General features: G+C 43.6%; 2 protein-coding genes, 2 long non-coding RNA genes and 1 pseudogene across 5 annotated transcripts; 4 read left to right on the forward strand and 1 right to left on the reverse strand.

Annotated features, from left to right (window-relative positions):
* The first annotated feature begins 5,649 nt into the window (after nucleotides 1–5,649).
* On the forward strand, nucleotides 5,650–20,299 carry LOC124703664 (annotated as a pseudogene).
* Nucleotides 20,300–28,380: 8,081 nt separating this feature from the next.
* On the forward strand, nucleotides 28,381–36,512 carry LOC124703666. 2 transcript variants are annotated; one of them, XR_007003211.1, is made up of 3 exons: nucleotides 28,381–28,533; nucleotides 34,142–35,253; nucleotides 36,020–36,512. It is a non-coding gene; the product is annotated as an uncharacterized LOC124703666 (long non-coding RNA). The 2 variants fall into 2 exon arrangements; XR_007003212.1 differs by lacking the exon at nucleotides 28,381–28,533 and adding an exon at nucleotides 32,339–33,316.
* Nucleotides 36,513–37,714: 1,202 nt separating this feature from the next.
* Nucleotides 37,715–44,014, forward strand: LOC124703665 (exocyst complex component SEC3A-like). The gene is made up of 13 exons (XM_047235888.1): nucleotides 37,715–37,762; nucleotides 37,852–37,966; nucleotides 38,068–38,132; nucleotides 41,207–41,377; nucleotides 41,455–41,534; nucleotides 41,664–41,742; nucleotides 41,928–42,025; nucleotides 42,179–42,287; nucleotides 42,397–42,465; nucleotides 43,139–43,204; nucleotides 43,305–43,394; nucleotides 43,682–43,821; nucleotides 43,977–44,014. The coding sequence occupies exons 1-12, from the start codon at nucleotides 37,727–37,729 to the stop codon at nucleotides 43,790–43,792; spliced, it is 1,089 nt and encodes a 362-aa protein (XP_047091844.1). The 5' UTR covers nucleotides 37,715–37,726; the 3' UTR covers nucleotides 43,793–43,821; nucleotides 43,977–44,014.
* LOC124703667 lies at nucleotides 38,885–39,814 on the forward strand. The gene is made up of 3 exons (XR_007003213.1): nucleotides 38,885–38,923; nucleotides 39,209–39,348; nucleotides 39,517–39,814. It is a non-coding gene; the product is annotated as an uncharacterized LOC124703667 (long non-coding RNA).
* A 13,331-nt stretch (nucleotides 44,015–57,345) lies between the features above and the next one.
* On the reverse strand, nucleotides 57,346–64,514 carry LOC124703668 (ATP-dependent (S)-NAD(P)H-hydrate dehydratase-like). Its single transcript, XM_047235889.1, has 11 exons — nucleotides 64,237–64,514; nucleotides 61,981–62,057; nucleotides 61,800–61,909; nucleotides 61,333–61,447; nucleotides 60,681–60,743; nucleotides 60,441–60,604; nucleotides 60,313–60,374; nucleotides 60,139–60,205; nucleotides 57,791–57,856; nucleotides 57,588–57,713; nucleotides 57,346–57,488 (listed from the first exon to the last, which is right to left on the reverse strand). Exons 1-11 carry the CDS (start codon nucleotides 64,508–64,510, stop codon nucleotides 57,458–57,460), a joined length of 1,155 nt encoding a protein of 384 aa, XP_047091845.1. The 5' UTR covers nucleotides 64,511–64,514; the 3' UTR covers nucleotides 57,346–57,457.
* Between the last annotated feature and the right edge of the window lie 7,575 nt (nucleotides 64,515–72,089).

Consider the following 72,089-nt stretch of genomic DNA (forward strand, 5'->3'; position numbering starts at 1 on the left):
CCAGTCATAGCCGGGATGAACTTTGAGTCCCGGTCGGAGCTGGACTCCCGATTTCACGTAGAATTCAACGTCCTGTCTGTTTCGGAGTTAAATAAATGTCGAACGCTCAAGCCTCTTCCTCTCCTGTCTCCTCCTTCACCAAATTACCATAGCACACCCTAGCCGAGCTACCGCGGCATCGAGGACCTCTGCGCCTCGATCTGCCACGGGAGTTCGTCGGACCATCGGCCGCCGCCGCAGCAGGCAGGACACCGTGCTTCCGACTTCCGAGGGCCAGCCTGGGCTGCCGCCGACTCTGATCGAGTGCCTTCGCTGATAGGTTCGTTTCTGAACTCTGTCGCGTTTCATCCTTGCAGCTACGTAAGATCGTTAGTTTTGGTCTAGTTGCTCCCCAGTAATCCAACTGATAATTAAGGACGCAATGCAACAGGCGCATATGGGGATGGTTACTTGTATGCTACATTGCATGATTTGATTATTATTTTTTGGCAAAACAGAAGTTTGCTTCTAATCGATAGGAGAACCGGTTCTGGCATGTCCACAAACAGAAGGTTTCATGATAAATTCTGACAGGAGGGCAAGATGGATATAAGTTTTCAGTGATATTTCACACTGAATTTTAGTGAGTTCGGTAGACCCCGAAATAATTACTTTTCAGTCAAAATATTTCAGAAATTTAAGTACTACACATAATTTCAATAGTAACTCAAGTTGTTTTTCAGTTTTTTGATTATTGACATGAATTTAAGATCAAATTTCAGCTCTTTGGCCGAAACAAAAAACCGAAATCATTGAAAGCAATGGATAATTTTTTCTGAAACTGAACCTCCACACCACTATCCTTAGTCCTTACGACAGTAATGTTTTGTCCCCTGCCACAAATCAATCAGTGAGCTGCATTCACCGATGGCATGCCCAAGGTCTAAAAAAAATTCAAAAAAAAGATTGGAACTGCCAGCCTCTGCATCAAAGTGATGCACACAGTCATCTTTATTGAAGTTGATGCTTGGCAACGATACCAAAATCATCAACAACAGAATACATAACATAGACAACCATAGCTGAACCATTGCAAGATAGGAATTTAACACCTATGATTAAGTCGATTTCGCAGCAACGCCTGTAAGATGAAAACATGCCTTCGCACCATTGTCGCCATGTCTGACTGAAATAGGTAGAACAAGGGTTATCATCCTTCCTGCCCAAGATCTAACTAGTTAAAACTCTCTCCTTTTTTGCGATCAATTGGTTAATAATCTTTGTTTACAATCTCGAAAAATAACTCTTCGTTTTCTCTAGATACAACGCATCGGTCTGCTCAATTGAGATAGAGGCAAGTGCATGAGTATGCATGTTTCTATATGCTTGGCAAAATTGTGTGATCATCTGTGAATATTTATTTTTGCTTAATTGGGTATATGTGTTAACTTAAATAACTCAGTTCGGACTCCTCTGTACTTAGGTTTTGAATATTGATTTTTTGTGTGTGCTCCTTTGCCAGTTTAACATGGCGGCCGCTCCACAACTGACTATTCAGATCATGCAACCAGCGCAGCTGCCATTTCAACCTGTTGATCAGGCCATGCAAGGGGCTACGGGCATGCCAGAGCCGATGCCACATTTTCTGCAACATAAGCACCATATGCTGCATTCTGGTCATGTTCTGCCTGCAACAGAAGCTGCGTTACCTGGTGAATATATGCCCATGGTGGACTCTATTGGGAGACTGGCTGGGTGGGTTTTTTGTATTCGGCGCGCCAATAGTCTTATTGAGACGGCTATTGGGAAGCCCGTTGGAGATGTTGTAATGCTGCCTATTTCGTATACTGTATGTGATTCTCTGCTTTACTTCGATCTACACATATGGAATGCTTCTCGCTCTCAGTAGTATATAAATAGAATGTTTTTGCTTCGTGACAAATTGTTAATTCTACATTTCAGAAGGATACAGAGCGGGTACCTGTTCTAGGTCAACCCTGGGGTACAACTGGGCATCATTCTGCATTTCCCTTGGTAATACGGTGTGCCATCTGGTTCATTTTCATCGCTTTATTTTAGTCTCCTATGCATTATGGATAGTATCAAAAATTGAATATTCTTTGCAATCGTACCATCATGTGTACTGCATACAATTGGATATTCTTTGCCCTTGCAATAACTCAGTTTGTAAATCTACAGGTTAGCTCATCTGAACCGAGCTCTTCGGAGTGGGGAGTGTGCACTGCAGCGGATGGGCAGAAGTAAGTCATGTTTGTATTACTTTCTATTCCAGCCAGTAACTTTCTTTGTGATGGACGGCGTGATTCTATTTGTTGTCTGTCTTGGTCTATTTTGCTTATTGGCTTTGCTTGGTATCATTATTTATCTAGGTACTACTACAATAACAGGACAAAGTTTTCAAGTTGGGAGAAGCCCGCTGAGTTGATGACACCTTTGGAGGTTAGCTATGATGTGTACTTTTTTCTTAGCTTCCCTGCTGGTGTCTTTATTCTCATGAAGTCTTGACTGTAATTTTCTCTTTCTGTTTTAAGCTTTGGTTGTTAATTTTATGCATCAACATAAATTTTCATTATTTTCATTTGATGGTTATCTGGTACAATGCACCTGGTTGTTGCTACATACCTCCAATAATGTTAGGGTTAAATAGTCAAACTTTAGATTTTTCATGTATGGAATGATCATCAATAAGAAATTTTCTGCATTACACGCCTGTGTTTAATGTATCATTTTCAGTTTTCACGTGACTGGTATCAAAATTTCAAAAATTGCTTGACCTAGTAGAACAATACGACATGATTATGCTTTGTTTCATCAGCATCATTATCAATATAGTACCTTGTCCCTCAAATTTTAAAAATATATTTATAGCACATTGACTTCTTTCATGTGATACGTGCATTTGTTTTGCTCCAGTTTTGCCCACGTTTATTTTATTTATTAATCTTTTCTTCTACTTCATTATCATAAATATCATCATGTACTGTTGAGGATTCCTTATTTTCATCCGTCCAGAGGGCAGTGCATATGGTAGCTGAAAGATCGTGTTAGTGTCTTTTGCTACCATTTCACTTCAGTGCATGCTTTTTCTTCTTTGGTTTCTAAATTGGGTTTTGTGACTTTCATTACATGCCTTTGCAAATATAACAGAGGGCTGATGCCACAACTGACTGGAAAGAATATACTACAGCAGGAGGTCATAGGTAAGTTCATATTGAAAATTCTGTCTGCTAATGTTTTCTGATTTCGTCCAGAATCATGTTTTTTTTTGGAGTCTCAATGTCCTACAACTCCAGGTACTATTACAACAAGATGACAATGCAATCTGTATGGACTATTCCTGCTGAGCTAAAGGTTGTTCTTTTGAGTCATCCATAATTACTGTCTAATGAGATATTTGAATTTTAATAACTTTATTTAATTTGATTGTCTGTTTAGAGGGCTCGCGAGCTAGCAGAAAAGGCATCAAGTCAACAGCCCAATCGGGGCACTGAAACTACCGGTACCTCTGCTGGATGCACTTCTGTTTCTGGGGAGCCTTCTTCTGTACCTGCCAACTGGTCTTCGTGTAATATGGTAGGAATAGTTGCTCCAAACACACATGATGCAGTAGCGGTCATTTCTGAAAGATTTGATAGAGTTGTGGATTTGAATCATGCGTAATAATAGGATTAATAGCAGTTGCTTCAACACACATGGTGTACTTATTGGCGGGCATTGGTGAAAGATTAGAACAAAAGTTTTGGACTTGAGAAAAACATCGTGCTGTGATAAGGTACCATGGGTTGTCGTTGTGAGAACTTTACTTTATTATAGGGAGATGAGAAATTAGACGCTGTAACATACGCAAAAAGGGCTAGGCAATCTACTTGTACACGTTAACACATTGATCATCCTGTTAGTGTTACATTTATGTTGACCTTTTGCCTCCTCATATTGACATTTGGCCTCCCTTGTATATGTATATACGATGGCTTTGGTCTATTAGTAAATACAAGCTGCTTATTCCTAACAAAGATCAAAGAGCACGCGTGCAGTAACAACTCCCAGGCTAGTGTAGCCAATGTCTTTGGTAATTGGCTTCATGGAATAGATGCAAGGTTCAAGTTGCTTCTTAGGGTGGGGGCGCTAGCAGTTATCTGGGCGCTTTGGCTGAGTAGAAATGACAAGATTTTTAATGACAAAAATTTCTCCTTGTTGCAGGTCATCTACAGATGTACAGGGATTCTTCGTTCATGGTTACCTCTTCAGCGCATGGGGAACCAAGACCTATTTACGGAGGTCTGTACACGATTGGAGGCTACGGCGAGAGATACTTTTTCCCTACATGGGTGGCAGCATAGTCTACGGATTGAAGCCCCACCCACACCTTAGGCGTTATATGATTCATCGTTCCGATATGTATTTCGCCTAGATTTTTTAGTTTGGCATCTTTTTTGAACTCGAGACCTCAAAGAAACGGCTGTGTGCATCCTGGTTATGCAGAGGCTGGATGTAATTGCTTTCTCATAAGTAATAAAGCATCCTTTATCAAAAAAAAAAGCCACATGAGAATCCAGTACCAGTTGACCAACAAAACAACAGACGCACCAAACTACCTCCAGCCTGCCAGCGAAGGCTTCAAAATATGATTGATACATATCCAGAAGTGAAGTGCAGCACACCCAGCTGCACATGATATAAGTTCATGGAGTGGTATGACCTGAACAATCCAAGGGCTAAAGAGGGATGGCATGAACCATTGGTTGACTGAAATGACAGATGAGGTGGACAGCGGGTATATGGAGACTCAGACAAACTATCGTTAATAAATGTTAGACTACTCCCTCCGTTCCGGTAAATAAGCCGCCACATATATTAAAATTTGTCTTTGCCCAAGTATTAGTTCATGTATGTAAAAAAACTTAATGTAGAATTCGTATTCAGGGTTGTTTTCTCGGCGGCAATTTCCAAAATTCTGCGGAAAACCGGTTACCCGAGGTGAATTCGTCATACCTAACGAAATTTTCCAATATTCACATAATTTTCTCAAATTTAAAGAATTTTGGATGAACTTATGAATTCTTTTGACAATCTCAGCCGGTATTCTGGCTGGTATTTACCAAAAGAAAAATGCTTCCCATCCGGCGACTGATCGCGCGCCACCAATCGGTCGTTGTTGTTGGCTCGCTCGCGTGGGCTTTCTTGCCTGATTTTCGGGCCGCACCCAGCTAGCTAGCATCCTATGGATAACTTCTCTGATTCTCCTATGTGCGCAACCATCGTGGCATGGCGGATGATGATTGTTGCGCGGAGGACGGCCGATTTTTGGCTCTCTCATTAGGCGACCGACGCCCAGCGTTGTCCTTACCGGCGGCTATACCCGTGCTCACTAGATTTTTTTCGTACGGAGGAAAAGGAAATGTTGGTATCACCAGATTTTTTTTCGGTACAAATCTAACAATATCAATTTTTTGACTTTACAATCGAGATACTATTGCTCAAATCTTTCGGCAAAGTTTGTTTTGAAATAGGCATGAGAAGGGGTGTGCTTATTTGTTTTATAAGCTAAATTTTAATACGGAGTAATAATTAAATAAAACACAACATGAGACTACTTTCTCGAGCACTACTACGTGTCTCTCCTCTTTTTCTCTCCTCGACGATCCCCTCACCCGAAAAAATGGCGACAGCCACGAATAGAGAGAAAGAGAAGCCATGAGTCCCCGTCCATGCAGCGAGATCAGTTGGTCGGTTACAAGGACGGATCGATCGGAGATAGAAATTAAAGAACTATCCATGGCAGGCTGATCCCGATCGAATCCATCCGTCGTCAGATTACCACCAGAAGTATTCCACACCGATCCTATTTTTTTCTGACGGCGATCAAGAATTAATAATCCACCGGCGGCGAGGGCGGCGGCGGCGACAGAGAGGACGATCGACCCTCCCCGTTGGTCGCGATGGCGCGTTCAAGCGCGGACGACATGGACCTGAAGCGCGCGTGCGAGGCGGGCATCCTGAGCAAGGAGAAGGTCCCCGAGAAGGTGGTGCTGTCCATGCGCGTCGCCAAGGGCCGCGTCGGCCCACCGCGGGGATTGGGGATTGCCGGCAAGCTCACCTCCCGCCACAACCAGGGCATGGCCAAGCCCCGCGTCCTCGCCGTCACAAGTGAGCATCTTAATCGATCTATCTATCTTCCATCTATCATGCATTCATGCATCCTCATGCATCTTCTTCCTTTTTTCCACTGCGTTCGTGTGGTGGTAGCCAAGCCGAAAGGGCAGAAGACCAAGGCCTTCTTGCGAGTTCTCAAGTACTCCAATGGCGGAATCCTCGAGGTGATTAATTTCTCGAACCTGATTAGTAATCAGTTCAATCCCTCGAGTATAATTAGGAGTGACAGATCGATTCCGTACTTACATACATACCCCCATCGATTACCAGCCAGCAAAAGTGTACAAGATAAAACATCTCCACAAGGTGGAGGTTGCTACCAGTGATCCCAGCGGCTGCACCTTCATATTGGTATATGCATATCCCTGTTTGTTCATCGCAGTTAATTACTATGCAAAACTACCTCCAGTCACGGCAAAATGAACTCTGCAAAGAACTGTGTATCTTTTCTATGCAACACAGGGGTTTGATAACCTCAAGAGCCAGAGTATTTCGCCTCCTCAGTGGACGTTGCGCAACAAAGACGACAGGTGACGCATCAATTGTTTTAACTCTACATATGTCGCGGCCATCAGTGTTCCATTCGTTTCTGTCTGCATATTAGGTATCTGCATCTTGCAGGAACCGGCTGCTGATGTGTATTCTCAACCTGTGCAAAGAGCTGTTGGGTGGCATCCCCAAAGTTGTTGGTATGGACATCGTCGAGATGGCTATCTGGGCCAAGGTACACACACGAATAGTTTCTTCTTAGGAAATGTAAGAATGTCTTACTGAACATTCCCACCAGTAGAAACTTTCAAAATGCGATTACCACGATATTCCTGAGAATTACAATAGTTAAGGAATGTGTAGTAGACGAGTGTTAAATGTCAACTCTGTTTTGCAAACCATCGTTTCTCCGATAGCTCAGCATGCAGATCAGGATTTGTGTCGCTAGCAAGTGAGGCGATGAGGTTGATAACAGCTTGTAGAATTCCTTCAACTTCATTGTGCTCTCAGTATGACTAGTGAGAATAACCTTTGAGCACTGGATCCTGCGATAGTCAGTTCGGAGTGGAGGACTTCCATTGGCCAAAACGAGAGTGAACCTGTAGAGTTTTTATAGAGTTCAGGCTTTTTGCCTGTTTAATTTTCTTTCTTGATGCGTTGCATCTTTACCCCTGTAACTAGAGTTTTCCCCATTCTCTAATGCAATGAGCAGAGCACCTATTTTTCGTCGTAAAAAATTAAGAGTGGAGGACTTGAGTTTTCGGTTCAGCGAGTGGGGTACATTTTTCTGTTCGGATGAACTGGAATTAGAACACCAGTTCTTTCAAATCCAACGGTATTGGCCAAGTGTCCGTGTCCAACAAGTATAGGCTCCAACTTTAAATACAGTACCCTCCAGTTTCAACACGACTCGGCACAGTCAGGAAATGCCAAAGTCGTGCATCCAGGCTCCGACTCGCAATGGCGCCAAGGTGGAGGGTAAGCTGCAGCCTTAGCAGTTGAGTCCTCACGGAGGGTAAGCTGGCCCGCGGACTTCTCCTAGCAGCCACTGATCTTGCCATAGGCTCTAGAGAGATCGGAGTTTTGCACCTTGCTTGTCGCCACTGCATGAAAGCTATTCGATGAAATGCCCAGCAGAGCAACAATGCAGTGACCGAGTGAGTTGCATCTTGTTTGAAGATATCAGATCTTGGTAATCATAAAAAAAAAAGTCATATTTGACCCGTCGAATCTTGCTAGCTTATTTTTCGGTGTGCCCTTTACGCACCAGTTTATGCAAAAAAGAAAATTTATGGCAAATTGATCATATGTATGGCACTTTCAGCACCGCAATTTGGACCACTTGCATTTACAAAAAGTACCAATGGCATAAAACAATACTAAGCTTTATCATGGATAGATTGTGTAGTAGTAGTCTAGCCGGTTTTTCGACTGCATCTATGTTTGAAGTTGTTACCTAGGACACATAATCCATACTCCTCATGGTGAAGGCAGATATACATATTCCTGTATTTTACCTGTACTTGGACTATTTCGTTATTCAACACTATCGAAGATGTAGCATTTCAGACTCAGAGTTCCTATATCATTTCGCACAACACGAAGCACAATGCTAAACTATAATGCAGGAGAACACTACTACAAAGGTTACACAGGTCAGCACGAAAGATGGCCCCATTGAATCTGTATTTGGAGAGGCTGAGTCACAAGTTACCGTTGAAAAGGACCTGGTTTCACAAGCGGAGGAAGAGGACATTGAAGCTCTCCTTGGCACGTAAGTTACCGAATCTGTTGTGACTTACTTGAGCATCTCCGTGGAACAGAAACTTCAACTTTTTCATGAAAATAGGATAATGATGTTGGTCATTTTATTAACACAGCTATGTCATGGCAATTGGTGAAGCAGAGGCATTTTCAGAAAGGATGAAACGTGAACTTGTAGCTCTGGAATCTGCAAATGTTTATGCCCTCATGGAAACAGAATCTGTTGTGGAAGAGGTATGTGAGAATTTTCGCTATTCTGTAGATGCATTCTCATTTTAGATGACAATTGGGGTACTATTGTTCCTTTGTGTAGAACCCAATGTCAATTCAGTATCTGACATTTGGCTTTTAATCTCATGTATCCCCGTTATCATGAGGTTCCCACCAAAATGTTAGTTATTTGAATTTTATACTACTTCCGTCCCAAAATAAGTGACTTGGCTTTGTCTAGATAGAGATGTATCTAGAGGCATTTTAGTGTGTAGTCTCTAGATACACCCGTCTCTAGATAAAGTTGAATCAATTATTTTGGGATGGAGGGAATATTATTTTCAGTTTACCCTTCCATGGAAGAATAATAATTATCCGTACGCACCTCCTAAAAGTAGCCATGTTAACTTTTTAAAATGAGCTAAGATGGCCATTTTCATGAAGTAAGAAGACAAAATGCCAAGTTAATTAGAGGTAAAACTGGGCAAAAAAACCAAGATACACCCTCTAAGCCGGCCATCCTGGAACATGGCAGCCTACAGCCTGCATCATTGACCATCGTACTACCAGCAATAGACTCCATACAGTCCATGCAAAGATTAAATAATTATACCTGATTTATTTTTTCTTGACCATGAAATAGTAGGAGAGCCCCCTTTTGAATTGTATTTTATTATTGTGAATAACCACATTTGAATGTCCCAGTTCTAAACTTAATTTTACATTGTTATACATATTATTTATTGTCAGAAAAATCTAATGCCTTACAACTTCAAGTTTTGGGTTCACAGGTGTTGCAGGGCTTAGAAGTAGCCAGTATATGTGTTGAAGATATGGATGAGTGGCTTGGCATTTTCAATATAAAACTCAGACATATGAGGGAGGATATACAATCTGTAATTTTCCTTGCCTCTACTAACCTATATTTGTGAACTATATTATCTTGGTTCTCCTAATATGTTAATCATGTATATCGCTTCATCATTGCTTGATACCTCTAAATGCCAAGCTTTGGTACTGTCTTCAGCTAAAAGAGATTTTAATCATTTTTCTTGTAGTGTTGTTGTCACAGGTTCACAGCTGTGTTTACCTTATCATTTGGAACTCCAATATCTGGAAATCTAACAGTTAACAAATATGATGGTTTTTTTCCTTAAGAAAACTATAATTGACTTTTCTCTTCACATATATATTTCATTGAAATCGTAGTTAGAAGCAAGAATAAGACAATCGTAGCAAATTATAATATCCTTTTACTGTTTTAGAGTGTGTTTTCTGTAGGTACGTGGGTTGAAGTCAATGAGTAGAATATATATTTCATCACCTTGAGTATAAGATTAAGTAATACCTTGCTTTGACTTTGCAGATAGAATGGCGTAATAACAGGTTGGAGCTGCAATCTGTTAGTAATGTGGCATTAGGTGAAGAGCTAGACAAATTGCTTGTATTCTTGCAAATACCACCTGAGGTTAGCACTGAATAAGCTCCCTACTCTATCTACCTATGATATGGTAATTACCAAACTCATGTGATTAATCATGGTGTAGTACGAGGAATCATTGACTGGAGGCTCATTCGATGAGGGTAATATGGTCAAGAATACAGAAGCCTGTGAATGGTTGACCAGTGCTATAAAGAACCTAGAAGCGTCCAATCTGGATCCATGCTATGCAAAATTGCGTGCTGTATGTTCTCTATTTTCCTTGTATCGTCATTTTTTGAGTCTTGGTGATTACCTTGCTCAAGTGTTTCCTTAATATTTTTTTATGCATAATTATTTTGGCATATTCCAAAAAATTCTCGAAGAACTCCATTTGCTGCTGAGCTTCCCAATGTTTTGGACCACATAAATAACATTCAAATATTAATGTGTACACAGTAAATGCATCCATCTACTAGAAACCTGGAGAAACTTACAGCAAACAAGTAGATTTTTCCAAAATGGAAGCTTGCTGAAATGATGTAGTCACCACACATAAAATTACACATGAATATTTTAGAATCGCTTCGAAGCTTTGCTCTGTATTTTTTTTTCTTATGTAAAGTGATAGCAGTGTTCAGAAACTCATACTTTTGAAGCTGATATTCAGTTCCTTCACAAGCTAAGTACTCAGTTTTTTCCTAGTTAACTTCCCTAGGAATTTCCAGTATCGATTGTACATCCTATCAACATAAAAAGTATCTTAGGGTTCACCTATCCATAGATCAAAGATTCAAGATATTTAGTTTTAAAGGTTTCCAAAATAATGTTTTCTCAGATAATGTGCATTTTCCGTTGAAATTCATACAGGTTAGAGAAAAACGTGCAGAATTTGTACTTCTGAAGTGCACATTTGTTCGGAGGGCAGCAGAATTTTTAAGGAATTACTTTCCAAGTTTGATTGATTCTATGCTAAATGATAAAGGCAACTTCTCTCAGGTAAGATTGGCTCCTATAATTGCAAAGATTTTTATTTTTGGATTAAAATAGGACTTGTGGGAACTTAACTGTAGAAACTTGCAGAAAGGGCAACTGCAGAGGCCTGACCATGCTGATATGAGGTACAAATGCAGGAAATATGCACGGCTTCTACAATTCATCAAGGTTACTTACATGTCGTCTTGGTGTGAGATTTGTCCCTTTGCAAATATGGAATGATTTGTTTACTTGATGCTCACTTCATATTATATTTTTGTAGAGTCTGGACAAAAGTTGTTTGCCCCCTTTGCGGAAATCTTACTGTCATTCTCTGAATTTGCTAATTCGAAGGGAGGTAAGGTAGTTTGTGTGCTTTCTCAAGTGAAACCTTAACTGTTTACATTTCAAGGTACATGATGAATCAATTTGGTAGAGCTGCTATGACTTGCAAAACAAAGACTTGCTTTTGCCATTTTTTATTACTGGACATTAATTTTGGTTTCACACGTACGCCAACAATGGCGATTTATCAACCGTCAACTTGTGTGACATGCCATTAATGTGAAAGTAAAGAGTATTGAGGAAAATGCCACACATCGGGACAAGCAACTTATTTTTTCGACAAAGGGAATATATTAATATCGCGAAGATACCAATTACACCCAGCCTCTGCAACATCGTCATACACTACTGGTAGTACGGATGCACACATCCAAAAAAAAGAATAAGCTAAAAAGAAGTAAAAACCACGACGAGCATCACTTGGCAAGCGAACAAATAGACTATACTGGAAGTCCGAAATCCAAAAACAGCTGAGATGGGAATCCCTGTGCCATGATGTCGGCCAAGAACTACGTTGACAACACTTGAAGAACCCCTATGTGACGGAGGGACACCTTCTCGCGAACAAAGAGGATGTTGATTTGGATATATTGTGGGCATTGATGTTACACAGGGTTTGAGCCCATGTTGACATGGCTGACATTGTCGCAGAAGATGATAGTCCCTGTTTGGAGGGGATGATGGACCTCATGGAGCTGGTGGATCCAACACTTCAGCATTGAAGTGGGAGACAGAAACCCAACGCCCAGAGGACCATGTAATTAGGTTGTCTCCGAGATATGTATAGTAACCGGATATGGAGTGGCTAGTGTCAGGCCAGCCAAGAGAGCCCTTAACGTAGAGAAGAATCCGCTTCACAAGGTTGAGATGAGAGGCTCCCTGGGGTGCATGCAAGTACAAGCCAAATTAAAAAAAAATCCAGTAAGTTACCTGTTTTTCTACTGTCTAGTGTCGGCCTCGTTGTGGCGTGCCTAGGCGTTATACACGTACATTGTATGGAATAACTGTAGCATGAGGAAAATTTATATATAGGTTGTACTGGGAAAAAATACGGAGAACCAAGAGATAATCTAGTTGGGTTGATCTAACCCATTACAGCACTGGCCCATCTACCAGTTCTCCTATTGATAGAAAATTAGGGTCCATCCCTCAAGCCACCCCTTTCTCCTCATTGCAGTGATGGTAACTAGGTAACTTAGCTTGATTCCTTGTGGAAAAGTTCAACTCCTCATATGAATCAGTTGATTTTTCGTTGAAGTGGCCCAGTCATCACTGTAGAGTATGAATCCTTTTGGGTAGGTCAAATCCTCACCGAGAAGGTTGATACCTCGCCTCAGAAACATGATTCCTCACCGGAGAAGGATGATTCCTTACCGAGGGGCCTCGCTAACTGATTTTTTAAAACCATTTTAGGCTAAGGTGAGGCGTTATGCTAACGCTCAACGCCTGAATAAGACTAAGTTAGTGCCTTTTTAACATTGGCACGAGTGCGCTTGTTCTACACCATGTTAAATGTCAGGGCACATCAGGTCCGAATAATTTGTGTTACTCCATAAGGAGGATCCAGTGGGTGTCGGTCCGCTTGGCATAGGGTTTCAGTTGAGCATGAAGGAGATTCATGAGTACTGTCGCTGAAAGGCAAGCTAGTGACAAAGATCCCAAGGAAATAGGTCCTTTTGGTGGAAAGTCCACTTTTTTTGACAATCAGTACCATGATATATTTATAGTAGCGAATATTACATGGTAAAGATACATGAGCTGACAAAATAAATTTTAAAAGAAATGAGGAAACCTTGAGGGTCTTCAAACTCTTTCTTTTCTAAGACACAATCTTGTATTTTTCGGAAGTCAACCATAGAAAAATAACATAGATGCAAAACCATAGACATGTAAATACCAATGAGGGTTCTCTCATAATTTTGAGCCGTAGTGCAAAGGCTAGGCACACGACGCAACCAATAAAGTAATCAACCAACATCAGCAACATTAGCAAGAGTACCAACACCAGTATCCGGAAAAGCAACTCAACATCCTGGTCGACGTCATTTGAAAACCGAGAGTACGAATCACCATTGTCGAGGAAGTAGCATCCGGGACAAATATTGCGAGGAATCCTCCTCATGATAATCATGAGAACAAATCCAAAATCGATCTGACGAAGCAAGATCTAAAGATCCATACCTAGAGAAAATTAATCTTCCAAAACCACCATTGACATCAGGAAGGAGATCTCATCGCTGAACGAATGGTGGAAGATCACTTATTGTAGACAAACCCATCTCCATTGATTCGGAAGCTAATAAGAAGACGGCTACCGGAACCCCAACCTAATCTATTAAAAATGCTATTTTTTAAATCTCCACTCATAGATCCGGTTTCCCACCCCTTCGGACGCCGGCAAGGCCCACAAGGGGGGGGGGGGGGGGCTGACGTATGGCGGAGGTGGAGGCGGTGGCTAGGTTTTATTAGAGGTGGAAAGCTCACTTAAACATTATGGATTATTTATTTAAGTCCATGGACAGATGTAACATAGGCAACTCAACTTTTTCCTAGCATGATCGCATGAAAGTTTTCTAAACCAACATTTTCCCCATATATTTTGCTAATGACATAAGTGCAACATGAGTGCTTTCATTTGCCCGTATCAGGAAATTCCTCAAATAGATGTTGTTTCTGAATCTCTTGTTGCCACTATTTAGAATGGTTAGGCTGTTCGTGTTACATTAGGGGTAGTACCCATTTTCTCTCAAAAAGGCATAGCCTTACTGGATCTCAACCTATACCACCCCATTTTTCTTGGATTTGGAATTCCGGCTTGTCAAAGCATAAGGTGATTGCTATCACCGCCATTGCCTCCATTTAAGCCTTAACCTTAGTGCCGTAGAGGGCAGTCTGCGGTGTCGTCTGCATGGTGTTGATGAGCTGCGTCTCACGGAGCAGCAGGACGGACCGCATCTGCATGAATGATGAAGGTGATCTGCATGGTGACGAGTGTGGTGATGTTGGCCAAGTGCAGATTGTCCAGATTGATACCGCGGAGGCAGGTCAGAATGATAGCCTAATTGCACACTCTTGAACGATGTCGCGGAGCGCATCGAAGATGGCCTTCACGCAGAGGCAGTAGGCGATGATGGTCAGGTCAGCCTGGACAGAATTACGTTTCTAGGTAGACAGCGTGCTTCATTTGGTTGCTGAGGAAGAGGTTGCGGATGAGCGTGTATGCCTCGTGAGCCATTTGCTCCTCTGCCATGATGATGTTGAGGATATCCTCGCTGATGGAGACACACAGCCACGAACCAAATTTGTTTTTTAACACAAGTGAAGGACCCAAAGGATCCAGTAGTTGCATTTACTCAAAAACGTGGGCGTACACGTCCTCCAAATGAAAGAAAAATACATCGCAGTCCTGAACTTTTGCAAAAGGGTACCCTAAGAAGATAGTTGAAAACGCCATCGGGACCCTCTCCACTAGACGTGTAGACAAGCTCGACGCCATGGCTGCCCGCACCGTCGCCGGTGACGATGCCACTTGGAGACAGGAACACACTGATTACCGCGATAGAGCTGCAAAAGACCCTCCCCTTTGGCATGCTTGCTGAGAGGGAGAAGATGGAGGGCCGCCTTTCGGCCATGAGAAGCAACGGGGCGCTACCCTTTGAAGAACCGGTGCGAGGACATACTCCCCAAGGCCGCCATTCGACAAGAATAATCAGCGGAGATAATGCGCTCAAGAGGAACCCAGAGAACCTCTAGATCCGAGCCAGCGCACTAGAAGTGGCCACCGCGGGACCTTGTTTAGGAGCTCCTCCTGAGTAAAGACCTCCGAACGCCGCTCGCACATGTCGGAGTAGAACACCATGAAGCAGAATCAGAGCAACCCGAAACAAGTCCGTCCTCCTTTTCTCTTCCACCTACATGACGACTGAGAAAAGAAGAGAAGACTGCCTCATCGGCTCAATCTGCTCCACAAGTGACATGTGTATACCATATTGGGTACTCGACATTACCATCCCTGGTGCGGATCCAGGAAGGAATATGCGAAGCCCATGAAGAATCCAGCACTGAGCCGAAGCTCAGGAACTATGTAAAATAGGCAGGCTCGGCCCATATCGAGTAAATAGAGATACCGACATGTAACCGACCCGAGTGCGGATCTGTGAGACCTAGCCCACTATATAACGGCTAGGAGGATCCATCGGGGAGGGGATCCAGAATCACAATCACGCAACACCCCTGTAACCCTAGTTTTGCAATACAATGTCGGCGACATCACCCTTGATTTCGTCGGATACTTGGTTTGTTTGACTAGTCTACGAAACCACCAGCGTTCTCCTTCCATGAAACCCTAAGTCCATAACTATGGGCATTGCTAAGGTTACCCCTTGTCAACAAGCAAGCTTATTTGAGGAGACAACACCAGATCCCGCCTCCACCTCTGCCAGCCAGCATGGATGACCATCGCAAGGAGTACATAGGAACCACCATATGCCGCTTGCAAGCGCCATGGTGAAGCCCCAAACTGGCATAACGCTAAAATCTACAAGGGAAATCAACCTACCACTACAGCTATGTATAAAGATTTGCCGGCCTCCTAATCCATCACCGCACCGACTGGCTGAATTGTCGTGAGTGAGAGGAATAGGATCCGGGATATCCCAGGCGATTCTCCCGAACCAAATATGAAGTCTTTGCATCTCCATGCAGGCAAATGATCTGTCACGGTAACATGGTCGGTAAGGTCATACTTTCCTATGTGAGTGCGACGAGCATGTCTACTTAACCAAATTCGACGCCTTGAGGTTGAGGACTGTCTGCAAACACTAAGTGCACCCTTTCTCTATGTTTTGATGAAAAGACTGGCCTTGAAGTTTGTGTAACTTTACTAGCAATGCTAACCATGCTGAAAGAACAATCCACCAACTCGCTGACCACGACATATCCGAGCTTGTCGTGCCGAACGACAAGTAGCCTATGGGAAGGTATCCTGCAAAAAAAGGAAGAACTATATCTATAATGTATAATAGTACCTCCGTTCCAATGAATAAGACTTATAAATTTAGTTAAAAGTCAAACCGTGCTAAGTTTGACCATATATATAGAAGAAAATATTCACATTAAAATATTAAATAAATGTATTATGAAAGTATATTATATGGTGAATCTATTAATATTGATTTGGTATCATCAATGTTTATGTTTTTGTCTAAAACATTGGTCATATCATTGACTTTTAATTAAATTTATAAGCCTTATTCATTGGAATGGAGGGAGTACAACCTTAGTTGTTTTGTAAGCATTTTTTGAGCCATGCAGCAATATGGAAACTGGAACATAACATAACATGTGTATGTATGTATGTTTGTAGGCCCGGGAATTTTCTAATGAGCTCCGATCTAGTTCAAAAGTATCAAAGAGCAGCACACCATTGTTTGAGGGTCCTGCAGGTGCAAATCAGTCAGCTGGTATTACAGATAGTTCTGCAGATGCGTACTCCAAGATGATTACTGTATTTATTCCGCTTCTTGTTGATGAGGTTGTTCGTAATTCTATGCATTTTTAAGTCCTGGTATGATACTATATGTCACATGAAATCTTTTTCATCATGCATATTCGTGATGCAGAGCTCGTTCTTGGCACATTTTATGTGCTTCGACGTTGCATTGGATGCTTCAGATAGTGAGGAAAATAGTACGCCTCCAAGATCTTCAGAAGCCTCTGGGAGTAGTGTCAAACCAAGTAAATGAGCCACCGACACTTAAGTTAAACAGTGTTCATGATGATTAAACTATTCATGCTTTTTGCATGCTATAAAACTATCATCTTACCAATATTTCCAGGTACCAGTGCAGCTGATTTGGGAGTGCTGAACCAATGCTTACAGGAGTTGCTCGATGGTATTCAGGTTGGTGTTCTTGTCTTTTCCACTTGTAAATTTTGGTGACAGGTTAAATACCAAAAGTTATTTTTGGATAAATACGAGACTAAATTTAAGCTATTCCAGCTGTGGAAGCTTCACATGTTTTACATACCATATTTTCAGGAGGACTTCTATGCTATAGTTGACTGGGCATTCAAGCTAGATCCATTGAGTTGTATAGCAATGCACGGCATAACGGATCGATATATTTCTGCTCAGAAGGCAGAGGTTGCAGGATATGTGCCTGTGCTTCTTGATGACTTGGAGACAAGAATAACCATTTTGTTTGGCAGGGTTTGTCTCTACCTCTAGGTAGCCTCGCTCGAGACTCTGTTTCGTTCTTTACTGTTTAATTTTTTGGGGCAGGACAGTTCGTCGATGATGCATGTTTCCAGATCGAAAAGTATGAGCGAAATGTAAGACAAATTGGAGTGGTGCCATATATTCCCAGGTACATTGTTATTTGTTTCAAAATACTTGTGCAAAATCCAGAAAGGCTAGTGTTTAGCTTAACGTAATGTGTAGCTAGCTTATGTCTATATCTATATGTAGTTTTTCACTGTTTGTTTTTTATACATAGGTTTTCTCAACTTGCAGCGCGTATGGAGCAGTATATCAATGGATCCAGGGATCTTGTTGACCAGGCATATACGAAAATTGTAAGACTTTACTGCAATGCGGAGCATGTGTTTCTCAGTGAACAAATTATTTTTAACTAAAAACCATGTTAGATGATAATCACTGACAGTTCTGTTCAACCTAGTTCAGTACTACTAGTCGGAACTATAATTACACTATATAATAAGTTCCTGATTTAGATAATATTTTTCTTTGACTGAAATAGGTTACCATTATGTTTGTGACTCTGGAGAAAATTGCTCAAGTTGAGCCCAAATATGTTGATATAGTACTCTTGGAGAATTATGCAGCTTTCCAGCACAGGTTTTGTTTCTTGCCTTTGTGCACCTTCCTCATACAACATTTTCAAGAGTTAACACCACTTTTATAGAAATGCTGGATATCTATGTATGTTTATCCAGAATACCTAATGGTCTCGACAACTCATTAACCTGTTATATTATATCTGCTGTACAGTCTATATGATTTAGCGAATGTTGTGCCAACACTTGCTAAATATTATCATCAAGCCAGTGAAGCTTATGAACAAGTACTTGCTCGCGCCATATTAATCTTGTTATATATATTGTAAGTTTTTTGTAACTCCTTTTGGTTCCATACTGCCTTTGGCCATGTATACAGGTAGGCCTCTATATTACCTCATTCCAACATTTTTTGTTTATTTGTTTATTTCAGCACTTTGAAAAGTTATTCCAATATGCTCGGAGAATTGAGGAACTGATGTACAACATGAGTCCTGAGGAGGTAAGTAGTGCCTTTAGGTTTGCACTTCTTTTCTCGAGAAAACGCAAAAGACTTTTGTGCTTCATTTCATTGAAAAGATAGAGTTGGTTACAATCCTCCTAGGTTTTGTACTTCAATTTGATACTACCTCTGCTCCTAAATATAAGAAGTTTTGTGATTTAATTTGAGATACCAAAATATCTTATATTTAGAAATGGCGGGAGTACCTATATATATCATAATTTCCATGCTGCTCCGGTGACTTCCTATTACCTCTTCAGGATTCCCACCTTAATTTTGTAATCCAATTAAGATCAGGGTGCATGTCTTGATCAGTTTATCTAATCTCAGTAGAAAAGCGATATACCACTTATATATATGTCACAACTCACAACCCAAAATAATATTAAATTAGTTATGCTGTGATATAATACAAACAGGAACACAGAAATACTACAGATTCTTTCCCTAATGAAACTTCGTATTGTTCTATATTCACGCACCAAGTTGTAAGATGAAATCTCTCATGTAAAATATGTCGCTAACATGTATTTGCTTGCCGTACACATACATTCCCTTGCCTAACTATTTAATGTATACAAAGTTTGAGTACTCCAGGTTTAGTCCATGTTGATCTTTTCGTTAATATCTATTTTCCATGGATCTTCCTTATGACATAATTGTACAGATACCGTTCCAAGTTGGAATGTCGAAGGTAGATTTCCGCAAGATGCTGAAGTCGAGCCTAACTGGTGTATGTAAAGAGTAGAATAATTTTTCTTCTGTTTCCTATGAATCATCTCAACTGATCTAAAAACATATTTTTGACCATTTTCATTTTAACTTTATGACAGCTTGACAAAACAATCAACGCGATGTATAGAAAACTACAGAAGAACATAACCGCAGAAGAATTGCTACCTTCTCTATGGGAAAAATGCAAGGTATTCCATCTTCTTCACTTTAAGACAAATAAATAATAAACAAGGAAACTCACCATTGAATATTTTAAGGACGAAAGGTCGTTTCCTTTGAATAGATTGCTCGATTGAAATAATGGAAGCGCTAGTGCTAAAAGTGCTAGTTCCAGTGGTACTTATAATTTCATATTGGCTGGTGCATTTGATCACTGCACCCACTAAAGTTTAGCTTGTAATTATCGAGTAGTCCATTCCAATTAACTATGAGAATTATATTGCTAATTCTATGTTGTGTCATTTCTTGGTTGCAGAAGGAGTTTCTCGATAAATATGCGACCTTCCTCAAACTGATTGCCAAAATATATCCCAATGAAACCGTGACATCTGTCAACGATATGAGAGATACCCTAGCAGCTCTGTAGGAACTTTGCTGTTTGATTAACTTTACAAGGTAACTTTGCCCAATTTTCCTTTGGTTATTGTATCTTGCTACTTACTTTTTCTTTTGCATGAAACTTATTGGTATTATCTGTTCTTTCGAGTATGGCGTATGAGTTTTTTTTTGTAACATGTAAGAGTATATTCATTTCACACCATGCATTCAGGTAATATCATTGTAGAGAGGACTGAGCCGATCCGGGTTTGAGCCTGAGCGAGTGAGGTGGTTGTCGGCATGCTTCACCGACAGCTCGTGATTATGTAGAAGCGTATCTAAATTAGCAGCAAGAACCCAATGTTGTTGTTTTTTTGTCCTAATTGTGAAAAAAGGAGGGCAGTGTTCCAACTACTTTTGCATGTATGTAAGAATAAAAGTAACACTGTAGATTTAGTCAGACTTAATCATGCATGTATTCTGCGTTTGCACGTGAAACATAGCACCCGCGTATGTTGGCAAGTGAGCTTGCTAAAGTATTTTCACAAATGCAACCATACTATGTGGATGATTACATGACATCGCAATGTTGTTGAAAACTGTCCCAATGAGTTTTAAGTTCTCAAGAAAACATTAAAAATTATTCATGGTGCACACGTCCATGTAGCCGTCTTGCATCCCATGGAAGAAGAAGAGACAAAACAGCTTGTACTGGCCCGTGGATAGGCTGAACCCCATGGCGTACGAGTGCCCGTTCCTTGATTTAGCCTCCGGCGGAGGGGCAATCTTCAACATCTCGCCGGCGATGGGGTTGCAGACATAGAGGCAGCCTTCGACGCAGGACTCGAAGAGAATGAAGCCGTTGCAGGCGTTAGCGGGACCATACGCTCTCGCCAGGCTGGTGACGTGGCACAAGGGCTTCTCCATGGAGATGTTTCGAACGATCATGTCGAGACCTCTGAAGTCATCTCGAATCTCCGTGATGAGCAAGGTCTCCGCTGCGGTGCCGCCGCCGGAGCCGGAGACGACGTGGGCGGCCTTGCCGTGGAGTCTGCGGAAGGATGGATCACGGAGGAGGATGGACCATAGCTTGGAGACGTAGCTGGATCGGGCGACGTCTCTGGTCGGCAGCTTCAGCAGGATCATGCGCAGAATCTCCTCTCCGATAGTTTCCATTGTTGAATCCTGAATCCAGTCGATCTACTCTTAGGGCTTTTTTTTTTTAGGTTATACTCGTATATATAGTTGATTGATGATGTACAGATCGCGTCGCAGCATTTATATTTTACAAAAGAAACGGCGGCCGTTTTGTTTGTCCTCGTCGCGCGTTGGAATGCTTCTGGGTCCTCGGCGCGCTAGCTTCGGCCTTCGGTTAGCTCTCCGCGCGCACGTGAAAATTAAGCGCGAACGAATCGTCCCTCACTCCAGCCAACGGAACCAATTAATGATGAATCGCATCGCCTCCTCCTCCTTGCTGTCATTTATTTCTTTTCTTTTCTCTCGCGTTGCGCTGCGCTGTATTTATATCTTTTCTCACTCCAGCCAATCAAAAAGGAAACGCCGGAACCGAAGCCAGCCAATCTTTTCTGCCTCTCGAAAGCCGTAAAGGAACGATGATTGCGCTGCACTTTCATTTTCGTCCGCCATCAACTCAAATTAAAGGCCCTCCAATATCGAGATTGATCCATCCAATTCTCCATCTCGCTCTCAAATCAAACGTCTGCTGGAAATTTGCGTCTTTTAATTCCTCTCTCCCAACGTCTCGTTTTTTCCTCTTCACCTAAACCCAATGCTTACGGAGCAGCAGCATACTACTCCCTCTCTCACAGTTTATAAGGCACGCGCGTACCCCTAGGTCGCAAATTTGATCAAGTTAGCATTAGCTATATGTTATAAAAATTATATCACTAGAAAGTTCAGATGTTCTATTTTCTAATGATATAATTTTTATATTATATAATTTAAATTATATAGCTTAAATTGGTGACCTAGGGGTACGCGCGCGCCTAATAAACTGTGAAGGAGGGAGTATATGAAATCGATGACGTCGTTTATTAATTCTACGGTGGGCACGAATCGAATCGACACGGCCGGTCTATCTCCCTCTCCGCACTTCCGCTTGCTTTTATTACGACCTTCTGTGGTTCAAACTCCAAAATCCCATGCCAAGGGATCGCATGCGGGATCTAAACAAAACTTTTCTTTTCCTCTCCTTGCGGCTTCTTATTTAATGCCTAAATGCAAAAGGCTAACTGATAATTTGCACGACCCTTTTCTACAAATCCACTGCTGCTCCTTTTCCTTATCCCTCGTCGATTCATAATCAATTAATCAACGATAGAATAATCCATCTCCAAACGTACGAATCGCAGAAATCACCTGTTCAAATGCCCAACAGAAAATATAGAGATTAGCACGAAATGGCTCTCAAGTGCACAGAAGCAACCAAAATATAGGTTTCACAGATTTAACTTATCAATGTTGCATTGTCAGCACAACCATCATGAACCATAATCTGACATACCAACTTCGCCACTAGAAAGAAAAAGCAACCGTACCAAGAACCAGTCCACAAAAGGCAACATTCAGGTGCCCACAGTTTGCACTACAAGGACATGAAAAATCATTTCAATAATATCTGTCCATGTCCATTTATAGGAATCCAAATTAGGTACCAACGTCTCCCACCTAGCAAAACAATTGAATTGTTCTAGCACTGGTAAAAACACAAGGAAATTGCAAAATAGAATCAAATCAACAGCATGAAAAAAAGCTATTTCTTCACCAGCATCCAACATGCATGCTCATTCACAAGACAAAATGATAAATAATCTCTCCAATGTAAAAACATGAATCAATCATCTTGAACCCAGGCATACATGTATTTTACACATACATGTTGTTGTTGCCCAGGTTCTGAACTTAGGACAAACACATAGCACACACACTATGTATGCCCAGGTTCTGAACTTGCAAGGCCCAGCCCTATGTATAACCAGGTTCCAAGGTTATCAAAACAGCAATTTAACCTTGCACAATAGCAATCCTTGTCAAATGACTAGGCCAGCCACACATACAATATTTACAAGGCTATTTGAACTACTGTCCACCCAATCTGAACCAGGAGACAACTCAACTTCACTGTCACCCTGCTATTTGGCTCATTTAATTTTGTGAGCGCATTTTCCATACAGTATAGTAATGCTAGTGAAGTTGACAGGCTAACAGGGAGCAAAAAACTTCAAAAAGCAGCAAATTTGACACCACAACGAATATTACCTCGAGTGAGAGTATCAACCTACTGACCACTCGCATATTCAACCCATATAACTGGATCTTGTAACATACGATTAGCAGAGACCAAGTTATATAGATGCATTACTTTCAATAAGTTGAATTATATTCCTTCCAAACAAAAAGAACACAGAAAGGAGCTATTATTCGACCTTGGGCATGAGCGTGTACTACCTGCGCGTCATCTTCTTTGTCAGTGTGGACGAAGCACACCTTGCCGCCCCTGGCTCAGAGGCTGGAGCTGCCCTCGCCAGCCTTGTAGATGTCCCTGGAGTGGTGCCAGTTATAGCATCAGCTCCCCAGCCGGTCCGGAAGCAGCAGGTCGGGTGCACGTCGGCGTCATGGGCGACATGGAGACATTGAGACGACACCCAACCATAAAAAATGAAATGGTCAGCGAGCTATATAAGCAAACGATTACATTATGCATCAAAATAAGTATGACTAGATTCATTCTACACAATCTGATCTTGTGTAATAAACATGAATATTCTGTGTGGAACCATAACCAATGGCCAAGCTCTTGTGAGGTGTAAAATGGCTACATCTACTTCGCCTTGCTAGCTCATATTCTTCCCATTGCACAAAGCGTAGCAATGATCCATTAACTCGTGATTATGGATAACAAAGTATAGATCTAGCAATTACTAATTCATATTCAGATTTGAACCAAGTGAAAAGATTGCCAACCTTAAAAATACAAGGTTGGTTGTAGATATGAAAAGAACTCGAATAGATGACCAAGTACACGCATATCTATCTACCGTCAGATCATTACAACCAATTCTAAAATTTTAAAAGAACCTACTCCAATCCTATAGCAAAACAAATATAGTACATCTTCTGAACCTAGCACAAGATGGAATTTTTATATAGCCTGGCTATCCTGCAAGATTGGTTCGTGCTGCAACATAGCACTCTGAACATTTATTGACTGATCGAATACACACGTGACTAAGCAGATGCATTTTTTCCCCCAAAACCAAAATTCCTGCAGCTGCAAATCTGTGCGGGAGATGAAAGAATTGGTCTCACCTGCGTCGTGATACCAGTGCATCCCGCCGACGGCGGCGACCATCAGCAGCCCTCCTCCGGCAGCCTGCACAAGGAAGATGCGATTTTTTCAGAACTGGGGAGAAGAGGATTGGGGGCTTTGGGTTGCAGAACGGCTCATACCTCGAGAATGACCTGCGGTGGTCGATGTTGCGGTGCCGGCGACGACGCTGTACGGCTCCATCCGCATGGCCACGGCCTCCAAGCGCAAGGACCCGGTGGTGAAGGGAGTCGAGGGACGGAGCGGCGAGGCGAGGTCGGTGACGCGGAAGAAAATGGTAGTCCACGACCACGATGCCGGCCGGGCGGCGACTTAGGGCTTCGCGGCGGCGAGGTTTTAGGCTCGATTGGAGGCGCGTCGGCGAGGTATGCTGCAGGAGGTACGGTGCCGGAGCAGCGCCGGACGGTGGCGAGGTCGGGGTGGACCGGCCGGAGGCGAGAATGGGGCGAGGTCGCGGAGCAAGAGGGCGGAGGCTGCGTCTATCTGGGCGCGCTAGAGGTGGAGGGGAGGAGCCGGCCGCCGGTGGTCTGGGGCGGCGGTAGCGGGCGAAAGCCTATTTGGAGGAGTTTCAGAGGTAGATGGAGGAGTCGGGTATGCGCGAGAGTTTCAGTGGTAGGTAAATCACGGATATAGTTTCGCTGGCCAAAATTCCGTCCATAATTTTGGGCCCAAAATAACGCTTCAAAATGCAAAACTCCCTTGCGTGCTTGGTTAGGACTTAGGAGTGGAATTGATGCATGCATGCACTATACACGTGGTAGCACTTGTCACCATTGGGATATATTCCAAGAGCCATTTTTGGAAAAGATTCGACGACAACAATCTGTTGCGGCATGCCAAGTCCAAGCACAACACGGATAATCGGGTATTTGCGTGTAGACGCCTTGTGAAAACCAACCGTGGCCCGGCGATGGCGGAGGACCTGTAGATTCACGACCACACCACATGCGCTTGTGTGAGGCGATGGAGTCAGCGCAGGCCAAGAAGCCATGAACCGAAACAACGCCTTAAGAAACCTTGAGCCAATATGCTAGGCTTTAGGAGCTTCGATGATGTTAGCGATTGTAGAAATACCACCACCGAAAAATTGGGAGGGGGATGTGCATGCACCAAATTCAAAGAGCATTGAGGAGTGTCGATGGAAAGGCATTCTATACCCCGAGACTATATGACCAGCTAGAGTGCTTCTGGCGAAAGGCTACGACCGAGACGGTGCGACACCGAATTGTCATCATCATGGTTGAAACACAACATGTTGTTGAACGCTCTTCCTAGGATGCTAAGATAACTTTGCTTGTAACACCATGATCATAATATTGCTCCTATTAGGCTAGATCCCAAGGATAGAGGGATGAAAAGAGCCAAAGTTGTCTCATGTATTCAAGGCCCACATCATAATGCCAAAGTAGACATTGATGGGTTCCCGGGCCAACACAAGGCCCACATCCGTGCAAATATAGGTATAACTTCATGATGATACAACCATAAACACTATTACCTCCATCCCAAAGCTTAAAGCTTTTTTTAAAAAAAGTTGTACACTTTTCAACATAACTCCCAAATAGCTCTCCAACTAAGGCATCAGGAACAACGGGTGTGCAACCTAGTTGTTGTCGGGCGTTGCGCCCTCGACATTAGCTTGACAATGTACACACGTCGAAGATGGTGATGTAAAGGCCATGTGATATAAGTACAAAACATTGTTTAGTACAAGATTTGTAAATTGCTAGTATAATAAAGAAAATATTTTTTTGGACACATGGCTTCGGTACGTATACGCTGCCACTGACGACAATGGACTAATATTGAATTTAATTCTCGTAGTTAGTGGTGATGACGTCGACCAAACTTACAAAAATATAAGTGTGTACTTAGCCAAGACCTCGGGTGTACATTGTCGTAAAAAGGATGACTATAAGGGTGCTCAAACCAGTAAGGTGTGCATGGTGACTATCTTGCCATCCTTGGTGTGTCCAACTATAAGGGTGCTCAAACCAGTAAGGTGTGCATGGTGACTATCTTGCCATCCTTGGTGTGTCCAACTATAAGGGTGCTCAAACCAGTAAGGTGTGCATGGTGACTATCTTGCCATCCTTGGTGTGTCCAACGAGCGATATATCGATGTTTAGCATAATATAACAAGCCTAATGGCACATGAAATAATAGGTAATAAATCCCAAAGCATAAAATAATTGAATCAAATAAATATGCGACAAATAAACTATAGTTATTAACTATCCCTTGGCAAAAACTAGGGACGATGATGACAATAGTGCTCGACGGCTCCGACACCAAAGATTGCCAAGAGCGATAAAGAGCGTAACACCGATTCACATAAATCATCTCCAACGATGATCGTGATTAAAATATTTTACATAGCTCGAGATTTAATATGCAGAATTTCATAGGTCAAAGTTAAAAGTCAAACCAAGCATTGAAGTGTTTACTGGGAGCACCATTATTGCATAAGTAATATGTAATTAAGACACCAGGGCCAATCCACATCGATTTGATACTTTGGACCGTTAGATCTCGTGTATATCCATCTTTTTGAATCATCGCTGGAACCCCTTCTCTGCGTTAATTACCATCGAATGGCCTGGCCAACGTGTATGGGCTTCTACTCCACGGACCGACTAGGCTGCCCTCTCGTTAATCGGGCCGGGAAAGAACTAAACTCGTCAAACAGGCTGAGGGCCTGCTCATTCCCTGGACCACACCCTAATGTTGATCCAGCATCTACACGTCGTCTCCTCTTCATATCCTCGAGCTTTGATCAAACTGATGGTCTTGTTCCCGTAACCGTCCTCTGTACTTGCGTTACTCTCCGTTTACCTTAGCTGATTCCTCATATGTTGCCCTCAATCATCTTTCAAAACTTGGGTTATTGCCTATATATACATTAGCAAGTGGGGGAGTGTTTTAAGGCCTATATTTAAATAATTTTTGGACTTCCCGGGCAACGGCACCCACCCTGCATGCACCGCCTTCATCTCGCATGGAAGCTCATCACTCATTGTTTTTTTGGTATGTGCGGATTCGGGGTGTAGTTGTTGATCTTGGGGAGTTGAGTCGGTATTTTGTGTTAGTGAGGTAATGTGCGAGTACAAGAACATACATTCGTTGACGATGTTGAGCACGTGACAGTGGATGCGACACATGCAAGCGGTGAATGTAACAGAGAGATTTTCCACTGCACCTAGAATATCAACTAAGTACTTAGTTCCAATATTCTCGAGGAGTCCGACCGAGGATATATGGGTTGTAAGAGACCATGTCGTAGCCGTCTCGTGCAATTGTACATGTTAGGTTGATCGTTGGAGTCGACGAGCCCCGGTTCAACGACGGTTTTGTGAGCAGTCTACATGGAACCATTAGGGTCGGCAACAATGTTTCTCCTCATTATGGTATTTGTATTAATTAGCCAAAATCAAAACCCGAGGAGGGAGAGGTAATAATTAGCGGACAAACCAAAACCCGAGGAGGCAGTCTGGCTATTATGGTATTTGTTCCCTGTAAAAAATAAATCAATATGGAGATCATTAGTAGGAGAAATTTATGATTTGTGAGTTACCAAATCTAATCGGCTGAAAAACAGGACGCAATTAACGTGGGAGCAACAAAACCTCACCTCACCTCACAACGCATGACCTCACCTCACAATCCCCATTCTCCTATCCATCTCTCACTCCAGGGATCCGCCGCCGCCGCCGCCGCCGCCGTCGCTCGCTGCTGCTCCCCGCCTCGCAGTTCACCGGCCGGCCACGCGATTCCCTCGCCACCGGATTCCCCACTCACCCAGGCCAATCCCATCAACCCCACTGATGCCCCACGCGTCCGCCATGCTCTAGGGGCCGGCCGGCGTTGAGAACCTCCTCCCGGCCGTTCCTTGTCCTCGCCATCCAGAGAGCATGGAGTTGGGCGCCCCCGTCACGCTGCAGGTCACGCCCCCACTCACAGCTATCAGCTATGGCGCCTCCCGGCCTCAATGCACCAGCTGTGGGCGATGGCCCAAGCAGCAGGGGCGGCCGGCGCTGGAAGGCCTCCTCCGCGGCGTCCGCGTCCCGCGATCGTGGAGCTCGTTGCAGGGAGGCAAGGAGGAGTATGGTGGTCGCTTTCCCGGCCGCCGCCGCCGACCTCCTAGACAACCTCCCCGACCTGCGGCCGCCGACTCCGTCCCCGGCCTGCTGCTGCCGGAGAGGCGGAGACCACTCCGTTCCTGTTGCTGTCGGCCACCTCCTAACCTGCACCTACCCGGTGAGGCCCCTCTCCTCCTTCATGTCTATTCCTTGTGCAATGGCCGTGGTGTTTCTTTTCTGCTGCTTGTTGAATATGTCCAAGTGACGATGGTTTTACTTGTGATACTTGTTGAAAAGTTAGTCAACACAAACCATTTATATAAAAATAAACCGAGGTTGAGGGTGGTGTGTGTTCTCCCGTTGGAATAGTGTCTTCTGATTACTGAAACCACCCAGAGTTAACCATAATTCATTGATGTCCCAGTAAATGCGTGGCGGGACGCCTGGGGCGATACAGTAGGAAATATCATCAGGACTTGGGAGGTCGCGGCGTGCCTTCTCTCGATGACGGGCGGTTCTTTTTTTCGAGTGGATGCCACAATTTTGGTACAATCTGTGCGGGCGGGGGATTGGTGGCAAATGGCGTGGGCGTGGGGTGTGGAAAATGGAACCACATCTTTAGGCTAATCATAATTGTTAGATTTAGGTGATTAAGGGTAATGATTAAGTGGGTAACTGATGCATCATTGGAGAATTCTGAAGCTTTAGATGCGGGTAATCGTGTGGTTGATGTTATATGGATCAAACCCCTCTTGTGTTTTTTTATATTAGTGTAGACGTACAGAAAAATAGCTTTGGAGCTTATACTTTCACGGGAAGAAAATTTTACAACAGTTGTATGGATGTCGATATCCTATATCTATGTTGCAAAAGTGGTTTAGGGCTTGGTACTAATGCTGCATGGTCTGATGATTAAGTGGAACAGCCCACCAATCTGCTGCAGAAAACCTATCTATTTTTCTTGGCGAATGACAGATTTACAGTCACATAGCAGTGCTGCTGCAGTATCCAAGTTTTCTTTTATGATTGTAGCTTCCGTGTGAGCCTCTAATATGGTTGTTGGTTAGATATTTCTGTTGGTTCATCTTGTTGTAGGATATGCACCTATTCATTTTGCTATTGCTGGAGATATCAAGTAAGAGAGCGAGTAATGGACGCTCAGAAGGCAAAGTCATCCCATCAACATCTGATGGCAGGACCTTCTGCTGTAGACCCTTGATGGGCTGAGGCCACCAGCTAGCACGTGAGGGTACTCAATACCCAGTTTGAAATATGTATCACCTTTGATAAAAATTATCAATCAGCTTTTGTGCATGATGTATAATTGTAGCGGATTTGTGGACGTTAGGATTCCAGCAGGCAAAATATAAATTACCCCCCTGAGCTGTTAGGCTTTTTTCGAAACAAAAAGTTTCTCTTTGCCTTCTCGTTTGATCTTGACATGCCGCTTCTCATAATCAAAAGTAACTGGGCTATGAGTTAGCATCCAGTCACCTCCCAATATAATGTCATACCCCTTCAGTGGTATTATTTTGAAGGCGTTGAGGAATTTATGGCCTTGCACAGTGTATTCCATGTCGGTTGTGTGGGACCCTGTGTGTAATTCGCCACCTCCAGCCACTAGTACTTTTTCCAAAGTGCTGATTGTGTGACAATGAATTTTTGTGGAGAATTTGAGGTCCATGAATGTGTGAGTGCTCCCCGTATCCACTAGTGCTAGAGCTCTTTTGCCTCCAATATTTATCCTGAGTGTGAAGGTATTCGTGGAGCTGTTGCCTTTAGCCGCTTGCAGAGATATTTGCATCATATGGTTATGTACAGTAGGAGAAGATTCAGGTGGCTCCATTGTGTCAACTGTCTGCTCAGTGTCATGGAATGTTTCTTCCTCTTGAGTTTGATCTTCTTCAGTGGCCATCATATTTAAACGCTTGTACTGTTGGCATCTGTGGCCTAAGAACCATTTCTGACCACAGTATTTGCAAGTCCCTGGTTCGTTGTATTTAGCCTCAAATTTGGGTTTTGGCTTATCAGGTTCCTTTTTTGTCACTGCACCCTCTGTTGTTGTCACTGGTTTAGATGCGAACTGAGAGGTGTAGCTGTTGCGATTTGTGTTTACTGCATTCAAGCGTCGATTATGACTCTGTGCTGTAGCTTGTGATGCCATTTCCATGTCACGGGCATACTCCACGGCTTCATATAATGTGGCAGGTTTGAGTGGCTTCATGTAGTGTTTGATCTCTGCACGGAGACCGTTGATGTAACACTTTATGTAATATGCCTCCTTTGGCATCAGGATTTTGTTTTTTGTAGTTTGATCTCTTGTCCTCAAACCTGTCTGTGTAGTCATGCACTGAACTTAAACCTTGCTTGATGCAATTAAATTCTTCAACAGCCTCATAAGAACTGCTTTCAGTGAACCTTTGCACCACCACTTCAGTAAACTGCTTCCATGTGAGGCCCTCGTCAAGCACACCCGAATTTCGCAGCCATGTGTCAGCCTTGCCAGTAATATACATCTGGGCATAGTCAAATTTGGCATCTTCTGGTACATATACCATTGCAAAGTATTTGTCAGTCATTCTCAACCACTCCTCTGGATGGGTGCCATCAAAACGTGGGAAATCCATTTTAGGAGCCTTGGCAATTGACCTATAGAACTGAGCATCTCTATCTTGCTCTTGGTATCGATTTGCTCGATGATAATTTCCTCTATCATTGTAACCTCTGTCCTGGTGCTCTCTGTCCTCATTGTCATGGGGAGGTGGATCAGGGCGCCTGTTAGTTTGACGATGCATAGGGTTTGGCTGGTGGTAATAGTTGCGGTTTTGATTTTGAGGAATTATTGGATTGTCTGGTGGAAGATTTGTGTGTGGGTAGGCTTGGTGAGTGGGTGGAGGGTGGTAGTTGTTGTACTAATGGTTTGGTTGGGGGTTGTAATGGTAGGACCAATCTGGAATTGTGTTTGGGTAATAATGGGGATTTGGTGGATTGTATGGGTCAGGGTTTAGTGGAACATGGTACGATGGGTTGGCATGGTGATGAGGATATTGGTTCCACTGTGGGTATTGCTCTGGATATGGGTATGTGTTTGGGTTGTAGGGCTGGTGGTAGGGTGGGTATTGGTTGTTGTAGTGGTGTTCGTCTCCCTGCAACTGCTGGTGCTCATAGTATTGATCAACATCCAGATACTCAAACTGCCTCTTGTTCTTGTCCTGCTGCTCGATGTGCGTTAATTCTTGCTGAGGCCGGGCCATGTCAGGGCGTCTGCGCCAGTGCGGCGGCTGAGAGTGTCCCCTGGTACCTCTGGATTCATCTGTTGCAGGTTTAGAGGAACTTGCACCTTGAGCAGCAGGTATCACAGGTTGAGGTGGACCTACAGCTTGAGCAGCAGCCTGTGCCGCTGTCACAGCAGTTTCAGCCGCCATAGCTTCGGCACGGCGACGTTCTTCCTCCAGGACAGCGTTGCGACCGGTGCTCTCAGACAACAATAATTCAAGCCGGTTCATTTGGTCGCTCAAGGTGGAGAATTTACCTTCAAAGCCGTCGAGTTTGACTCCAATCTCCTCCATGCGTGTGTTCACATGCTCCATGTCGAGCTTCAGCGCCTCGAGTTCTTGCACCGCTGCTTCTGTCGTCTTTGACTTAGGCATTTCATCGAGCAGTTGATGAGCTTGTACTGCTGCCGATCTCCCGCTGCCAGCGCCCAACTCCAAGACGCACCAACCAAGAGCAGCACCGGGATTTGACCGCTGGGGGAGATGATCCCCAGCAACCGTGCCGCTTCGCTCGATCTGCGCCCGAACAGTGCCGCCGCCGAGCCGCCGCCGTCGACCACGTCGTAGAGGACGTCACCGCCACCAGCGCCTCCGTCGACCAACACCCCGCCGCCGGGAAAGGGGAGAGGAGGGAGGGATTCCACGGGAGATCCCAACCTCCCTCGTCTCTCCAATCGAGTCGCCGCCGAATTCTCGAGCTCGAGCTGTAAGCTCTGAGCGAGAATTTTTTTGAGTCCAAGGATGGACTGGCTTCTGATACCAATTTGTCAGATCCCGGGAGGAATCAGACAGATAAACTCCCGATGTGGAGACCCAATCTATGAATTTTGGGGATTTCTAATCTAAGACAGGAAATAAGGAACAGATAACTAGGGTTTTTGCCTTTAGCATATTTCATTATCGATAGCTCTGTCTTCCCACGAAGGGGGCTCATATAGCCAGTTTGGTTGTTCCCGTTATTACAGACAGACATGTAACAGTAAAAGGTGAATAGTAAATATTCTTCCTGGATGGTAAACAGTGACGTCAAAGAGCTGTTCCATCTAGACCGTTGGCTCCGAAGAGAAGAGGAGGACCGTCGGATCTCATACTTAGGTGAAGTGTTAGCTTGTGTCTTGACCATCTCCAGCTTCAGGAGCAGAGGAGCTGACAACTGCCCTTAAAGTATGTATATCCAACTTCCATATGCCCTTGTTTTCATTTTGGTTTGTAGGATCTGCCAAGTATTCAGGTTGAATAAAACTGTAATAAGGTTAAATCATGGCACGTGGGGAATACACTCTAGCAGGTGGAAGCCCAAGCCAGCAGCAGGACAGCCTGCAGCTTAGCAGCAGTTTGGATCGGAACCGAAGATGTCCTGTTGGATCCTGGACATGTATCAAGTCCGGATTCACCCTAGATTGATAGGTTCATATCATACTGGGATTAGAATTCATAAGGTCTTATTTCCTTTGCTTTGTGTTGCAATCGCCAATCTTTGTGAGGTTGAGGACTGTCTGCAAACACTAGCTTTAGAGGTTGTGGGCTTGATTTGGCCCCACGCTTGGGCTACCTCCTCGGCTTGGCAGCGATGATGTCCAGCCTAGGCTTCATGCTCTTCGGTGAACTACTAGTTCACCTTCAGTTTTCTGTCTCACATGTGCTCTGTGATTGGCGGTGATGTTCGCCTCAGCTACATAATCTCCGGTGAGCTACTGGTTCATCTTCAGTTCAATGTCATACTTTTTCTTAGTCGATCTTGTCTTATTTTCCATGAACAAATTCTATATTAGGTATGTGCCTTATGACATGTGTGATGCAGTGATGTGGTGTTTCATTTCATGTTTAGTGTGGTGAAAGACTTCGTAGTGATGTCACTAAAGTTTTAGGTTGCTGCATTGTCGTGCCTGAACATAGTTTGCTATCTAGCTGTGTGTTGTGTAGTGTTTCTTCAGGTTGAGCTCCGGATGGTCTATCAAGTTGCTGGATAATTATTCCATGAAATTTGGTACAGTGGTAGCTTTATTTTCATCTGAATTTGGTTGCGGTATCACTTGGTAATAGATCAAGCATGAAATTTCATAGAAGTGACTTATTTCGGTTGTGAGCAGTTACTCTGGACAATAGTTTTTGAGCTAGATGCAAGTACAGTGTGTCTCACATTTTGCCGCTACCTTAGTCCCCTTTTCACTGATACATTCGACACTATAGGACCTAATTAGTTATGTGTAAACGCTTTTGACAGTTTGGTTATTAGTTGATATGCTTGTGCTGCATGGCGTTGGGCCAGTCATGTTCTTTGCACATATGTTGTAGTATGAGGCTGTCGTTTATTTGCTAAAGCAATATGTTTTGATTGAAAACTGGTGTGTTAGTTGTTTATAGCTTCATTTGTTGTGTCACTCTTATCATTCACTTTGTCTTTTCATCAATCCTGGAAGTGATAGTATATATGTCGACATTTTTCGTGCAGCTCATTATCAACGGCATTTAAGAAATGTTATCTGATTATGTGTTGATTTCTTCGTGCAGCTTGTCATTGAGGAGATCTGTTGTGACCTCTAGCGTTGTGACCTGATTGGAAGATCACTGCCAGCCTATGGCTGGGAGGCCGGCAGTCCCCTCCTCCATGTCGCAAACTTGTCATAGTGGCGCCACGTCGACATGTTGTCCAAGCGTCCACCTCTGGTAAGAACAATTCGTTTCTCGAATCACCGGTTTCCCAAGCGATGCATACACATGTTTCCTTCTCCCTAAGTTGGGATGGTGGATACATGGATGACCAAGTCTAGAGATCTTCAAGCTTGTTTTAAAAATACCCAATGGCTAGCTTTGTTCAAAGTTAAACTGATCTTTTTATCAATTTGTAAAATGCATTATGTATTACAGAGAGACTCTTGCATATATCATGCATTTTCATTACCCTTGTTTTACTGCCAACCAAGGTACAAATGATCTGTTGTCTAGTCATTTGAGCCCATCTGAGCCCGTATACATGACAAATGAGAACTCTCCCAAATGGATTCTATTCCTTTGGGATCCGTTGTGTTGTCTTCATTTTCCCCTGTCATTTCTTTCGGGGTCACTATCGGATGGTTTATGGCGGGCTGTTGTCATTGTTTTCTCTTTGCAAATTCCCTTTTTGCTTGCTGGTTGCTTGGCCTACTTTTTTCTTGTGATGCTATCTCTGCTGGATCATATGTGGCGGTGGCCATTGTTATTGCTGACCTTGTGGGGTTGTGCTACGCTGGTCTGCTGTCTTTGTGGGGCTTTGTCAGTCGCTCATGAGCCACTTTTTGCTTTATGTGGATTGTGTCTTCTTATTATTGGTATTGTCTTTGAGTGAATGTTGCCGGCTTTGTTCTGTTGTGTACTGCAATTGGAGGATTTTTTATGCGTGGGGATTTCCATTCGTTGTTCTCGTATTGGTCTATGGTGTAACAAACATGAATCGTCTTGTGAAGCTTGTTAGATTGGAGAGATTTGTCCTGCTTCAGTTACTGAGGCTGTAGTTTTATAATCTGGTGAAGAAGTGATCTTGTATCTTTTCCGGTTCCAACTCACATAAGGGTATCCCTTACCTTACAAGAAGCATCAAGGAACAACTAGAAAATCTCCATACCTTGAGCAAGAGAAACTATGAGGTATGTTATTGTGATGCCATCTTTTCATCTCACAGTCAGGTTCAGTAATACTCCATGTTGTAAGGGATGTAGAATTGTTATAACCTATGACCTGGTCATAGTATAACTATGTGATAGTGTTACCATTGTGCTTATTCATGTGTATGCACTCTTTGGTGCCACCATGGGGTTCATTGAATGGTTGTAGCTATTCAGCATATCGTCTAATCCGTTTTGAGGTTTGACTGGAAACTGTAGTGAGATGAATACAGTGCTTTTCTTTACTGTGTACCATTAGTTTATGCCAGTCCAACATGGATAATATTTGCTGAAATTGCAATTTAGTCTGTAGCATTAGTTAATGATGATTTCATTTGTTTAGAGAATTCATCCTTAGTGGTACTGTGTGTAACATGCTTACCAAAAATTTCAATGGACAGGTGCTTTGATCATTTGATCGCATATTTGGACATCTAGGGGAATTGCTAATTGATGAACTCGTACCTAGGACCCAATAGTTGCCAGGTCACATGTACTTGTTTTTCGTAGATGTGGTTATGCTAAATACACCATTGAATTGTCTGTACCAAGGAAACAAATAGAAAGATAGAGTATTTTATCCATCTAAACCTGAAAATGCCAGTGTATGTCGGCATGCACCCTATTAGGTGGATCCCCTCAATGAATTACATGCCGACTCCAATCAATCTTTGCGGGTTTGACCTTGCAATATTTATAATTTGGAATCTATTACAAGCTTGTGAAGTAACCCCATCATTCCTTGCAGCTTACTGACCTTGATGATGTTGCCTCCTCTGGACTACGAGGACAAGAAGCTGCAGAACTTATCCACGGAATCTCAAGAACCTGAATGAAGGAACTGATGGACTAGTGGAAGAAGTCTGGCATCGATTTCCCCTGCGTGGGGTTGACCTCCAAGTGTGGGTGGAGCTCCAACATGTATAAGGTCATGCAAGCTCTTAGACACGAGCAAGCAGGCATGCGTACATGCACGGCCTCGAGATGAACCCATCATCAAGGACAATGTCACCCAGGTGGACAGCTCAATTTGCCAAACGCCGTTTTGTATACTTGCTACCACATATAGCTGTCTATGTACCTAGTTGTCCTGAACTAGCTAGCTCAAAGGTACCAGCTTGATTGTATATAGATGCTTGGTTTGCTTCTGGGTTTCGATGTGTAGTATGGATACGCTCTGCATTTGATTATATGACGTTAATTGAAAAAAGAAGGGTGGTTTGCTTTTGAGTCCAATTTAATTTCAGAATTCTTGGGCAACATCTCGGGATTATTTCCGAAGGTTTCTCAGGATCATTTCATAATGTTATAGCTCCCATCGATGTGGCTATATGATTGATCTTGCTTTATGCTGGCGAGTACATGCTTTGACCAGCTAGCTCTCGATCCATCTTAGTCTCGCCAGTATGTTTAGTTCTATGAGATGCCACTATATTGTAAGGCAGTGATTACCACTTTCTAGATGACGAGTTGAGTTGAAACAAAATACTATTGAGTTCAGTAGCAACGAAGAGGAGACAATTTGATCTGGTATTTAGCAAATCATGTCATACCTAGCAGCCGAGATAATCCTCTAAACAAAATTAAAATTAATCAACAATTTATCATAATCATTTAAAAATTTACAAAAATAATCAAATAATGGTTGGTATGTTCGTATACGGATGGGTGTCGGAGAAACCGGTTTCCGGCGAGATCTCGGAAATATCCGCCGAGAAAAAATGATCGTCAAGTTATTCATGCTAAGGAATGAATCCATGGGACAATATCATTAGACTATCGGAGGAGCAGCCGTCTGGTATGCACACTTTACTTTTAGTTTCTTCGGAAGCCTATGTATCTCCTCGGGAGACCAAAAACCAGAAGAGCCCAAAAAGCTAGGCTAATAAATTTCTAGGTGCATGCGGAGGTGGTAGGAGAAATTATCTCCAGACTGTTTAGGGTGCCCACGCAGGTTAATGACTGTGATTTCATCTCCCCTTTTCAATCGCATGGTTGTGAAGAGAGCGATCCGTGTGCCAGGCCAATCAACCAATCAGTCCCTAATTTCTCCAAGTGTGATCTTTCTCCTTGCTTCCCGTCAAGAAAAAAATGGACTCTTCTCCTTCCAAACAGAGCCTATAAGTACAAGGTCATGGCCACACCGCGGGCGGCATCGCGTGCGTGACTTGTGACTTTGGACTTTGGCGAGGAGAGGAGAGGAGAGGACTTGCCATGCCGACGGCGAGGCGACCACCGGTAACTCCATGCGTCCTAGTAGTTAGTAGAATCGATTGTTTTCTTCTCTTTTTGGATCTGACTCCTACCCAATATCTTTCTGTAGGCCCGGGAATTTTCTAATGAGCTCCGATCTAGTTCAAAAGTATCAAAGAGCAGCACACCATTGTTTGAGGGTCCTGCAGGTGCAAATCAGTCAGCTGGTATTACAGATAATTCTGCAGATGCGTACTCCAAGATGATTACTGTATTTATTCCGCTTCTTGTTGATGAGGTTGTTCGTAATTCTACGCATTTTTTAAGTCCTGGTATGATACTATATGTCACATGAAATCTTTTTCATCATGCATATTCGTGATGCAGAGCTCGTTCTTGGCACATTTTATGTGCTTCGACGTTGCATTGGATGCTTCAGATAGTGAGGAAAATAGTACGTCTCCAAGATCTTCAGAAGCCTCTGGGAGTAGTGTCAAACCAAGTAAATGAGCCACCGACACTTAAGTTAAACAGTGTTCATGATGATTAAACTATTCATACTTTTTGCATGCTATAAAACTATCATCTTACCAATTTTTCCAGGTAGCAGTGGAGATGATATTGGAGTGCTGAACCAATGCTTACAGGAGTTGCTCGATGGTATTCAGGTTGGTGTTGTCTTTTCCACTTGTAAATTTTGGAGACAGGTTAAATACCAAAAGTTATTTTTGGATAAATACGAGACTAAATTTATGCTATTCCAAATGAAATAAAAATACATCGCAGTCCTAACTTTTGCAAAAGGTACCCTAAGAAGATAGTTGATCCTAAGAAGATAGTTGAAAACGCCATTGGGACCCTCTCCACCGGAGGTGTAGACAAGCTTGACGCCTTGGCCGCCCACACCGTCGCCGGGAACGATGCCACTTGGAGACAGGCAGACATTGATTACCGCGATAGAGCTGCAAAAGACCCTCCCCTTTGGCATGCCTGCTAAGAGGGAGAAGATGGAGGGCCGCCTTTCAGCCATGAGAAGCAACGGGGCGCTAGCTGTTGAAGAACCGGTGCGAGGACAAACTCTCCAAGGCCGCCATTCGACCAGAATAATAAGCAAGATAATGCCCTCAAGAGGAACCCGGAGAACCTCTAGATCCCGAGCCGGCGCAGTAGAACTGGCCAGTGTGGGAGCTTGTTTAGGAGCTCCGCCTGAGTGACGACCTCCAAACGCCGGCCGCAGACGTCGGAGTAGAACACCATGAAGCAGAATCAGACCAACCCGAAACGAGTCAGACCTTCTTTTCTCTTCCACATACATGACGATTGGGAAAAGAAGAGAAGACCGGCTCCTCGGCTCAATTTTCTCCACAAGTGACATGGGTATACCATATTGGGTACTCGACATTACCATCCCTGGTGCGGAGCGGAAGAATTGCTACCTTCACTATGGGAAAAATGCAAGGTATTCCATCTTCTTCACTATAAGACTAATAAATAATAAACAGGGAAACTCACCATTGAATATTTTAAGGATGAAAGGTCGTTTACTTTGAATAGATTGCTGGACTGAAATAATGGAAGCGCTAGTGCGAAAAGTGCTAGTTCCAGTGGTGCTTATAGTTTCATATTGGCTGGTGCATTTGATCACTGCACCCACTAAAGTTTAGCTTGTAATTCTCGAGTAGTCCGTTCCAATTAACATTGAGAATTATATTGCTAATTCTACTGTGTCATTTCTTGGTTGCAGAAGGAGTTTCTCGATAAATATGCAACCTTCCTCAAACTGATTGCCAAAATATATCCCAATGAAACCGTGACATCCGTCAACGATATGAGAGATACCCTAGCAGCTCTATAGCAACATTGCTGTTTGATTAACTTTACAAGGTAACTTTGCCCAATTTCCCTTTGGTTATTATATCTTGCTACTTACTTTTTCTTTTGGATGAATCTTATTGGCATTATATGTTCTTTCTAGTATGGCGTATGAGTTTTTTTTTGTAACATGTAGAGTATATTCATTTCACACCATGCTTTGAGGTAATATCATTGTAGAGAGGACTGAGCCAATCTGGGTATGAGCCTGAGCGAGTGAGGTGGTTGACGGCATGCTTCACCGACAGCTCGTGATCATGTAGAAGTATATCTAAATTAGCAGCAAGAACCCAACGTTGTTTTTTTTTCCTAATTGCCAAAAAAGGAGGGCAGTGTTCCATCTACTTTTGCATGTATGTAAGAATAAAAGTAACACTGTAGATTTAGTCAGACTTAATCCTGCATGTATTCTGCGTTTGCATGTGAAACATAGCACCCGCGTATGTTGGCAAGTGAGCTTGCTAAAGTATTTTCACAAATGCAACCATACTATGTGGATACATGACATCGCAATGTTGTTGAAAACTGTCCCGATGAGTTTTAAGTTCTCAAGAAAACATTAAAAATTGAAATCGTATATAAACAAGTCTGCAGTATTTGAAGGCTCTTCCAGAAGCACCTCGGATGTTGAGTGTGCTCCACCACTAATATCCCGCATTACAGTTCTACATTGCCATGTGTTCCTTCACGAACAACCTGTTAACACCACTCTACTCAGAGGAATCTATTTCTCAGGAACTGGTATTACAAGCCATGAATTTAGGTCTTAGCCATTACAAAGGAGAAGAAGAAGAGAGGAGGAGGAAGGAGAAGACAGAAGCAATGACTATGACATTGTACAAATCAAACAAGCCTTATAGGAAAAATGACTATGACATTCCTCTAAAAATCGAACTTTCCAAAATAGGATCGAACTAAGAAATGAAAAATGCTAACTAGCAACAGCAAGGGGTAGGAGTGAGCGATCGTCACACCATTGTGTGCTCTCAGAGTTCTCTATTTGTTGTGTTGCCTGATAATTGGTTTTCGCTTGCGAGTCCTCTTGACAGAACGCCGATCGCCAGCACAATCTGGCGAACATGCAGAAAATCGTTTATTTGACGAGTTTTTGCAGGTGAGAGCATGTACAAGGGCATTTTTTGAGCCATGCAATATGGAAAATGGAACATAACATAACATGTGTATGTATGTATGTTTGTAGGCCCGGGAATTTTCTAATGAGCTCCGATCTAGTTCAAAAGTATCAAAGAGCAGCACACCATTGTTTGAGGGTCCTGCAGGTGCAAATCAGTCAGCTGGTATTACAGATAGTTCTGCAGATGCGTACTCCAAGATGATTACTGTATTTATTCCGCTTCTTGTTGATGAGGTTGTTCGTAATTCTACGCATTTTTAAGTCCTGGTATGATACTATATGTCACATGAAATCTTTTTCATCATGCATATTCGTGATGCAGAGCTCGTTCTTGGCACATTTTATGTGCTTCGACGTTGCATTGGATGCTTCAGATAGTGAGGAAAATAGTCCAAGATCTTCAGAAGCCTCTGGGAGTAGTGTCAAACCAAGTAAATGAGCCACCGACACTTAAGTTAAACAGTGTTCATGATGATTAAACTATTCGTGCTTTTTGCATGCTATAAAACTATCATCTTACCAATTTTTCCAGGTAGCAGTGCTGCTGATTTGGGAGTGCTGAACCAATGCTTACAGGAGTTGCTCGATGGTATTCAGGTTGGTGTTCTTCTCTTTTCCACTTGTAAATTTTGGAGACAGGTTAAATACCAAAAGTTATTTTTGGATAAATACAAAACTAAATTTAAGCTATTCCAGCCGTGGAAGCTTCACATGTTTTACATACCATATTTTCAGGAGGACTTCTATGCTATAGTTGACTGGGCATTCAAGCTAGATCCATTGAGTTGTATAGCAATGCACGGCATAACGGATCGATATATTTCTGCTCAGAAGGCAGAGGTTGCAGGATATGTGCCTGTGCTTCTTGATGACTTGGAGACAAGAATAACCATTTTGTTTGGCAGGGTTTGTCTCTACCTCTAGGTAGCCTCGCTCGAGACTCTGTTTCGTTCTTTACTGTTTAATTTTTTGGGGCAGGACAGTTCGTCGATGATGCATGTTACCAGATCGAAAAGTATGAGCGAAATGTAAGACAAGTTGGAGTGGTGCCATATATTCCCAGGTACATGGTTATTTGTTTCAAAATACTTGTGCAAAATCCAGAAAGGCCAGTGTTTAGCTTAATGTAATGTGTAGCTAGCTTATGTCTATATCTATATGTAGTTTTTCACTGTTTGTTTTTTATATATAGGTTTTCTCAACTTGCAGCGCGTATGGAGCAGTATATCAATGGATCCAGGGATCTTGTTGACCAGGCATATACGAAAATTGTAAGACTTTACTGCAATGCAGAGCATGTTTTTCTCAGTGAACAAATTATTTTTAACTAAAAACCATGTTAGATGATAATCACTGACAGTTCTGTTCAACCTAGTCCAATACTACTAGTCGGAACTATAATTACACTATATAATAAGTTCCTGATTTAGATAATATTTCTATTTGACTGAAATAGGTTACCATTATGTTTGTGACTCTGGAGAAAATTGCTCAAGTTGAGCCCAAATATGTTGATATAGTACTCTTGGAGAATTATGCAGCTTTCCAGCACAGGTTTTGTTTCTTGCCTTTGTGCACCTTCCTCATACAACATTTTCAAGAGTTAACACCACTTTTATAGAAATGCTGGATATCTATGTATGTTTATCCAGAATACCTAATGGTCTCGACAACTCATTGACCTGTTATATTATATCTGCTGTACAGTCTATATGATTTAGCGAATGTTGTGCCAACACTTGCTAAATATTATCATCAAGCCAGTGAAGCTTATGAACAAGCTTGCTCGCGCCATATTAATCTTGTTATATATATTGTAAGTTTTTTGTAACTCCTTTTGGTTCCATATTGCCTTTGGCCATGTATACAGTTAGGCCTCTATATTACCTCATTCCAACCATTTTTTGTTTATTTTTTTATTTCAGCACTTTGAAAAGTTATTCCAATATGCTCGGAGAATTGAGGAACTGATGTACAACATGAGTCCTGAGGAGGTAAGTAGTGCCTTTAGGTTTGCACTTCTTTTCTCAAGAAAACGCAAAAGACTTTTGTTCTTCATTTCATTGAAAAGATAGAGTTGGTTACAATCCTCCTAAGTTTTGCACTTCAATATGATACTACCTCTGTTCCAAAATATAAGAAGTTTTTTTATTTAATTTGAGATACCAAAATATCTATTTAGAAATGGCCGGAGTACCACTTATATATATTATATATCATAATTTCCATGCTGCTCCAATGACTTCCTATTAACCTCTTAAGGATTCCCACCTTAATTTTGTAATCAAATTAAGATCATGGTGCATGTCTTGATCAGTTATCTATTGTCAGTAGAAAAGCGAAATACCACTTATATATATGTCACGACTCACAACCCAAAATAATATTAAATTAGTTATGCTGTGATATATACAAACAGGAACACAGAAATACTACTGATTCTTTCCCTAATGAAACTTCTTATTGTTCTAGATTCACGCACCAAGTTGTAAGATGAAATCTCTCATGTAAAATATGTCGCTAACATGTATTTGCTTGCCATACACATACATTCCCTTGCCTAACTATTTAATGTATACAAAGTTTGAGTACTCCAGGTTTAGTCCATGTTGATCTTTTCGTTAATATCTATTTTCCATGGATCTTCCTTATGACATAATTGTACAGATACCGTTCCAAGTTGGAATGTCGAAGGTAGATTTCCGCAAGATGCTGAAGTCGAGCCTAACTGGTGTATGTAAAGAGTAGAACAATTTTTCTTCTGTTTCCTATGAATTATCTCAACTGATCTAAAAACATATTTTTGACCATTTTCATTTTATCTTTATGACAGCTTGACAAAACAATCAACGCGATGTATAGAAAACTACAGAAGAACATAACCGCAGAAGAATTGCTACCTTCTCTATGGGAAAAATGCAAGGTATTCCATCTTCTTCACTTTAAGACTAATAAATAATAAACAAGGAAACTCACCATTGAATATTTTAAGGACGAAAGGTCGTTTCCTTTGAATAGATTGCTCGACTGAAATAATGGAAGTGCTAGTGCTAAAAGTGCTAGTTCCAGTGGTACTTATAGTTTCATATTGGCTGGTGCATTTGATCACTGCACCCACTAAAGTTTAGCTTGTAATTATCGAGTAGTCCGTTCCAATTAACTATGAGAATTATATTGCTAATTCTATGTTGTGTCATTTCTTGTTTGCAGAAGGAGTTTCTTGATAAATATGCGACCTTCCTCAAACTGATTGCCAAAATATATCCCAATGAAACCGTGACATCCGTCAACGATATGAGAGATACCCTAGCAGCTCTGTAGGAACTTTGCTGTTTGATTAACATTACAAGGTAACTTTGCCCAATTTTCCTTTGGTTATTGTATCTTGCTACTTACTTTTTCTTTTGCATGAAACTTATTGGTATTATCTGTTCTTTCTTGTATGGCGTATGAGTTTTTTTTTTGTAACATGTAAGAGTATATTCATTTCACACCATGCATTCAGGTAATATCATTGTAGAGAGGACTGAGCCGATCCGGGTTTGAGCCTGAGCGAGTGAGGTGGTTGTCGGCATGCTTCACCGACAGCTCGTGATTATGTAGAAGCGTATCTAAATTAGCAGCGAGAACCCAATGTTGTTGTTTTTTTTGTCCTAATTGTGAAAAAAAGGAGGGCAGTGTTCCAACTACTTTTGCATGTATGTAAGAATAAAAGTAACACTGCAGATTTAGTCAGAGTTAATCCTGAATTTATTCTGCGTTTGCACGTGAAACACCGCGTATGTTGGCAAGTGAGCTTGCTAAAGTATTTTCACAAATGCAACCATACTCTGTGGATGATTACATGACATCGCAATGTTGTTGAAAACTGTCCCAATGAGTTTTAAGTTCTCAAGAAAACATTAAAAATTGAAATCGTATATATAAACAAGTCTGCAGTATTTGAAGGCTCTTCCAGAAGCACCTCGGATGTTGAGTGTGCTCCACCACTAATATCCCGCATTACAGTTCTACCTTTCCATATGTTCCTTCACGAACAACCTGTAAACACCACTCTACTCAGAGGAATCTATTTCTCAGGAATTGGTATTACAAGCCATGAATTTAGGTCTTAGCCATTCCAGAGGAGAAGAAGAAGAGCGGAGGAGGAAGGATAAGACAGAAGCAGGGAAGGCCGAAGCCGTTCAGAACCCCCTCGCATTTGTTCTCTGCCTTGTATTTATATCGTTGTCCAAGTCCAGTTTCATACCAACATGCTCACTGACACTTGGGTCCCACCGTATTAGTAGAGGCAGGCATTAGCACAACCATCTAAAGGTCCTCGGCACTTTACCACAAGATGCTCCGCGCTCGGCATTTCGCACCCCTCAGATAGATGGGTGTGAATGGGCAACGGAGGATGGACACCTTGTCAGCCGAATGTAGAGTTTGGCTATTTAGCTACGCACCTTTGTCCATCGTCTAAATTCTGTCCATTGGCTATTTGACGATGTATTGTTACTGTTTTGAAGAGATTAACATTGTACACATGGATTTAATAATTAATATCTCATCGAGTGTCTACACTGTCTAGCATATTTCGATGAAGTTCCATGGATGTTTCTACTTCTAAAGATCAATGAAACATACGTGGCACACTATGAAATATTTGTGAAACTCCCTCGAAATATCTCTCTCCGCATGGAAGACTTGTTTTTGTTTGAATAGATACGAGCAAAATAAATGAACAACAGACAAATATGAAAGAACTAGCAAGATGATCTACATGCACACCCGATCACACAGCAACCAACAAAGTTCTGGTATTGTTACTATTAATCCAGAATTTCTGCTAGTTAACAAGAATTTTGTACCTATATTTAAGCCTTGATTATTGTTAAGATACCAAGGAAAAATAAAATTTGTATATACATTCTAGCGGCTTTTACATGCATGCAGTGTTTCGTGAAGAAAATACAGTTCACTACAACTATTGCTACGTTTAACGAGGTTCTGAACTGATATACATACTCCGTATTCTAGCAGATTGATCTTTTACACGACCATGTATTAAACATACCAGAAGTACAATAAAGAGACAAGTAGGAAATTACAGAAAAATAAACATGTGATATTTTTCCATAATAACTGGATAAATGATTAATTGTTTGCATAGTTGTGATCGATACAAATGAAGCTTTGCATAAGGTTGGAGTCAATGGAAAATTCTTCCAAAATTATCTGCAAAGTACTAGTTCGTAAGAAAAATGACTATGACATTCTGCAAATCAAACATGCCTTATATGAAAAATGACTATGACATTCCTCTAAAAATCGAACTTTCCAAAATAGGATCGAACTAAGAAATGAAAAATGCTAACTAGCAACAGCAAGGGGTAGGAGTGAGTGATCGTCACACCGTTGTGTGCTCTCATGGTTCTCTATTTGTTGTGTTGCCTGATAATTGGTTTTCTCTTGCGAGTCCTCTTGACAGAACGCCGATCGCCAGCACAATCTGGCGAACATGCAGAAAATCGTTTATTTGACGAGTTTTTGCAGGTGAGAGCATGTACAAGGGCATTCTGATAGTGTTCTTCTTCGTCATGGGGTTGTTGTAACCACATTGAAGGAAATGCAAGACGAGGCGAGAGTAGGCTAGGACGGTAGCCCCCATAGATGTTCCACCGTTTGTCTTCGTCTTCGTGGTCTAGGTATATTTTTGGAGTCGCCGTCGCCGGTCCCAGTATCCGGTGGTCCCATTTCAAGAAAAAACCAGGGGGCGTTTTGTTCTCGGTGGTGGTGTCATACTTGTAGATACGATCACCCTGCCTGTAGCACAGCGTCCTATCATCATTGTCAACCCAGGCGCCCCTCGGGCAGTCAACACGGTAATTGTTGGCATCGTCCTTGTCCAGGTAGAAGGAATAGAGCAATTCCCACCCCAGCTTCTGGTCGTTATTGCGGTCCAGGAGCCTTCGACCCTGCAGTGGCGGCATGACCCAGAAGTAGAGCTGCCGGTCCTCAAGGATGCGCTCTGCGATGCACAACCGTCCGTCGAGGTTGAAGGCGTGCCTGGCCACCATCTCCCCAGGGAAATCCCGGAGAAGGTAGGTGCAATGGGCCTCGCTCGCGACGTCGATCGCTAGTACCCTTTCAGGAAAATTCCTTGAATGTTGAGTAAGCACGTAGAGCTTGCCGTCTATTAGCACCGGCGGTGCGTGCGTGCTTCTTGTCACGCAAAACGGGCATGGGTGCCGGCGCCACCCGCCGGCGCCATCATCTAAGGTGCACACGTCCATGTAGCCGTCTTGCATCCCATGGAAGAAGAAGAGACAAAACAACTTGTACTGGCCCGTGGACGGGCTGAACCCCATGGCGTACGAGTGCCCGTTCCTTGATTTAGCCTCCGGCGGAGGGGCAATCTTCAACATCTCGCCGGCGATGGGGTTGCAGACATAGAGGCAGCCTTCGACGCAGGACTCGAAGAGAATGAAGCCGTTGCAGGCGTTAGCGGGGCCATACGCTCTCGCCAGGCTGGTGACGTGGCACAAGGGCTTCTCCATGGAGATGTTTCGAACGATCATCTCGAGACCTCTGAAGGCATCTCGAATCTCCGTGATGAGCAAGGTCTCCGCTGCGGTGCCGCCGCCGGAGCCGGAGACGACGTGGGCGGCCTTGCCGTGGAGTCTGCGGAAGGATGGATCACGGAGGAGGATGGACCATAGCCTGGAGACGTAGCTGGATCGGGCGACGTCTCTGGTCGGCAGCTTCAGCAGGATCATGCGCAGAATCTCCTCTCCGATAGTTTCCATTGTCGAATCCTGAATCCAGTCGATCTACTCTTAGGGCTTTTTTTTAGGTTATACTAGTATATATATTTGATTGATGATGTACAGATCGCGTCGCAGAAAAAATTTAACTGCTGCATGTTTTGTTTGACGGTGCACAGATCTCGTTTCTCGAGTCCTAAGTCCTAACCAGGGCCATATATATCCTGACCAATCGGAACTCCATTTTTTTAGGAAAAATATATTGGGAAAACGTTCCCTCCGAGATCCCTGACAACTTTGATTCTTTTAGGGTTTTTACTTTTTTGCGAAAAATGTCTCGCTAGATCATGCGGCTTACAGGGCGTCAGGCCAGCGTGCCTATTTCCAGACGTTCCCACGTTATTTTTGTCCATGGCCAGAAGGTTTCCTCGTATCGTCAAACAACGTGGATCGTGTACCCCTTCGCGTGACGGTCTTCCCAGGAGTCGGGCATTAATTGCAAGCTGGCGCAACATTAATTTAGCCAAAATGGTAGAAATATAACATATATAGTATGGCTATTATAGAAGAACAAACAAATCTAAGAATTAGAGTAATAACTTCATTCTTCAGTCAATCGGTCTGATTGTGTGCAGGTAGTAAATTTAATAAAGAATGGAGGATTTTCAGCAAGTTCATCCGTTACAATCGATGATAATTGTAAGAGTGAATTTCACTTTTTACACTCTAATTATGTATTTGTAACACTAATTACCCCGCCGAGTGAAAATTCGTGTAGATTACCCATTTTAAAGGTTTTGGACCCTTGTTTTCAGATGTGTGTCCATTGGGCAAGGTGTTAGGTGATGATCGGGGTCTAAAAATATCAAGACGATAGTGAGGAATGAAACATATTAATTAAAGAAGTTTGTACATAATTATCCATGAGGCCCTCCCATGTTTACATATTTTATCACTCCACATCGATCTATCATGCCTATCCTATCTAACAATAAGAAGTAAAATGCTAAATTGGAGCTAAACTATGTATAAACTCTCCTAAATAGGATGTTTTGGTAGAAGTTTCACTAAATGGGGTAATATGTGTCACACAAGCATAACTAAACGGTAAAAACTGGAATTCACTCTAATTGTAATAATCTTTGGAGTGGGTTTGATATTTTATGAAATTTGATGTGCACAGTTTCCAGTCCGTGTCTGTGGAACATCTTTCTATTCTTAATAGGTGATCCCATTTCTCTTCACATGCAGGCTATCCACCTCAGCAGATCCCACTTACATCCACGTCATACCATCAAAGCCAAAAGAGGGATTGGAATATGGAGTAGCATCGTTCGTGGTAGGACTCTTTTCAAACTTCCAGCCCCGACAACTTCTTCCGGTTCACCAAAAACATCTGCGTCAATTGGCATTCCCGCACCATGAAGGATGGTCTCCTCGGCTCCTCCATATTCCAATCCCAACCCCCGACACCATCCTTTCCGATTCATGTTTTTATTAGGAAGGTTCCAGACTTCCATCCGTTCCCTTTCTAGATGATCCCACCTTATATCTACCCCTGATCTCTTTCCTCCCCATCATGTGCTATCATCTTGGATCCCATCCCACTCCAGTTCTTGAAAGTGGTGGATGCCTAGCAGAGGGAGACATCCGACCCGGCATTCCGCCGGTGGCCGTCGCCATGGGCCACGGACAAGGTGTAGGTATGCAGGACTTACACAATCGTAATCCAGATTAGCAGCTGTTCAAGGATAATATTGAGAAGAATTGGAAGGCTGATGTTTGTTGATTTGATTTGTACTTAACCTATTTCCGTTCAGTTTTGTTCCTGTGATATCTTTGCCTTCGTCAATTTGTCAAGTCTTTCCACGGGAAGATACATCTTCTTTCAGTTTGCAGCATATTCGTCCAATGCAGAGCCATGTACTACAATAAATTGACCGATCGCCAGTTACAGTTGTGTTGAATAGAGCTTTGGTGGGTTGCAAATCATCCATCAGGTTACTTTTGACCAATCTGACTGCAGAATTTCAGTGGTCTGATGGTCGGAATTTTATTATCTCATTCTTACTTTTAGCTGATAGAAAGTGTTTTGTATGAGATTTATAAATTTTCTGAGATTCTAAGCATTGTGTAATCTATCGTGAGTGGCCTTGGTAAAGAGATTTGGAAATTATTTAAGTTGCATCTCTACTGACAGCTCAGTTATAATAGGCAGGGCTCCTTTTTATTACCTTTGATTGATTTTTTTTTTCTTCTTCCGGATATTAACAGCATGGGCCAAGCTCTACCATGCGCTTTGCTTCCATTATCTGCAGTTGGAAAATAGTGGTTGCTAATTCCTCACGCTAAGTTCTACACGCCTATTCTCCCCAGCAAAGAAAATGTTTCCAGTGATACGGCTATGCACAACATTAATCAGGAGGCGGAGTTGCCGGATGGCTGATCCATTCCTCCCATTCCTCTATCCTTCGTCTTCCCCAACAGCTAAATATTATTCCATGTTTCTCTTAATTTTTGAAAAAAAATGTATGGCTTACGTACGTGTTCGTTTAGAATCGTGAAGCTTATTTTCACTACAGGAATGGGGCTATATGCCGAGGGCCGGGAACCCTCGGCGTAGCATGCTTTGGTCCTCGGCGTAGGCTATGCCGAGGGCCGCCCTCGGCATAGCTCCTCGGCGTGTAAGTCCCTCGGCAAAGGCACTATCGTCGTCGGCGTAGCCCGGCCCTCGGCGTAGCACGCTACGCCGACGGCAAAACCCTCGGCATAGACTTTTAAAAAATTCAAATTTCCCGTTTCCAAAAAAATTCAAAAAAAAATTTCGAAAAAAAAAATATTTTTTTCTATATGCCGACGGCAAAACCCTAGGCATAGACTTTTAAAATTTTTAAAATTTTAATTTCTTTTACACAATTTTTTCCTTTTTTTTTTACTTGTTTATCTTTCACCCAATACACTTTTAACTCTAACTACACTTAATCTTATGTCAAATTACAATCATGGTTAAACTTCCCAGTCGGTCACCCATCCTCACACTACTCCAATCTCAGCACGCTTAACTTCTTGGTTCCATTCGGATGAGCTTTCATTATAGAATTGACACCTCTTGCCGATAATAATAGCATATCAACCCTATTAACCCTTGAACCGTGATGCACACTTCTTTATTTTTGAATCCCAAACAATTACTTAAGTAGACAACAATGAATATATATAAGTAATAATAATATTGAATTCAAATAAAAATAAAATGATTTTATTTTTTGGTCTTTTTTCTATTTAATATTGAATAATTAATATCTTTAAATCGGAAAATCAAAATTCCACAAATAATATGTCTAAATCGATCAGAAAAATGAGAGGAATCTAAATATAACATACATATCATCATTTGAACCTAAAAATTAGAGGAATCCAAATATGACGTCCAATTTGCCATGTGGCCAAAACAGCCCCCTCGCGAGATGCGAAATGGCCGTATCGGGCGGGCTGGTGCACCGTTCGCCAACACGCTAAACGGACAAAAATTAGCACATAAAGTGATGTGTTATAGACATTGCGGAATTTATTGAGCGACGGAAAGTGTACCCCTAGTTCAAATCCGGTCAGTTTCCAGCGGATTCGGCGGGACACCGCAGGAAGCCGCATGGATTCCCAGATAGCTAGCGCGCACATATGACATGTGATATGTGGTGCGAAGGCGGTGTCCTACCACTACGCAGAGGTCACGCGCAATACTAAAATGCGTCTTATGTAGTTCATTCACAAAAAAACCCGTTTTGGCACCCCGAAAATGAAAAAACCATCGCCCATGGGTCGGATTGGAAATCCGCTCCCGGGGCCTTGCTTCCCATCCCAGGGACCACGCACGTGCCAAATATGGCCTCGTTCCGACAAACTATGTGGTGTCACGGGCCGTTTCCTACTCATTTGCCCTAAAAGCCATAGAACTCCGGACGTGATAGCCCCGTTTGTGAAGGGTTTTCCAAAATAATTGCCGTATCCTAATTCCGACTTTTGGAGTGGTTACTAGGACACATAAAATGACGCCATGCGGCTCCGCGGGATTTTCTCGACTTTGTTTAAATTGTCATTTGGCCAAAAGGGGCCCCCACGGAGATGCGGTATGGCCGTACCGGCGCGCCGGTGCACCCGTTTACCATCGCGCTAAACGGACAAAAATTAGCACATAAACTGATATGTCATAGACCTAAAAACAATTTTTGCGAAATTTATTGAGCGACGGAAAGTGTAGCCCTAGTTCAAATCCGGTCACTTTCCAACGGATTCGGCGGGACACCGCAGAAGCCGCAAGGATTCCTGAGAGCTAGCGCGCACATATGGAATGTGATATGTGGTGCGAAGGCGGTGTCCTACCACTACGCGGAGGTCTCGCGCAATACTAAAATGCGCCCCATGTAGCTGCTTCACAAAATAAACCCGTTTTGGCACCCCGAAAATGAAAAAACCATCGCCCATCGGTCGGATTGGAAATCCGCTCCCGGCACCTTGCTTCCCATCCCAGGGACCACGCACATGCCAAATATGGCCTCGTTCCGACAAACTATGCGGTGTCACGGGCCGTTTCCTACTCATTTGCCCTAAAAGCCATAGAACTCCGGACGCCATAGCCCTGTTTGTGAAGGGTTTTCCAAAATAATTACCGTATCCTAATTCCGACTTTTGGAGTGGTTACTAGGACACATAAAATAACGCCATGCGGCTCCGCGGGATTTTCTGACTTTGTTAAATTGTCATTTGGCCAAAAGGGGCCCCCACGAAGATGCGGTATGGCCGTACCAGGCGCGCTGGTGCACCCGTTTACCATCGCGCTAAACGGACAAAAATTAGCACATAAACTGATATGTCATAGACCTAAAAACAATTTTTGCGGAATTTATTGAGCGACGGAAAGTGTAGCCCTAGTTCAAATCCGGTCACTTTCCAGCGGATTCGACGGGACACCGCAGGAAGCCGCATGGATTCCCGTGATAGCTAGCGCGCACATATGGCATGTGATATGGGGTGCGAAGGCGGTGTCCTACCACTACGCAGAGGTCTCGCGCAATACTAAAATGCGCCCCATGTAGTTCCTTCACAAAAAACCTGTTTTGGCACCCCAAAAATGAAAAAACCATCGCCCATGGGTCGGATTGGAAATGCGCTCCCGGGGCATTGCTTCCCATCCCAGGGACCACGCACGTGCCAAATATGGTCTCGTTCCGACAAACTATGCGGTGTCACGGGCCGTTTCCTACTCATTGCCCTAAAAGCCATAGAAATCCGGACTTGATAGCCCTGTTCGTGAAGGGTTTTCCAAAATAATTGTCGTATCCCAATTCCATCTTTTGGAGTGGTTACTATGACACATAAAATGATGCCATGCGGCTCCGTGAGATTTTCTGACTTCGTTTAAATTGCCATCTGGCTAAAACGGGAACCTGAGAACATATAAGAAAGTGATTGAATTGTTTCTATATTAACATGTTATTTTACATGATTCAAATATGCATGATTTTGACATAAACGGATAGAGGATGTTTTTCTGAACATTTTGATACCTCATACGCATTTTTCTGACATCATATGAATTAGTTATGATTTTTACAAAATTAGACAAATTTAAAAAATAGCCTACGCCGAGGGTGGCCGTCGGCGTAGCCCTGTCTACGCCTAGAGCCAAAGATATGCCGAGGGCTACCCTCGGCGTAGAGGTCGCTACGCCGACGGCCACGTTTCGCCGAGTGTTGAAAGGGCAGGCTGGCCTGGCCGGGCCATACGCCGACGGCCCCGACTTTTGGCCGTCGGCGTATAGCCTGGCCCTCGGCATAGCCTCCCATTCCTGTAGTGTTTGTTTGGAGAAGATTTGACAATGCACTTATTATCTTTAATCTCCTTTTCTTTGTTTTGACATGTGAGGCAACTACCACAGCATACGTATGCCACTTCCATGGTCTGCCATGGTATAAGCCAACAATGTTAAACCTCCTCTTCCTCTCATGATATTTCTGCAGGTTTTTTTGTCATGTTCCAACATGTTCACTGAAAGTAGGTTGCGGCCCTTAAACCTCCTCTTCCTCTCATGATATTTCTGCAGGTTTTTTTTGTCATGTTCCAACATGATCACTGAAAGTAGGTTGCGGCCCTTATATTCTAGACAATGATAATGAGCAGATTAGTTTATCTAGCTTCACAGTCTGGGCTACTGGAATATAAGGAATATACAAGTTTTATCTAAATCGTGTTAATCTCATGGATTTGCTATAACATATCTTGGGTGAAGTACTCCCACTGGTGGCAGAAACTACAACCGCATATAGACATTGTTTTTGATGAAAAATAAAAAGAGCAACACTGCAGAGTGACAAACAGCAACACAGATGACCTCAAGAAACTACATCTACCTCCCACCAGGCATCTGTTTTGACTGTGGAATGATGTAATGTTGAATTCCTTTTTGGTTCATCTACATATTTCCTTCTATTTTTGTCACTCAAACCAAAGTTGTAAGTCCATTATGTCTATATACTCCTAATTACATGGGAGTAGTATAAGCAAGGCTCTTTACTTTCCTAATTAATGGTTAAGTCACCAATTAACTGTTTTAGGTCTGATCATCTATTACTAACTTTTTCTTAGTTTTATCTGTATACACGTAATTAGAAAAAATACACATACATGCCCGCAGCACCGCGCGGGGAATTATCTAGTTCTAATAGAGAGCCAATCCAGTAGCGCATTAAGCTTACTAGGGATGCTTACATATCTTGTATTTGGCTCGATGGGTTCTCTAAGTTTATTCTTAGCAAGCTGACAAATGATGCAGTTATGTTATATAATCAATAAACATGCTGCATGGCTTTCCCTCAACATAAAAAAAAAAAGTTGTTCATGTGTCAAATGGATGGGTTCCGGGGATTGATGGGTGAGCAGAAGGCATGAAGTCATAAGTCAAGCGCTAACCATATAGTTGACCATCGCAATGATGGGCTTACATTTATAGAGGCATGTTGAAGAGAAGAGGTACTTCCTCCGATCCGTCGAAAATTTTACTGTACAAAGCTATGATTTTGGTGGAGAGGATCGTTCAGATGCGTAGTGCCACAAAGTGGTGACGTGGAGGATGGTCGTGTAAATAAGGCATCTCCTAACTGAAGTGGATAGAAAGAAAAATTGTCGTGCCTATTTCAAATGTGTGGTGGAGAGTGGCTGGACATTGGAGGGTATATTTACAAGAACCCATGTGGTTATGAACTCACATTTTGAACTTGGCAAAAGTCATATTTGTACGTTTTAGATATAAATTACTTATTACACGAAGAGAAAAAGGGAATTACTTTCAGATTTAAGAGAACATAGTGTTCATTTCTGTAAAAATACAAAATTATTTTTTGTCTAAATATGTGATTTTCATTTTCTATGCAAGTGTACTGATCTTTTTTTTTTTAACAAGGATCGTCGGGTGAGAACACCCGACACAAGCTGCTATTAATAATCTGGAGACAAATTACAGATAAGTCCAAGAAAATTACAAAGAGAACCCTAGAGGAAGCTAAGAAACGCAATCCAGCCCTCCAGCATCCTGCTCCAGATCAAGCTCCGGCCAGCAGACTGCAACTTCGCCGCCGGGGAACTAGCCACTTGGCGACGCAGCGCAGGAAGAACCTTTGGTGGAGCAAAGCAACATCGGAGCGACAGCCCTACTGCCGTTTGGTCCAACGCGCGAAGAACACGTCAGAGAGGAGCTCCAGAACGAAACCGCCGCCGGCAACAAACAGCTCCCACTACTCATCCACCACCACGGGGCTTGTTACAGCGAGAACAAGAGTCGTCGGCGAGGAGAACAGCGTCAGCAGCAAAAGGGAGAAGAACAACTGCAAAGCATCTCCGGCCCCCTCACCTCCACGGCCGGCCAGGCCAGAAAAGAACCAAACAGTTTACCTCCTTTCACGCCTCCCCCGCCACCATGGTCGGCCAAGGAAGCAAGGAGACAACCTTCTCCCCTGCTGAAGACTCCTAGGCGCCTTATCGAAGGGAAAGGACGCCAACAAGCTCCAGTCCAAGATCCTCCATGGATCTGGAGGGAGGCTGCCGGCGACCAGCCGCCTGATGTCGCGCCACAACACCAGGCCGGCAAACTGCCCCTGCCACCTCCAGATCAAGCTGTTGCCGGCATCTTCAACCAACCCCCCTCGGCCCCTCGCCACCAAGGCCGGCCAGGAGCAGAAGAAGAGGCGGCAGGAGGAGCTTGATGGAGACGACGAAGGCCTTATTGCGGAGACTCGTCGAGGTGGAGGTGCCTTGAGCTCCGACCGCCGGAGCAGCGAGGAGCACCACCAGCCACGGCTTGCACTGGATCTGGCCGAGAAACCAGGCTTCAGCTCCAAAACCTAACCGGCAAACCGCCGGGAACTACGCCTAACCTAGGCTAACTACTCCGGCACCTCACCTCCGCCACCTCCGGCCGGCATCACCACCGGAGGGGCTCGGGATCGGGCCGGTCTTCTCAGAAACGCTTGCGGTTACTGTAGGGGAGAGGAAGAGGGGAAAGTCTGTGTAGTGTACTGATCAAAGTAAGAAACAACATCATGACGCTTGATACGTTTGTTCTCAATATATAACAACCAAAAAATGCTACCCCCTACTATGCTGCAACAACGAACGTGTAGGATACTAGTTGATACTAATTATTTTTTATTTAAGGGCTTCAAAGGGGGGCAGCAGGTGGTACCTGCAATTCATTTAAGAAGAGAGATTTAACCTGTTAAAAAATCGCGTAATGCACAATTATGGAAGAAAACTGACAATGGGGAATCTCGAACTTTCCCTTCACCGAAGCAACAACTAAACCAACGAAACTAAAGTACACCACCACGCACAACCATTATCGCAAGGGTATGAATGAAACTAGCTCTTCGGCAATGCCTCCAAGGAGGAAAACAACACCCGACGACACAATTATCACCGGCATCGGCCACATTGGCTCAAGCTTTTGCTTAGAGCATCAGACTCACCTTTCCAATCCCTTATCACTGGCATCAACCCCCATTGACTCAAGCTTTTGCTTAGAGCATTGGACTCACCTTTCCAAGCTATAGGAAAGGGGTCCGGTCCCACCAGCAAATGTAGCATCACTCCTCATCAGAAGACCATAGACTAGCGGACGAGATAAACCACACTCTTCGACGATGCCACCAACCCTCCACAGAGGAAAAAGACGCACAAAAGCATCGTCATCTCCGGTATCGACCCATGTCATCTCAAGGCTTTCACCTAATGTTGTATCTCTCCACCTAGTCGAACATCAAGGAAAGAGGACAGACGACAACCACTGACCAGATCCAGCCGCACCAACAACAAGGAATCAACAGCCACACCACGAGTCCCTGCATGTCCGCCACATGATCGCCACCGATCTGGCCGCCACCATGCACTTCACGGGTGCCCACAACCCAAAACCAACAAGATATGGCACGCCCGCCCATTCCCATGCACCTATAGAGAAGAGACTACGGCACCACCAACAACAAGGAATCAACAGCCACACCACGAGTCCCTGCATGTCCGCCACATGATCGCCACCGACCTGGCCGCCACCATGCACTTCACGGGTGCCCACAACCCAAAACGAACAAGATATGGCACGTCCGCCCATTCCCATGCACCTATAGAGAAGAGACTACGGCACCACGCCGAAGAGCCACCAGACCAAGGATAGGGCAGAGAGCAATGGGAAGGAGCACCTCTGTCCACCACCCTAGCCACCGCGACAGGCATGTCGATCGGCGCATCTAGGCCGCAAGGGCCCACGAGCAGCCTGCCTACTACGCAAACTCCTCACCGCAGGCACCGAGCTCCATCGTGCTGCTGCGTGCTCCGCTAGAGTGCCCACCACCAAAGATCTCCAACTCCAATCTCGACGCTCCACACTCCAGTCAGCCACATCCCCACCACACCACACCGCCTTCATGAGGAGAAAGTGTCCCACCGCCACCCTCCAGTTAATTAAGGTATCGTTTCGAGACAGTTCAATTCCAAGGGGAAATCATGGATAATATTCTGAAGTCAACAGTGACATCAACCGAGATCAGAGCATCCAAGCATTGTAGCATCCTTTCCTTGGGCAAGATAATATACATAGACAGTATGATAATACTATCGAAATACCAGGATCAACATTATTGTAGTAATCAGATGCACAACTCCAGAGTGATGGTACAAACACGCGAAAAATCTACCGCCCAGCAGGACAGATATCTTCCAAGCTGCAATAAGAAAGAGTAGGAAAATTTCAAAATAAAGACGTCATAGACTCATAGAAGCTGAAATCTAGTTCAGATACAGCCATGCAGGTCACAGCATACCTTTGGCCCAAGAACTCAATGATGTCCGTAGTGACGGTTGATCTCTTCTTCTTCTCAAATGCAAGCAATGCAGCTTTCCTGAGCAAAAGAGAGCCAGCTATGCACCCAAGGATCATAGGATTCACACTGCATTGCAGACAAACAAAAGCACGCCTTGTTTAGATGAGAGAGTTGAATTAGTTAGAGACAAGAATAAGTATTACCTCTTCTCTGTAGGTTGCTCATTTGACAAGAGAAATTGCCGTGCCCACGATGAAAATACTGCCACGCTATCACCGGTAAACGAGGTTAAACAATTAACTATCCTTAAATTAATTTGGAGTGTATTTGAGATAAAGGAAACATCAAAAGTCCACATTCATGGTTACAAACTGAATACAATATTGAACACCGAAAAGAAAACCAAACAAAACATGTCAAAAACACTAGTACTGACTTTCAGACTCGTCCCCGCTCTTGGCTCGTCCCCGTGGGCGAGTCACGGGCGAAACCCTAGCATCCCCCCTCAGCCCCACCTCCCTCTTCCCCCTCCTCCGGCCCCGCTGGCAGGAGCTGCCGGGAAAAGCCCAAGCGGTGCCGCCGGCGGCAGGCGTCTCCACCACCACCCGCCCGTTCATTGGGACGCTTCTTGGGTGTCCGGCGAGGGCGAAGCACTGGGGTGCTGGGCGACCAGAGATGGCGCCATGGCAGTGCGGGCCTGCTGGTTCAGATCTGGGCCCTTTCGGGCCCGCTCTGGGGCGGGCGGGGCCCAGCCGTTCTAGCCCCCTGCGCATGGGTGTGGTCACCCACCTCCTCCTCGTCCGTCCTCCTCAGCTCTGAGCGCAGAGGTCTGCTGCTCTGGTCGGGTTGAGCTGATCCCAACGCCATCTTGGCGTGGCGGCTTGGGGCGGCCGTGCGGTGCTGGCAGCAAGGTGGGTGGTGCTGGGTGGCCAGCGATGCTTCTCTGAGGTAGATGCGTGCAGACCTGCCGGCAAGTCCTCCTATGGCGGCACCTGACTGCTTGCAGCTTGGTGGTGCCCCTCTCAGGTGGCTTGTCCCTTTGTGGGCATGGCTGCACCGATCTGGCACGCTGGACGTGCTGCCGGCGGGATGCCCTGGCAAGGCTAGTGCTTTGAGGGGAAGGGTCAGCGGGTGAGCTCTAGGCGAAGAACGGAATGCGCTTGCGGTGGTGAGGTACCAACGTTCCGGGCGAAAGCCCTGCCTTTCGGTGCCGGTGATGGCAACGCCTGAGTATGTCGTTTCCTCTGTGGCATCATCGAGGAGTTCCGGCGCCTCCCTTGCCGAGGGTCTTATGTTCCGGTTGAAAACCTCAGATTTGGCTTGACAAATCGGGCGACGACGGCATCTTTGACATCGCACCCTCCATGGAGGCGTCATCCTGGGAACTTGAGTGCGGGCTGTAGTTCCTCCTCGCGGATCTCTGTGTTGGCCACATAGGAGGTGTCTTGCGATGCAGGTGGCATGACGGCCTCTCGAGTGGTATCGCGGTGGCTTGCGCAACGAGGATCTTCGCGAGCCAAAACCTCTGGATGAGTGGTGGTGGGCTGGCCTCTGTGCTTGATGGCGGGCTGCTGAAGACTGCACGTCTGTTGAGGTTGCTGGGAAGTAGCCGATGTGCCAACAGCGTACCCCGGATTTGGGCTGAGGCCGGAGCAGCAATGCCCCCAGCTGAGCCTTGGTGGGCTTGCGGGATTCGGGTGATACCCGTCTTGCCTGAGCCCGGCAGGTTCTTGGTAATTTGGGCGATGTACAAGCACTGTGACTTTCATCGGCAATGGTTCTGTTTAGCGGAGGAGCTCACTCTGTCTCGTTTTGAGTGTTTGGTGTGTGTGTGGGTGTTCGGCCTTCTCATAGGCTTGTAATGTAAACTTCTTTTTTCTATCAATGAATCGAAATGCAAAGCTTTTGCGTTTTGAGAAAAAAACACTAGTACTTCAGTAACTTGTGAACTAATGTTGAATTGTTATTAGTTTGCTTAAATAACACTGACTGTGCACATTGCAACTGATGTAGGGACTTGTCATAAGTAAATTTATAAATAACTATGGGCAAAGTGGAACTGTTAAAAAAAATTGAAGTATAAGCAACACACCAAGGTGGACCTCTGGTAATTAACTACTAGTATTCCTGAGCAATTATGGGTCCAAGTCACATTTTCAAGGCAATATATACATACATGCGGAGAAAACTTTAACGCATATCATCTACATGAGCTCAGTAGAAGTATGCTTGTGTGGATGGGTCGTGAAAAATGTAGCATAGGTATACATATTGTGTCACTTGTTTGGGATTTGACAACGACTAAGATAAAAAATTATAAAGATTTTAGAGAGATTTTGGAGAGAAAAAAGGCAGGTTAGAAACTTAGAATAGACATAACTATGTTTTTTTCAAACCGTTACATAAAATATTGATATTGGTGAAAAAGAACAGAGACATTAAGATCAAGTATATTAATGGTGAGCGCTAATGTAAAGCTGTACAAATCACAATGAGAGATAAGACAGTTAGCAGGGTGTGAGGAATACCCAGCAAATATAAGGCAACGTACCTTCCAGAGAGAATGTCGCCTTGACCACCACATCTCCTTGGGGAACCAAAGGTACTCACTTGTGTAACTTCAGAAAACAAATATCCAGTAGTTCAAAGAAAACATAGTTAGCAATGATCCCAAAGAGAATTCAGCACTGAACACAAAAAGTAAGCAAGCTGCTTTCTAGCACACCTTTTTTACCATCACTAATCAGATCTGCTTTTCCTTTCTTCATGATGGTTACACCACCAATTCTGAAAGAAAAGAATATTACAAACGAACATTACAGAAAAAAAATGCAGTAAATATTGTGTTCTTACTTTTGGCAGAGTGCAGTCAGTTGCTCTGAAGCATTTTCCTCATTTACTTCACAGTTGAGAACCTTCTGGACAAGACGCTTGTACTCGTATACATTTGGTGTTAAGATGGCAAGAGGGTTGTCTTCAACAAGACCAATGTTATTGGTTATAAGGAAAAGGCCATCCTGCAGACCATACAAAACAAATTCAAGATCAACCCCTTAGATGAAGAACATAAAGTACCTTAAGTTAAAGTCATACCCCATCGACAACAGTTGGAATATTAGCCTGACGTGCATGCCTCATGATATTACTGACACAATCCTACAAATAGGTAAGGTGAAGTATAGTTAAGGCATAAGATAATTTGACTAAATATTTGTACTTCGACCTAGATAACAGAATCCAAAGGACAAATCATTGATATGAGACACTAATACAAAAGGGACTTTTCAATTATATTGAAAGAATTATTGCATTTTTATATATCTTTTAGTCTGAACTCTCAAGACTTTCAACAGTGAAACTTCCATGCCTAACGATTCAGGACTAAGTTTACCTTGTAATGTGCATATTCCTACACGTAACAAAAAAAACATACCCCTTTACCATCTATCAACTTTATGATTGCAAACATCATTGCAAATGCTGCAAAGATTAACAAATTAGACTCGATAATAGGTTTTGACTTAAACTAGCAAAAATATGAATATAATTGCCGCCTCATTCAAGGTTCAAGCTGACCACAAAACAATAAATGCAAAAGAGAGAAAGAAAAATCTGAATTAAAAGATTTTTTTGAGAGTCAATAATAAGTGCAATGCAGCAACAGTCATATAACTAGCAACCAATCAAAAGAAAAAAATTAGGACAAGTGTATTAGTTACTGAAGATGCCAGGTATGTAAGCAAACCATAAGAAAGGTGTCCCTTCCGAGGCCGGGACCAACAACAATGCAATCAAAGCGCTCCATCCACTTTGTAACTTCAGTGAGAATGCTAGAAGAAACAGATTCTCTTTCATCCTCCCTACAAAAACAGATTTGAGGTTATTGAAAACTGTCAAGCTTCATGCACTAGCCAACGCAACCAAAAGTCCGAACTGATGGAAAGGGCTATGCAGTCCACTTATATATCAACACCCCTCCTCACTTGTGACCGGAGGAAGATAAGGGAAGGTCATCACATGGAAAGAAGAATAGCACACGTATGAATGATCATATATGCGGCGGACATAGGGGTGGAAAAATAATGAGAAAGCTAGGACTCGAACTCGAGACACTTGGGCTCTGGGCTCTGGTACCATGTCAAGCTTCATGCACAACAAAAACATCATATTGATATTACAGCAAAGTGTTGCAAAAAATCAATTTGAAATTACCTCACACTATAGGACTCCTCTAAGATTGGATGCACAATCAGCTCAGGGCTATAGCTTTTGATTACTGTTGCAGCATCTTTTGTGCAGAAAACATGTGAGAGATCTGCACCCTGAGCAATAACATGTCAAAAATCCGCATTGACGCACAGTTAATGAGATTAAAAAAATTAAAGATACTGACAACTTTCAAGGCAGAGATGGCAGCAAAATAAGGAGCGCCAGTATACTCACGGCATCCACCGATCACTGCTATCTTCCCTGCAAATATAATGACAAATTACCAATTCAACTTGTAAGAATATTTTTGCTGTAATTTTGGAACACCAGTGAACAAACAGGAATGCACAAGCCATTTTTGCTGTAATTTTGGAACACCATTGAACAAACAGGAATGCACAAGCCACAAGTTTAAATAAGGTGTAACACCCATTAGAAAGATTCCAAGAATTAGGAATGTTCCACTTTTTTTAGAGCTGAAACACTGGAAAATAAGAAGATGCGATAACTTTTCTGCACAGATCTCGGAACGTTGCATAATGTGTAACTTGATGAAATGCTTACAACAATTGCATGTCATTCAAAGAAAACTAAAATAAATTCAAAATCCACAAAAAATTGGTATTCCTGCATGTGGGATAAAAAAGGTAAACTACATGTAGGTGAGACCCATGTATTTATCATTGTCCATTTTATTAGCTCAATATGCAATTAGTTGGATTCCTGTTTTTTTCCCTCTCGAAAGCTATGTTTTAAAATGACGAATGTGTATTCTTTCATGGTTTCAAATCCATTGCTTTGCAAATGCATTGATACCAAAATATTTCCTACTACCTCCGTTGCAAATTAATTGACTCAGTTTTGTCTAGATTATGCATCTATCTACAAACTAAAACGCGTCTAGATACAAATTGAGTCAATTAATTTGGAAAGGAGGGAGTACCAAACAGGCCCTAATATGATGGTGTTTGTCAGCCATGCCTATAGTTAGGCTTGCACCTTACTTAGGCTCAACCGCAGACCCAGAAACTTACTGAAGCCTGGGAAAACTATATAATTGAAAGTTCTTACAATGATACACTTTTTCTAAGCCGTGTAAGAACCCATTAAGTTATGTTGTTGTGCCACCGTCAATCCCAGGGTGCCAGGTTCGCCTCTGCTTAGGTTCTTAGTTCTCCAAGCTCTACCACTCAGAATAACAATGCAAAGCACACCTCCCAAAATGTGTTTCCAAACTTGAGGCGAGGTTCCTAATGAAAAAACCTGAGGCCTGCACCAACTCATCATACCCCCCCCCCCCCCCCACACACACACACACACACAAACATCAAAATTCTCTCTCATGATGCATCATGCTTCCCAATTCATACAAGCCAAAAGCTCATGCTCCAATTTGAATTAATATTTCACGATATTTAACATCCATGCCAAAGACAGCCATTTGAACCATGGGTACCCAACCCGACTGGTAGAGGCATGTGTATCTTTGTCTCACCTATGAGTGATAATACAAAATATTTAAATTTTCTTCCATAACACAAGTACCAATAAGTCTTCATTGGAGAAACACACAAAGAGTTAATAAGCCCTACGTAAATCCTAATTGATAGTTACGTTTTTGGACCCTCAACATGTCGCAAAGTGTGCATTTGGTCCCTAACTTCCTAAGCCAGACAAAACTACAGCCTTGCCTGACTCAAAGCGGCATCATTGCTTATGTGGTGTGGTTTTTCAACTGAAACGCCACATATTCGTCCATGCTCGCATTTGTAACTATTCTAGTTCCGAACACTCCAGCAAACAAGGTCATCTCTATCGCCCTTGATAAACCACTACTTTCCCCAACAATGTTTCCAGGCAATGCATGTCCTTACCGAGGCTGGCAAATGCTGGCAACCCTGCGACCACGGTATCTCCACCTCAGCAACCACCACAAGGTCCGCATCATCCATCCCAGCAAGGCAGCAACCACAGGTATTGTTGTCGGCCGGCAGCAAGCACATTTAGGAGTCTTGCCAGAACTGAACCTGTCCAAGCGTGGAAACCGGCTAGCAGCTCCCTAGTTCACTTTCCTTCAGAGTTGCAAATTGGGGTGGCAAAACTAGTACTGAACTACGGTTCGGAACGGTTGCATTACTGTAACACAGCCTGGAGCACATTCGTGTGTTTGGGCATGGGTTTGGTAAAGGTCGACCATAAGGAAACCCACCCGACTGCAACTTCGCTCACACTCACAGACTGAGGAAACAATCGACTACGATCCCGAGAACATCACAGTTACTGTCTTACTGAACCTACAATCCAATAGCAGTCCGCTCTGGAGCATTCTAACGAACACCGATTGCGCAAGTGTGAGCACGGCCCGCCCAATCCATCACCAGCCGAACAAGCACGCACGTAGCGCTGGGCAGGAACCTAAGATGGGCGGGGGCTTACTGACCTGCCTGACCCTTATGCCGGGCGCGGTCGAGCGGCGGCGTGATTCGCCGGACCACCGCCTCCGCGTCCGCCTCGTACACCGGCCCGGCCGCCGCGGACATGGCGTGGACCTGGAGAGAGCTCGAGGAGGCGCGGCCGCCGTGTGCGCAGGTGGGCGCAAGGGAGCGGAGCAGGAACAGCTGCCTTCGGAAGACCGGCGAAATGGCCCACATGCGGCCGCGGTGGTGCAGATGGTGCCGCCACGCGTGGGGGCACGCGCCCATTGACAGGCTCATCGTTGCCGAGCCCTGTTTGGCATTATACTACTCCATACTACCTCATCTTTTGATGTTAAAAATTTATCTAAATTCAAATATATCTAGACATACTTTAATTCATAGATACATTGGAATTCGAATTTAGACGAACCATCGGACATCTATTAATGGACGAAGGGGTGAGTATAATTTTTTGAGTAGCAATTTTGTTGACTTTATTTTTTTAAAGGGATGGGTAAGCTGTACTTATTGTCCACTATTTTTCAGCTTCTACGGTGACTTATGCGAGAAACTTCTTCCTACCAGCTTCTGCTAGAAGCCTGGACTTTAAATTTATTCCGGCTTATATTTGAGTTTAGATTAAATTAGATTATAAGCCAAAATAAATTTGGGATTCTGACTTCTAGGAGAAGTTGGTGGGAAAAACTTCACGTAGAAGCCGTCGGAGAAGCCGAAAAGAAGTGGCGCTTACTAGTATATTTCATTGTCGGATTACAAATTACACAATGGTCCGGAAAAAAGTGAAATTACAAGTAAGTATGTGTTTTTACACCATAAACCCTAAAGATATATTGCAAAATGTAATCAGGTCCTTCTCTAGCACATCTACGAAACGAAATCCAAGCCCAAAACCAGCGTTGCTGTCACCGGGGACGGACACTTGAGGCGACACCGCTATGCCGGCTCAATGCAAGGCGGAAAAGCAGCCCTCATTGCATGGGTGAGGAGGGCCACCCTTTCGACCATGAGAAGTAGAGCTAAGACAACAATGACCATCGCAAGTTCCCTCCTAAAAAACTTTGAGAACACCTGCAGCATGAAATCCCATGACGCATAACGAAGACATGGCTTCAATCAGGCACCCTCGAGTCCACCATCACCATGATGGTTGTACATTTGGAAGAGCCGACCAAATTAGGAGATTTGAGCCACCATAGAGCTTATTTCAAGGGAAGGTAGAGGATACACCACCGCCCAAATCCAGCTCCAACCTCTGGAGTGACATGGATAGCATAATCACCGCCGCCACCCGCTAGATGTAGCTTGTTTGCTCCAAAAAATATACCAATTAGCATAACACCAAAACCTTTTTATTATAAAGGGCGCTTCATTATTCAAAATATTCAAGCATTACACCCAGCCTCTGCATAACTAAGATGCACACAGCCGTCCAAGTAATAACGCTAGAACCTACTGGGGAAACATAGAACTACGAGGCATACACCTAGTACATAGACGACAAGCCTGACCTCCTTCCCCACACCCCCTCCGGCCAGCTAGGAAGCCGGAGGTGAGGGAGAGGAGCTGGAGAAGCGCACATGACTCTCAAGGATAGCTAGGAGAGAGAAAAATGTTCATGGAATGAGATTCGGCGTAATATTATTGATGACTCGTGCTTTTAGTGCAAAGTCATAGATTGTTGGGGATTCGAATGGTTAGAGAAACATACGAACCACGGTGTATTTGATTCACAAGCGCTGAAAGAGCATCTGATAGATAAATATAAAAGAGCTCATTAAATGTTTCTGAAAATTCTGGAAAAAAATATGTAACATCTCTCTATCATGTCATAAAATTAATTTTGTATACGGCCGATATAGTTTCAAAAGATAAAACATACAAAATATGCTACCAATAAGAACTAATCTCAACTAACATGGGTTGTATATCGTGCTAGTTAGCTATAGAAAGTAGATTTTGGTGTCTTTGCTTCACAATTCGTGGTTTCGATTGCGATTATTTCGTGACATGGTAGATGTATTCTATGATGCTTAACATCGATAAAAAAAAGTGAAAGGAATTTTTCTTTCAAATGTGAAGTTTTTGGAGGATATGGAGGGTGAAATGAAAGGGACTTTCATCGGCTAGATTATTTTTAGTGTTGTGAAATATAGTTTTTGAAAGCCGAACCATCAAAAAAAAACAAGCCGGTGCAGCTTGGGCTACTATATGTTTTCTTAGCTCTTTTTTTTTTGAGAAAAATTTCTTAGATCTTCTTGTACTACTATTTGTGTCCTACAAACAATCAAGTTGGCAGTAGGCCCAGTGGGCTGTCCAGCGTGCTGATTTGCGGGCTTAGTTTTTTTTTATGCCGTTCACCTGGCATTCTTCTTGAGCTAATAAAGATATCTTGTTGCGACAGAGAGCATATAGTAGCCCAAGCTGCACGAACATGTTTTTTTTGGGGGTCCTTTAGAAAAAAAGGAAGAATAGGACGCGAATATCGCTAGTCAAATGAGCATATTGTCTTCTTCCTGCAACTTGCTTCAGGTAACAGATAGCTAACTTTCAGCAATCACCAGTATATGCAACCAATAAGGTGTTCCATTTGCGCTGTGCTTGTTCTCGGAAATTCTTCATCTTCTAGGATTTTGAGGTGGCAAAAAAGGTCGGTGGTAAAATACTGCCCACATCACACAATTCCACAACAATATTAAGCTTCGTAGCCATTCTGAAGAAAGGGGCTGGGTAGCCCAGCTTGGAAAACTATGGTAAATAGCTAGTACAAGAATTAGAGCCGGAGTACAAGTAGAATCAGATCTATCTTCCCGGCCAGATACTGGTTGGGACTCCGACGCCCCGCTGAAATGCCAATTCTTTGTCTGGCTTGGTGCGCCTCCGTGATGTTTAACTACTGATAACCTTTGGAAGTGTGATATTCCGTGCAATCCTGTCTGCCCTTTGTGTAACGCTGAGCCTGAAACTGTCCTGCATTTGTTCGCCACTTGTGTCTTTTCGACACAAGTCTGGGGTCTGGTCTTTGAGGAGCAGTACGTGCTTACTTGCCCCATCACACTGTCAAGTGTCAAGTGCAGCCAGATACTACAGCACTAATGAAGTAATGAAATCCCAAATGCACGCTTAGAGCATGTCTAACAGACCCCTTAAAAGGGGCAAACCCGTATAATAACCACCGAAATACAGGTTTTGGCTCTACCCGGCCGTCTAGCACGTCCCGTAAAAACGGCCCCCGCATCGTTTTTTCTTGTTTTCGATTACGGGGCGGGTCGTCGCTCCCTACTTGTGCGGGGTGGAAGCGGGGATAGAGGGCCAAACCGGTATTGCCCACTCCACTGTGCGCGAAGGGTTTCACTGAAGCCAACCGCCGCCGCCGCCCGATCTCCTCCGCCGCGCCCTTCCCGGCCGGATCCCGCTGCCATGGATCGTCCGCAAGAGCCGCCTACCGCCGGCGATGCATCTCCTTCGGCCGCGGTGGTCGATGTCCCCGTCGGAGGTCCGCCGAACGCCGGCGTCGTGTCGGCCATGATCTCCGCCACCATCCCGTCGAAGAGGAAGAGGTTTCCGAAGCAATTCTTCGAAGCTCCTGCGGCGGCCGCAGCTTCGCCGGCCGAAGCCCCGTCGGCTGCCAAGAAGGCGGGCAGGATGAAGACCAAGGCGGCCGGGCCGAGGGGCGCCGCGCCGGCCAAGGTGCGGACAAAGGCAATCAGCCGCATCGGCCTCGCGCCTCCACCGCCCTCCAAGGCCACACCCTCTCCTCCCTCCGTTCCATCCGATGCGCCGCCCGCGCCGCCGCCACCCACCATGGACGTAGACAAGGTGTTCGATCTTGAGTCCACAACATCCTACATGGACATGCTCAACAATTCCGTGGTGAATTTGGACACCAGTATCGATGCATTCGATGGGGAGTGCAACGTCGAAGAGATTGATGACGAGGGTGACGAGGACGAGGTGGTTGAGGTTGATCCGGCTGCCGCCGGTTCTTCGTCGACGCCGAAGCCACGCACGGCGAACTACAGCGAGATCGAAGACTCCATCTTGGTCCGTGCTTGGAGCAAGGTGGGGATGGATGCGTGCACCGGAGTGGACCAAGGCGGCAAGCGCTATTGGCAGCGCATTGAGGATATGTACCACCAGCTGAAGCCTCGCACGAAGAGCATGGCGGACAGATCCTACCGCTCCCTTGAAGGCCGATGGAACATCATCAAACCGGCTTGTTCTCGTTGGAGTGCTGCCATGGGTCAAGTGGCCGACAACCCCCTAGTGCATGCGTGCCGGAGGACTATGTAAGTTTTCCTTGTGTTGATGATGTGGAAACATCACATGCTATCCATATTATGTGTTGATGATGTGGAAACATCACATACTATTGTTGTGCAGCCCAAGTATGCTCAAGCACGGTACAAGGACATGGCCGGCTCTAAGAACAAGGAATTTCAATTTCATCATTGCTTTTCCATCCTTCAACATCTTCCTAAGTGGAAGTTGAGGGACAACGAGCCAAAGTGCAAGAAGGAGGCACTGCTCACCATGGATGATGAAGCGGAGGACATTAGTGGGAGAAACACCGGCAAGCCCGAGGGCAACAAGAAGGCCAAGGAGAGGGTCAAGGTAGAAGGCGAAGCAGCTAGCTTCCGGGAGAAGTTGGATCAACTCAAGAAGTCCAAGGAGGCAATGACGATGAAGACGTTGGAGACCAAGCTCCTCATCACCGAGAAGAAAAAGGAGGTGAAGCTTGCCAAGGTGCAAGCAAGGCGGGAAGATGCCAAGTGGAAGGCCGAGCTTGACATGAAGATGATCGCACTCAAAGAAGCCAAGGCCATGAAGGAGCTCTTGGCCGAGGAGAGGGATATCATGATGATGCGCACCGACGGCATGGACGAGGATCAGCTGGCGTGGTGGAACGAGACCAAGGCGGACATCATTGCGAGAAAGAAGGCTGCGCGTCAAGCTCGTGCTCAAGGTGAGTCTCCGGCGAGTGGTGGCGCCGGTGGCGATGGACTCGTTGATGGTTGATCACATTTGGGAACTTCCGTGGCTTGAACATTGCCTATGATCGTGTTGTGATGTTAAAACTATAAATTATGCATCACATATTTTGGATGTGCTATGTTTGATTTAAAATTATTGTGCAGAATGCTATCTAAAACCCTGTTTTGAGGGGCCGAAAACTCGGACGAGCTTCTGTTTTACGGGATGGGGATACGGGTTCTGCTAGCTCGTCCGAGTTTTTGGCCCGTGAAAACAGGATACAGAGCCATCTACTCGCGTTTTAAGGGGCGAAAAAATACGGGGCCTGTTACATGCTCTTATGAGCTTATCAACCTACCTGGCCAGTGGCCACCTTCCCCTCCCCAGTCGCCACCGTGCTGGAGCCAGTGGGTTGAGCCGACGCAGCTCAGCCACGCAGCCACCCTCTCGATCCGACGTGTGAAAGCCACCGCGCCGCCGAGCATGATTTGATATTAACTAACATGCTTTGGGTAATTAACCACGCCAGTGTCAAAAAAAAGAAAACCACGCCACTCTTGAGATAAGACGCAGAGGTGGCAGCCGAATTAGTCAGCTAATAGACAATCGTGATACGATCTTGTCTGTACCTAACGAAGTGACGTCGCGGGCCACTACAACTACTGGGAGGGAATCAGATTCGGTTGAACCGGCTGATCAGCCTAGTCAGCACTCAGCAGAACCAAGAACTTTCTCTGCAAGATTCGCATCCGGAGTAGAGAAGCCGATGCTGATGCCCTCTCGAGACCGCGTGTGCGATTGCAACCAGGAGTTGCTTGCTTCTGGTCGTCGCTGGTTTCTTTGCCCCCGGTCTTCTGATCGGATTAGAAGCATCAATACCTTGCTCACTTCAACTAGCATATAATACCCTTCCGTGGAAATTTGATATGTACTCACTCTGTCACTAGTACAAGACGGGTTAGATATTTGAAAGTTGACTAGATACAAACTAAAATGAATGAATCTACAAAAAAGCTAAAACGTTTTACAAAAGAGAACGGATGGAGTATAACTTGCACTGTATCATATGTAGTTTCTTCGGTTCTAAATACCTATTGCCAACTTAGATGACATATAGACTAAAAATATGTCTAGATTCATTGAATCTACGAGAAGCATATAGAGACGGAGAGGGAGTATCACAATCCTCAAATGATCATCCTTCATATGGTTTTCTTCTGCGGAAATTTAATTCGTCTCCCGGGTGCATATTTTGAAGTGTTGAAATTTTTTGGTTTTTTTTCCTACATGTACATGTCCATAATATATGCGTGTTAGCCAAGTTTCGCGAAAAATCGATAGTTTTTGTGATCTATATAAATTTTTCCTTTTTACACATGTCACATCACAAATCGTTTTTCATGAAACAACTTTATGAGGGCGTAGAACTTGAAGATGTAGGTGCAAAGTTTTTGTTTTATTTTTTTAATATTTTAAAACATAATATATTTTAAAATAAAGTGAGCATACGCTCATGTGAGCCAAAATACCGTGCAATTGCGCTCTCCCATGGTAAAGCAAAGAAGGCTACCTCCGGTCCCACGCATGCAATTGCTCTGTCCTCTCCACACACTTCAACAAATCAAATGAAGAAAATATGGCATTAGAAATTGGATACACCGGTCCAATCGAGGAAGACGATCTGAACTTGTGAAAGCTTCACTTTAGTACCATTCAGTGTCGATCATACCATTTAGTTAAGTTCGTACGTGGAATACATATCAAATCAGAAAAATATGGCATTGGAAGCTGGCTTGGCCGGTCCTCTAGAGGAAGAACATAGGAAGCTTCTGACAGCTCTATTTTTATTACCAGCCCGTATCTATCCATCCCATTACTAGTTCCAGATACCTGCAGTGAAGGAGACGGCTTCATCAGTTAACTTCCTAGATATTTCCACCCCGTCCTTTCATCGAAATTCATTTCCCCTTGCATTTTTTAAAATCTTCCAATCCTAATGCGAGAGACTCTTGCCGTATCATGATAAGATTTTGGATATTCTTGATATGTCCTGTCAGGGAAACTCAGGATATTTTACTGCGCTTGCTGCAACATGAATTCATTGGCGCATCTAACTCACCAGCTGGCCCACAGTTGCTAGCATCAGATTTGGAATATTCAGTCCAGAGTATATATGATAGTAACTGCCTTGTCTGACGATTTAGTAGAAGGGTCATAGTCAATGGCGGCTAGAGTCAATGGTATCCTTATTTGCGAACATTCATCGGAGCTAGCCAAGTAACCATCCATGTAATAAAAACTATTGAAAATATCTTCATATTACTGACAGGATAGAGACTAGAACGAAAACACAGTTTGTGTTTCTACGCTCCCCGTCCGTAAACAGACGTGCATCCACTGACAAAGAAAGAAGATATTAGCTCGACGTGAAACGTCAAGAGTAAGCAAGTATGGGTTCTTTGGGTGGACCTCATTTTTATAAGAATCTCAAAAAATGGCATTTAAAAGTTCTAGAAAAAATCAAAATAAATCACACAATATATTGCCTTGATACTTATTTGTGATTTTTTTAAAAATGAGATTCTTTGTAGCCTACACAAAAAAATAGAACATTAAATACAATCTTGATTTTATTTATTAAAAGATGAAGACAACTAGAGCTCAATCAATCTCCAAAATGCCGCACTCAAAGCGACTCCGGCTTTATAATGCTACAACTGATTCTTTCCTAGCCGATTTCAAAACCTCCTCCAATACGATGGAGTATTAGCTCTAGTTTGTTGGAGATGGAAGGCAAAGCCAATTGATGGTAATGTTTATAGAACCGGCTGCCAGGCATGGTTTTATAGTGTAGTTTTGCTACAGAGCAAAACAAACGGAGTAT

This window comes from Lolium rigidum, chromosome 3, assembly GCF_022539505.1.
Source record: "Lolium rigidum isolate FL_2022 chromosome 3, APGP_CSIRO_Lrig_0.1, whole genome shotgun sequence".
Lineage (NCBI taxonomy): Eukaryota > Viridiplantae > Streptophyta > Magnoliopsida > Poales > Poaceae > Lolium > Lolium rigidum.

Coding starts and splice junctions, on each gene's coding strand:
- LOC124703665 (XM_047235888.1), top strand. CDS start 37,727: ATGATTACTGTATTTATTCCGCTTCTTGTTGATGAG. Junction 37,763..37,851: donor TTCCGCTTCTTGTTGATGAG/GTTGTTCGTAAT, acceptor TTCGTGATGCAG/AGCTCGTTCTTGGCACATTT. Junction 41,743..41,927: donor ACCAGGCATATACGAAAATT/GTAAGACTTTAC, acceptor TGACTGAAATAG/GTTACCATTATGTTTGTGAC.
- LOC124703668 (XM_047235889.1), bottom strand. CDS start 64,510: ATGAGCCTGTCAATGGGCGCGTGCCCCCACGCGTGGCGGCACCATCTG. Junction 60,744..61,332: donor GAAGGGACACCTTTCTTATG/GTTTGCTTACAT, acceptor ACCTATTTGTAG/GATTGTGTCAGTAATATCAT. Junction 57,489..57,587: donor ATTGAGTTCTTGGGCCAAAG/GTATGCTGTGAC, acceptor TTCTTATTGCAG/CTTGGAAGATATCTGTCCTG.